Genomic DNA, 72,089 nt, shown 5'->3' with positions numbered 1-72,089 from the left:
CCAGCACTCAGTGAGGACCCCCCCCCCCACCCCATTAACCCAGCACTCAGTGAGGACACCCCCCACCGCCATTAGCCCAGCACTCAGTGAGGACACCCCCCACCCCCATTAACCCAGCACTCAGTGAGGACACCCCCCCCCCATTAACCCAGCACTCAGTGAGGAGACCCCCGACTACTATTAACCCGGCACTCAGTGAGGACACCCCCCCCCTCACCCAGCACTCAGTGAGGACACCCCCCACCCCCATTAACCCAGCACTCAGTGAGGACACCCCCCCCCATTAACCCAGCACTCAGTGAGGACACCCCCCCCCCCCCCCCATTAACCCAGCACTCAGTGAGGACACCCCCCACACAATTAACCCAGCACTCAGTGAGGACACCCCCAACCGCCATTAACCCAGCACTCAGTGAGGACACCCCCCCCATTAACCCAGCACTCAATGAGGACACTCCCCTCCCCCCCACCCCCATTAACCCAGCACTCAGTGAGGACACCCCCCCCCCATTAACCCAGCACTCAGTGAGGACACCCCCCACCCCCATTAACCCAGCACTCAGTGAGGACACCCCACCCCATTAACCCAGCACTCGGTGAGGACACCCCCCCTCACCCCCACCGCCATTAACCCAGCACTCAGTGAGGACACCCCCCCCATTAACCCAGCACTCAGTAAGGACACCCCCCCTCCCCCCACCCCCATTAACCCAGCATTCAGTGAGGACACGCCCCTCCCCCCCCACCCCCACTAACCCAGCACTCAGTGAGGACACTTCCCCACCCCCCCATTAACCCAGCACTCAGTGAGGACCCCACCCCCCATTAACCCAGCACTCAGTGAGGACACACCCCCTCCCCCCCACCCCATTAACCCAGCACTCAGTGAGGACACCACCCCCCCCATTAACCCAGTACTCAGTGAGGACACCCCCCCCCCATTAACCCAGCACTCAGTGAGGACACCCCCCCACCCCCATTAACCCAGCACTCAGTGAGGACACCCCCCTCCCCCCCCACCCCCATTAACCCAGCACTCAGTGAGGACACCCCCCCACATTAACCCAGCACTCAGTGAGGACACCCCCTCCTCCCCCCACCCCCATTAACCCAGCACTCAGTGAGGACACCCCCTCCCCCATTAACCCAGCACTCAGTGAGGACCCCACCCCCCATTAACCCAGCACTCAGTGAGGACACCCCCCCTCACCCCCACCCCCATTAACCCAGCACTCAGTGAGGACACCCCCCACCCCATTAACCCAGCACTCAGTGAGGACACCCCCCACCGCCATTAACCCAGCACTCAGTGAGGACACCCCCCACCCCCATTAACCCAGCACTCAGTGAGGACCCCCCCATTAACCCAGCACTCAGTGAGGACACCCCCCCCCCATTAACCCAGCACTCAGTGAGGAGACCCCCCACCCCTATTAACCCAGCACTCAGTGAGGACACCCCCCCCCTCACCCAGCACTCAGTGAGGACACCCCGCCCATTAACCCAGCACTCAGTGAGGACACCCCCCACCCCCATTAACCCAGCACTCAGTGAGGACACCCCCCACCCCCATTAATGCAGCACTCAGTGAGGACACCCCGCCCATTAACCCAGCACTCAGTGAGGACACCCCCCCTCCCCCCACCCCCATTAACCCAGCACTCAGTGAGAACACTCCCCCCCCCATTAACCCAGCACTCAGTGAGGACCCCACCCCCCATTAACCCAGCACTCAGTGAGGACACCCCCCCTCCCCCCCACCCCCATTAACCCAGCACTCAGTGAGGACACCACCCCCCCCATTAACCCAGCACTCAGTGAGGACACCCCCCCCCCCCCATTAACCCAGCACTCAGTGAGGACACCCCCCCTCCCCCCACCCCCATTAACCCAGCACTCAGTGAGGACACCCCCCTCCCCCCCCACCCCACTAACCCAGCACTCAGTGAGGACACCCCCCACCCCCATTAACCCACACTCAGTGAGGACACCCCCCCCCATTAACCCAGCACTCAATGAGGACACCCCCCTCCCCCACACCCCCATTAACCCAGCACTCAGTGAGGACACCCCCCACCCCCATTAACCCACACTCAGTGAGGACACCCCCCCCCATTAACCCAGCACTCAATGAGGACACCCCCCTCCCCCCCACCCCCATTAACCCAGCACTCAGTGAGGACCCCCCCCCCACCCCATTAACCCAGCACTCAGTGAGGACACCCCCCCCCATTAACCCAGCACTCAGTGAGGACACCCCCCCCCCACCCAGCACTCAGTGAGGACACCCCGCCCATTAACCCAGCACTCAGTGAGGACACCCCCCCCCTATTAACCCAGCACTCAGTGAGGACACCCCCCCTCCCCCCACCCCCATTAACCCAGCACTCAGTGAGGACACTCCCCCCCCCCATTAACCCAGCACTCAGTGAGGACCCCACCCCCCATTAACTCAGCACTCAGTGAGGACACCCCCCCTCCCCCCCACCCCCATTAACTCAGCACTCAGTGAGGACACCCCCCCTCCCCCCCACCCCCATTAACCCAGCACTCAGTGAGGACACCCCCCCCCCATTAACCCAGCAATCAGTGAAGACACCCCCCCCCCATTAACCCAGCACTCAATGAGGACACCCCCCTCCACCCCACCCCCATTAACCCAGCACTCAGTGAGGACACCCCCCTCCCCCCCCCACCCCCATTAACCCAGCACTCAGTGAGGACACCCCGCCCATTAACCCAGCACTCAGTGAGGACAGCCCCCCCTCACCCAGCACTCAGTGAGGACACCCCGCCCATTAACCCAGCACTCAGTGAGGACACCCCCTCCCCCATTAACCCAGCACTCAGTGAGGTCCCCACCCCCCATTAACCCAGCACTCAGTGAGGACACCCCCCCTCCCCCCCACCCCACCCCCATTAACCCAGCACTCAGTGAGGACACTCCCCCCCCCCCCCCCATTAACCCAGCACTCAGTGAGGACATCCCCCCCCATTAACCCAGCACTCAGGGAGGACACCCCCCCACCCCCATTAAGCCAGCACTCAGTGAGGACACCCCCCCTCCCCCCCACCCCCCCACCCCCATTAACCCAGCACTCAGTGAGGACACCCCCCCTCCCCCCCACCCCCCCACCCCCATTAACCAGCAGTCAGTGAGGACACCCCCCCCCATTAACCCAGCACTCAGTGAGGACATCCCCCCCCTTTAACCCAGCACTCAGTGAGGACACCCCCCCCCATTAACCCAGCACTCAGTGAGGACCCCACCCCCCCATTAACCCAGCACTCAGTGAGGACCCCACCCCTCCCCATTAACCAAGCTCTCAGTGAGGACAACCCCCTCTATTAACCCAGCACTCAGTGAGGACACCCCTCCTCCCCCTCCCCCCACTAACCCAGCACTCAGTGAGGACAACCCCCCACCCCCATTAACTCAACACTCAGTGAGGACACCACCCCCATTAACCCAGCACTCAGTGAGGACACCTCCCCCCCATTAACCCAGCACTCAGTGAGGACACCCCCCACCCCCATCAATCCAGCACTCAGTGAGGACACCCCCCCCCATTAACCCAGCATTCAGTGAGGACACCCCCCACCACCATTAATCCAGCACTCAGTGAGGGCACCCCCCACCCCCATTAACCCAGCACTCAGTGAGGACCCCCCCCCACCCCATTAACCCAGCACACAGTGAGGACACCCCCCACCGCCATTAACCCAGCACTCGGTGAGGACACCCCCCATTAACCCAGCACTCAGTGAGGACACCCCCCCCATTAACCCAGCACTCAGTGAGGACACCCCCCACCCCTATTAACCCAGCACTCAGTGAGGACACCCCCCCCCTCACCCAGCACTCAGTGAGGACACCCCTCCTCCATTAGCCCAGCACTCAGTGAGGACACCCCCCCCCCCCCATTAACCCAGCACTCAGTGAGGACACCCCCCACCACCATTAACACAGCACTCAGTGAGGACACCCCCCCCCATTAACCCAGCACTCAATGAGGACACCCCCCTCCCCCCCACCCCCCATTAACCCAGCACTGAGTGAGGACACCCCCACTCCCCCCACCCCCATTAACCCAGCACTCAGTGAGGACACCCCCCACCCCCATTAACCCAGCACTCAGTGAGGACCCCCCCCGCCCCATTAACCCAGCACTCAGTGAGGACACCCCCCACCGCCATTAACCCAGCACTCAGTGAGGACACCCCCCACCCCCATTAACCCAGCACTCAGTGAGGACACCCCCCCCCCCATTAACCCAGCACTCAGTGAGGACACCCCCCCCCCATTAACCCAGCACTCAGTGAGGACACCCCCCCCCCCTCACCCAGCACTCAGTGAGGACACCCCGCCCATTAACCCAGCACTCAGTGAGGACACCCCCCACCCCCATTAACCCAGCACTCAGTGAGGACACCCCCCCCCATTAACCCAGCACTCAATGAGGACACTCCCCTCCCCCCCACCCCCATTAACCCAGCACTCAGTGAGGACACCCCGCCCATTAACCCAGCACTCAGTGAGGACACCCCCCACCCCCATTAACCCAGCACTCAGTGAGGACACCCCCCCCCCATTAACCCAGCACTCAATGAGGACACTCCCCTCCCCCCCACCCCCATTAACCCAGCACTCAGTGAGGACACCCCCCCCCCCCATTAACCCAGCACTCAGTGAGGACACCCCCCACCCCCATTAACCCAGCACTCAGTGAGGACCGCCCCATTAACCCAGCACTCAGTGAGGACACCCCCCCCCCCCCATTAAATAGGCACTCAGTGAGGAGACCCCCCACCCCTATTAACCCAGCACTCAGTGAGGACACCCCCCCCCCATTAACCCAGCACTCAATGAGGACACTCCCCTCCCCCCCACCCCCATTAACCCAGCACTCAGTGAGGACACCCCACCCCATTAACCCAGCACTCGGTGAGGACACCCCCCCTCCCCCCCACCGCCATTAACCCAGCACTCAGTGAGGACACCCCCCCCCATTAACCCAGCACTCAGTGAGGACACCCACCCCCATTAACCCAGCACTCAGTGACGACACCCCCCTCCCCCCCCACCCCCATTAACCCAGCACTCAGTGAGGACACTCCACCCCCCCATTAACCCAGCACTCAGTGAGGACACCCCCCCTCCCCCCACCCCCATTAACCCAGCACTCAGTGAGGACACCCCCCCCCATTAACCCAGCACTCAGTGAGGACACCCCCCCTCCCCCCACCCCCATTAACCCAGCACTCAGTGAGGACACTCCACCCCCCCATTAACCCAGCACTCAGTGAGGACACCCCCCCCCATTAACCCAGCACTCAGTGAGGACACCCCCCCTCCCCCCACCCCCATTAACCCAGCACTCAGTGAGGACACTCCACCCCCCCATTAACCCAGCACTCAGTGACGACACCCCCCTCCCCCCCCACCCCCATTAACCCAGCACTCAGTGAGGACACTCCACCCCCCCATTAACCCAGCACTCAGTGAGGACACCCCCCTCCCCCCCCACCCCCATTAACCCAGCACTCAGTGAGGACACCCCCCCCACATTAACCCAGCACTCAGTGAGGACACCCCCTCCTCCCCCCACCCCGATTAACCCAGCACTCAGTGAGGACACCCCCTCCCCCATTAACCCAGCACTCAGTGAGGACCCCACCCCCCATTAACCCAGCACTCAGTGAGGACACCCCCCCCCCCATTAACCCAGCACTCAGTGAGGACACCCCCCCCCCCCATTAACCCAGCACTCAGTGAGGACACCCCCCCCCACCCAGCACTCAGTGAGGACACCGCCCCTCCCCCCACCCCCATTAACCCAGCACTCAGTGAGGACACCCCCCTCCCCCCCACCCCCCCCCCCCACCACCCCCCCACCCCCATTAACCCAGCACTCAGTGAGGACACCCCCCCACATTAACCCAGCACTCAGTGAGGACACCCCCCCTCCCTCCCACCCCCATTAACCCAGCACTCAGTGAGGACACCCCCCCATTAACCCAGCAGTCAGTGAGGACACCCACCCCCATTAACCCAGCACTCAGTGAGGACCCCACCCACCCATTAACCCACCACTCAGTGAGGACCCCACCCCTCCCCATTAACCAAGCTCTCAGTGAGGACAACCCCCTCTATTAACCCAGCACTCAGTGAGGACAACCCCCACCCCCATTAACCCAGCACTCAGTGAGGACACCCCCCCATTAACCCAGCACTCAGTGAGGACCCCACCCCCCATTAACCCAGAACTCAGTGAGGACACCCCACCTCCCCCTCCCCCCACTAACCCAGCACTCAGTGAGGACAACACCCCACCCCCATTAACCCAGCACTCAGTGAGGACACCTCCCCACCATTAACCCAGCACTCAGTGAGGACACCGCCCCCCCCCCATTAACCCAGCACTCAGTGAGGACACCCCCCACCACCATTAACCCAGCATTCAGTGAGGACACCCCCCCATTAACCCAGCACTCAGTGAGGACCCCACCCCCCATTAACCCAGAACTCAGTGAGGACACCCCTCCTCCCCCTCCCCCCACTAACCCAGCACTCAGTGAGGACACCGCCCCCCCCCCATTAACCCAGCACTCAGTGAGGGCTACCCCCAACCCCCATTAACCCAGCACTCAGTGAGGACCCCCCCCCCCCCCCATTAACCCAGCACTCAGTGAGGACACCCCCCACCGCCATTAACCCAGCACTCGGTGAGGACACCCCCCACCCCCATTATCCCAGCACTCAGTGAGGACCCCTCCCATTAACCCAGCACTCAGTGAGGACACCCCCCCCCCCATTAACCCAGCACTCAGTGAGGACAACCCCCTCTATTAACCCAGCATTCAGTGAGGACACCCCCCCTCCATTAGCCCAGCACTCAGTGAGGACACCCCCCCCCCCCCCCCATTAAACCAGCACTCAATGAGGACACTCCCCTCCCCCCCACCCCCATTAACCCAGCACTCAGTGAGGACACCCCCCCCCCCCCATTAACCCAGCACTCAGTGAGGACACCCCCCACCCCATTAACCCAGCACTCGGTGAGGACACCCCCCCTCCCCCCCACCGCCATTAACCCAGCACTCAGTGAGGACACCCCCCCCCATTAACCCAGCACTCAGTGAGGACACCCCCCCTCCCCCCACCCCCATTAACCCAGCATTTAGTGAGGACACCCCCCTCCCCCCCCACCCCCATTAACCCAGCACTCAGTGAGGACACTCCACCCTCCCATTAACCCAGCACTCAGTGAGGACACCCCCCCTCCCCCCACCCCTATTAACCCAGCACTCAGTGAGGACACCCCCCCCCACATTAACCCAGCACTCAGTGAGGACACCCCCCTCCCCCCCCACCCCCATTAACCCAGCACTCAGTGAGGACACCCCCCTCCCCCCCCACCCCCATTAACCCAGCACTCAGTGAGGACACCCCCCTCCCCCCCCACCCCCATTAACCCAGCACTCAGTGAGGACACTCCACCCCCCCATTAACCCAGCACTCAGTGAGGACACCCCCCTCACCCCCCACCCCCATTAACCCAGCACTCAGTGAGGACACCCCCTCCCCCATTAACCCAGCACTCAGTGAGGACCCCACCCCCCATTAACCCAGCACTCAGTGAGGACACCCCACCCCCATTAACCCAGCACTCAGTGAGGACACCCCCCACCACCATTAACCCAGCACTCAGTGAGGACACCCCCCACCCCCATTAACCCAGCACTCAGTGAGGACACCCCCCACCCCCATTAACCCAGCACTCAGTGAGGACACCCCCCCCATTAACCCAGCACTCAATGAGGACACCCCCCTTCCCCCCACCCCCATTAACCCAGCACTCAGTGAGGACACCCCCCCCCCATTAACCCAGCACTCAGTGAGGACACCCCCCCCCCCATTAACCCAGCACTCAGTGAGGACACCCCCCCCCACCCAGCACTCAGTGAGGACACCGCCCCTCCCCCCCACCCACCCCCATTAACACAGCACTCAGTGAGGACACTCCCCCCCCCCCCCCATTAACCCAGCACTCAGTGAGGACCCCACCCCCCATTAACCCAGCACTCAGTGAGGACACCCCCCCTCCACCCCACCCCCATTAACCCAGCACTCAGTGAGGACACCACCCCCCCATTAACCCAGCACTCAGTGAGGACACCCCCCCCACCATTAACCCATCACTCAGTGAGGACACCTCCCCTCCCCCCACCCCCATTAACCCAGCACTCAGTGAGGACACCCCCCTCCCCCCCCACTCCCCCCCCACCCCCATTAACCCAGCACTCAGTGAGGACACCCCCCCACATTAACCCAGCACTCAGTGAGGACACCCCCCCTCCCTCCCACCCCCATTAACCCAGCACTCAGTGAGGACACCCCCCCATTAACCCAGCAGTCAGTGAGGACACCCACCCCCATTAACCCAGCACTCAGTGAGGACACCCACCCCCATTAACCCAGCACTCAGTGAGGACCCCACCCCTCCCCATTAACCAAGCTCTCAGTGAGGACAACCCCCTCTATGAACCCAGCACTCAGTGAGGACACCCCCCACCCCCATCAACCCAGCACTCAGTGAGGACAACCCCCTCTATTAACCCAGCACTCAGTGAGGACACCCCCCACCCCCATTAACCCAGCATTCAGTGAGGACACCCCCCCACTAACCCAGAACTCAGTGAGGACACCCCTCCTCCCCCTCCCCCCACTAACCCAGCACTCAGTGAGGACAACACCCCACCCCCATTAACTCAACACTCAGTGAGGACACCACCCCCATTAACCCAGCACTCAGTGAGGACACCTCCCCACCATTAACCCAGCACTCAGTGAGGACACCCCCCACCGCCATTAATCCAGCACTCAGTGAGGACACCGCCCCCCCCCCCATTAACCCAGCACTCAGTGAGGACACCCCCCACCACCATTAATCCAGCACTCAGTGAGGGCACCCCCCACCCCCATTAACCCAGCACTCAGTGAGGACCCCCCCCCCCCCATTAACCCAGCACTCAGTGAGGACACCCCCCACTGCCATTAACCCAGCACTCGGTGAGGACACCCCCCACCCCCATTAACCCAGCACTCAGTGAGGACACCCCCCACTGCCATTAACCCAGCACTCAGTGAGGACACCCCCCCCCCATTAACCCAGCACTCAGTGAGGACACCCCACCCATTAACCCAGCATTCAGTGAGGACACCCCCCCTCCATTAGCCCAGCACTCAGTGAGGACACCCCCCCCCCCCCCATTAAACCAGCACTCAGTGAGGACACCCCCCCCATTAACCCAGCACTCAATGAGGACACTCCCCTCCCCCCCACCCCCATTAACCCAGCACTCAGTGAGGACACCCCCCCCCCCCCCATTAACCCAGCACTCAGTGAGGACACCCCCCACCCCCATTAACCCAGCACTCAGTGAGGACACCCCACCCCATTAACCCAGCACTCGGTGAGGACACCCCCCCTCCCCCCCACCGCCATTAACCCAGCACTCAGTGAGGACACCCCCTCCCATTAACCCAGCACTCAGTGAGGACACCCCCCCTCCCCCCACCCCCATTAACCCAGCATTCAGTGAGGACACCCCCCTCCCCCCCCACCCCCATTAACCCAGCACTCAGTGAGGACACTCCACCCCCCCATTAACCCAGCACTCAGTGAGGACACCCCCCCTCCCCCCACCCCTATTAACCCAGCACTCAGTGAGGACACCCCCCTCCCCCCCCACCCCCATTAACCCAGCACTCAGTGAGGACACCCCCCCCCACATTAACCCAGCACTCAGTGAGGACACCCCCTCCTCCCCCCACCCCGATTAACCCAGCACTCAGTGAGGACACCCCCTCCCCCATTAACCCAGCACTCAGTGAGGACCCCACCCCCCATTAACCCAGCACTCAGTGAGGACACCCCACCCCCATTAACCCAGCACTCAGTGAGGACACCCCCCACCCCCATTAACCCAGCACTCAGTGAGGACACCCCCCCCCATTAACCCAGCACTCAATGAGGACACCCCCCTCCCCCCCACCCCCATTAACCCAGCACTCAGTGAGGACACCCCCCCCCCATTAACCCAGCACTCAGTGAGGACACCCCCCCCCCCCATTAACCCAGCACTCAGTGAGGACACCCCCCCCCACCCAGCACTCAGTGAGGACACCCCGCCCATTAACCCAGCACTCAGTGAGGACACCCCCCACCCCCATTAACCCAGCACTCAGTGAGGACACCCCCCCCATTAACCCAGCACTCAATGAGGACACTCCCCTCCCCCCACCCCCATTAACCCAGCACTCAGTGAGTACACCCCCCCTCCCCCCACCCCCATTAACCCAGCATTCAGTGAGGACATCCCCCTCCCCCCCCCCACCCCCATTAACCCAGCACTCAGTGAGGACACTCCCCCCCCCCCCCCATTAACCCAGCACTCAGTGAGGACCCCACCCCCCATTAACCCAGCACTCAGTGAGGACACCCCCCCTCCCCCCCACCCCCATTAACCCAGCACTCAGTGAGGACACCACCCCCCCATTAACCCAGCACTCAGTGAGGACACCCCCCCCCCCATTAACCCATCACTCAGTGAGGACACCCCCCCTCCCCCCACCCCCATTAACCCAGCACTCAGTGAGGACACCCCCCTCCCCCCCCACCCCCATTAACCCAGCACTCAGTGAGGACACCCCCCCACATTAACCCAGCACTCAGTGAGGACCCCACCCCCCATTAACCCAGCACTCAGTGAGGACACCGCCCCTCCCCCCCACCCAACCCCATTAACCCAGCACTCAGTGAGGACACTCCCCCCCCCCCCCCATTAACCCAGCACTCAGTGAGGACCCCACCCCCCATTAACCCAGCACTCAGTGAGGACACCCCCCCTCCACCCCACCCCCATTAACCCAGCACTCAGTGAGGACACCACCCCCCCATTAACCCAGCACTCAGTGAGGACACCCCCCCCCACCATTAACCCATCACTCAGTGAGGACACCCCCCTCCCCCCCCACCCCCCCCCCCACCCCCCCCACCCCCATTAACCCAGCACTCAGTGAGGACACCCCCCCACATTAACCCAGCACTCAGTGAGGACACCCCCCCTCCCTCCCACCCCCATTAACCCAGCACTCAGTGAGGACACCCCCCCATTAACCCAGCAGTCAGTGAGGACACCCACCCCCATTAACCCAGCACTCAGTGAGGACCCCACCCACCCATTAACCCAGTACTCAGTGAGGACCCCACCCCTCCCCATTAACCAAGCTCTCAGTGAGGACAACCCCCTCTATGAACCCAGCACTCAGTGAGGACACCCCCCACCCCCATCAACCCAGCACTCAGTGAGGACAACCCCCTCTATTAACCCAGCACTCAGTGAGGACACCCCCCACCCCCATTAACCCAGCATTCAGTGAGGACACCCCCCCATTAACCCAGAACTCAGTGAGGACACCCCTCCTCCCCCTCCCCCCACTAACCCAGCACTCAGTGAGGACAACACCCCACCCCCATTAACTCAACACTCAGTGAGGACACCACCCCCATTAACCCAGCACTCAGTGAGGACACCTCCCCACCATTAACCCAGCACTCAGTGAGGACACCCCCCACCCCCATTAACCCAGCACTCAGTGAGGACACCCCCCACCCCCATTAATCCAGCACTCAGTGAGGACACCCCCCCCCCAATAACCCAGCACTCAGTGAGGACACCCCCCACCACCATTAATCCAGCACTCAGTGAGGGCACCCCCCACCCCCATTAACCCAGCACTCAGTGAGGACCCCCCCCCCCCCATTAACCCAGCACTCAGTGAGGACACCCCCCACCCCCATTAACCCAGCACTCAGTGAGGACACCCCCCCCCCATTAACCCAGCACTCAGTGAGGACACCCCGCCCATTAACCCAGCATTCAGTGAGGACACCCCCCCTCCATTAGCCCAGCACTCAGTGAGGACACCCCCCCCCCCCCCCATTAAACCAGCACTCAGTGAGGACACCCCCCACCACCATTAACCCAGCACTCAGTGAGGACATCCCCCCCCCCATTACCCAGCACTCAGTGAGGACACCCACCCACCCCCATTAACCCAACACTCAGTGAGGACACCCCCCCCCCCCATTAACCCAGCACTCAATGAGGACACCCCCCTCCCCCCCACCCCCCATTAACCCAGCACTGAGTGAGGACACCCCCCCTCCCCCCCACCCCCATTAACCCAGCACTCAGTGAGGACACCCCCCACCCCCATTAACCCAGCACTCAGTGAGGACACCCCCCCCCCCCATTAACCCAGCACTCAGTGAGGACACCCCCCCCCCCCCATTAACCCAGCACTCAGTGAGGACACCCCCCCCCCCCATTAACCCAGCACTCAGTGAGGACACCCCCCCCCACCCAGCACTCAGTGAGGACACCCCCCCCCCACCATTAACCCAGCACTCAGTGAGGACATCCCCCCCCCATTACCCAGCACTCAGTGAGGACACCCACCCACCCCCATTAACCCAACACTCAGTGAGGACACCCCCCCTCCCCCCACCCCCATTAACCAAGCACTCAATGAGGACACCCTCCCCACCCCCATTAACCCAGCACTCAATGAGGACAACCCCCCCCCACCCCATTAACCCAGCACTCAATGAGGACACTCCCCCCACCCCATTAACCCAGCACTCAGTGAGGACCCCACCCCCCATTAACCCAGCACTCAGTGAGGTCACCCCCCTCCCCCCCCCATCCCATTAACCCAGCACTCAGTGAGGACCCCACCCCCCATTAACCCAGCACTCAGTGAGGTCACCCCCCTCCCCCCCCCATCCCATTAACCCAGCACTCAGTGAGGACCCCACCCCCCATTACCCAGCACTCAGTGAGGACACCCACCCACCCCCATTAACCCAACACTCAGTGAGGACACCCCCCCTCCCCCCACCCCCATTAACCAAGCACTCAATGAGGACACCCTCCCCACCCCCATTAACCCAGCACTCAATGAGGACAACCCCCCCACCCCATTAACCCAGCACTCAATGAGGACACCCCCCCCACCCCATTAACCCAGCACTCAGTGAGGACCCCACCCCCCATTAACCCAGCACTCAGTGAGGTCACCCCCCTCCCCCCCCCATCCCATTAACCCAGCACTCAGTGAGGACCCCACCCCCCATTAACCCAGCACTCAGTGAGGTCACCCCCCTCCCCCCCCCATCCCATTAACCCAGCACCCACTGAGGGCACATCCCCCTATTCAACATCATCAGCACCTGACACAGAACCCCATCACATGTTAGCTCCCCCAAACTGAGCTGCCTGCCTTAGTCAACACCTGATGGGGCTCCTGCACACTGAGCTTCGCCCACCCTCCCCACTCCGTGTGAATACAGTCCCCGTGATGGAGTCCCCATGGGTGGGGGTGTGGGGGGGGTGGGGGCAGCGTTGCGGGAGGAGCTTTGTGTGAAGCCCCACCTGCAGCATGGAGCCCCTTGCCCTGAGGAGATCTAACAACACAGTCCTCACCGTGGGCGGCACGGTGGCACAGTGGTTAGCACTGCTGCCTCACAACGCCAGAGACCCGGGTTCAATTCCCGCCTCTGGCGACTCTCCGTGTGGAGTTTGCACATTCTCCCCGTGTTCTGCGTTTCCTCCGGGTGCTCCAGTTTCCTCCCACAGTCCAAAAATATGCAGGTTAGGTGAATTGGCCAGGCTAAATTGCCCGTAGTCTTAGATGAAGGGGTAAATGTAGGGGAATGGGTCTGGGTGGGTTGCGCTTTGGCGGGTCGGTGTGGGCTTGTTGGGCCGAAGGGCCTGTTTCCACACTGTAAGTAATCTAATCAAAAAAAAAGCCCTGTTCCACAGCACAATAGAACACAGAACAATACAGGGCAGTACAGGCCATTTGGCCCACGATGTTGTGCCAACCTGAGGTACCGACCTGAAGCCCATCTCACCTCTACTATTTCATCATCATTCATATATTTATCCAATGACCATTTAAATGCCCTTAAAGTTGGCGAGTCTACTATTGCAGCAGGCAGTGTGTCCCACGCCTCTACTACTCTCTGAGTAAAGAAACTACCTCTGACATCTGCCCTATATCTATCACCCCTCAATTTAAAGCTATGTTGCCTTGTGCTAGCCATCACCATCAAAGGAAAAGAGCTGTCACTGTCCACCCTGTCTAATCCTCTGATCATCTTATGTCTCTAGTGAATCACTTTTCAACCTTCTTCTCTCTAACTGAAATCCATATACACCACATCAATCGCTTTACCCTCATCTACCAGTTTGGTCACCTTCTCAAAGAACTCAATAAGGTTTGTGAGGCACGACCTACCCTTCACAAAACTGTGCTGACTAGTCCGAATCAACTTATTCATTTCTAGTTTATTATAAATCCTCTCTCTTATAATCCTTTCCAACACCTTACCCACAACCGAAATAAGGCTCACTGGACTATAATTCCCAGGATTGTCTCTACTCCCCGTCTTGAACAGGGGAACCACATTTGCTATCCTCCAGTCTTCTGGCACTATTCCTGTAGACAATGATGACATAAAGATCAAAGCCAAAGGCTCGGCAATCTCCTCCCTAGCTTCCCAGAGAATCCGAGGATAAATCCCATTTGCCATAGAGCCATAGAGATGTACAGCACGGAAACAGACCCTTCGGTCCAACCCATCCATGCCGACCAGATATTCCAACCCAATCTAGTCCCACCTGCCAGCACCCGGCCCATATCCCTCCAAACCCTTCCTATTCATATACCCATCCAAATGCCTCTTAAATGTTGCAATTGTACCAGCTTCCACCACATCCTCTGGCAGCTCATTCCATACACGTACCACCCTCTGCGTGAAAAAGTTGCCCCTTATGTCTCTTTTATATCTTTCCCCTCTCACCCTAAACCTATGCCCTCTAGTTCTGGACTCCCCGACCCCTGGGAAAAGACTTTGCCTATTTATCCTATTCATGCCCCTCATAATTTTGTAAACCTCTATAAGGTCACCCTTCAGCCTCCAACGCTCCAGGGAAAACAGCCCCAGCCTGTTCAGCCTCTCCCTGTAGCTCAGATCCTCCAACCCTGGCAACATCCTTGTAAATCTTTTCTGAACCCTTTCAAGTTTCACAACATCTTTCCGATAGGAAGGAGACCAGAATTGCACGCAATATTCCAACAGTGGCCTAACCAATGTCCTGTATAGCCGCAACATGACCTCCCAACTCCTGTGCTCAATACTCTGACCAATAAACGAAAGCATACCAAACGCCTTCTTCACTATCCTATCTACCTGCGATTCCACTTTCAAGGAGCTGTGAACCTGCACTCCAAGGTCTCTTTGTTCAGCAGCACTCCCTAGGACCTTACCATTAAGTGTATAAGTCCTGCTAAGATTTGCTTTCCCAAAATGCAGCACCTCGCATTTATCTGAATTAAACTCCATCTGCCACTTCTCAGCCCATTGGCCCATCTGGTCCAGATTCTGTTGTAATCTGAGGTAACCCTCTTCGCTGTCCACTACACCTCCAATTTTGGTGTCATCTGCAAACTTACTAACTGTATCTCTTATGCTCGCATCCAAATCATTTATGTAAATGACAAAAAGTAGAGGGCCCAGCACTGATCCTTGTGGCACTCCACTGGTCACAGGCCTCCAGTCTGAAAAACAACCCTCCATCACTACTGTCTGCCTTCTACCTTTGAGCCAGTTCTGTATCCAAGTGGCTAGTTCTCCCTGTATTCCGTGAGATCTAACCTTGCTAATCAGTTTCCCATGGGGAACCTTTTCGAACACCTTACTGAAGTCCATATAGATCACATCTACTGCTCTGCCCTCATCAATCTTCTTTGTTACTTCTTCAAAAAACTCAGTCAAGTTTGTGTGACATGATTTCCCACGCACAAAGCCATGTTGACTATCCCGAATCAGTCCTTGCCTTTCCAAATACATGTACATCCTGTCCTTCAGGACTCCTTCCAACAACTTGCCCACCGCCGACGTCAGGCTTACTGGTCTATAGTTCCCTGGCTTGTCTTTACCGCCCTTCTTAAACAGTGGCACCACATTTGCCAACCTCTAGTCTTCCGGCACCTCACCTGTGACTATCGATGATACAAATATCTCAGCAAGAGGCCCAGCAATCACTTCTCTAGCTTCCCACAGAGTTCTCGGGTGCACCTGATCAGGTCCTGGGGATTTATCCACCTTTAACCGTTTCAAGACATCCAGCACTTCCTCCTCTGTAATCTGGACATTTTGCAAGATGTCACCATCTATTTCCCAACAGTCTATATCTTCCATATCCTTTTCCACAGTAAATACTGATGTAAAATATTCATTTAGAATCTCCACCATTTTCTGTGGCTCCACACAAAGGCCGCCTTGCTGATCTTTGAGGGGCCCTATTCTCTCCATAGTTACCCTTTTCTCCTTAATATATTTGTAAAAACCCTTCGGATTCTCCTTAACTGTATTTGCCAAATACAGTCATGTCCCCGTTTTGCCCTCCTGATTTCCCTCATAAGTATACTCCTACTGCCTTTATACTCTTCTAAGGATTCACTCGATCTATCCTGTCTATACCTGACATATGCTTCCTTCTTTTTCTTAACCAAACCCTCAATTTCTTTAGTCATCCAGCATTCCCTGTACCTACCAGCCTCCCCTTTCACCCTGACAGGAATATACTTTCTCTGGATTCTTGTTATCTCATTTCTGAAGGCTTCCTATTTTCTAGCTGTCACTTTACCTGCAAACATCTGCCCCCCAATCAGCTTTCGAAAGTTCTTGCCTAATATCATCAAAATTGGCCTTTCGCCAATTTAGAACTTCAACTTTTAGATCTGGTCTATCCTTTTCCATCACTATTTTAAAACTTATAGAATTATGGTCGCTGGTCCCAAAGTGCTCCCCCACTGACACCTCAGTCACCTGCCCTGCCTTATTTCCCAAACGTAGGTCAAGTTTTGCATCTTCTCTAGTAGGTACATCCACATACTGAATCAGAAAATTGTCTTGTATGCACTTAAGAAATTCCTCTCTATCTAAATCTTTAACACTATGGCAGTCCCAGTCGATGTTTGGAAAGTTAAAATCCCCTACCATAACTACTCTATTGTAGGGGATTTTAATTTTCCAAACATTGACTGGGACTGCCATAGTGTTAAAGATTTAGATGGAGAGGAATTTGTTAAGTGTGTACAAGACAATTTTCTGATTCAGTATGTGGATGTACCTACTAGAGAAGGTGCAAAACTTGACCCCAGGTGACTTATCTATTTTTACACTTTCCAGAATTGCTAACACCTCCTCCTTATGGACTTCAATTCTGTCTAGTCTAATAGATGCATCTCAGTATTCTCCTCGAAAACATTGTCTTTTTCCTGTGTGCATACTGATGAAAAATATTCATTTAGCACTTCCCATATCTCCTCAGACTCCATGCAGAACTTCCCACTGCTGTCCTTGACTAGCCCTAATCTTACTCTAGTTTATTCCTGATATACCTAGAGAAAGCTTTCGGGCTTTCCTTGATCCTATCTGCCAATGACTTCTCATGTCCCCCCCCCCCCAACTCCATACACAGCCTCTCCAATGCCTGTACAATTTCAACCCCCAAGCAAGAAAGGACAAACCTCGATTTGCCACCTTAACTACTTGCTGCACCTGGATATTAACATTTTGTGTTTCATGCACAGGATCACTCAATGTCCTCCAAACTGCACTTTTTGTTTTGGTGTCTTGCTCCATTTAAATTGATTCTTCCAAAGAAATGAATGACTTCAGACTTTCCTACTTTGCATCTACCTGCAAGTTTTTGTTCACTCCTTCACTGATCTACATCCCCTTTGCAGATTCTTTGTGTCTTCATCACTATATTCCTTGCCACCTATTTAAGAATCCTCAGCAAGTTGGGATCCATTATTTCTCTGTAAATGATTCAATAACTATTACTATACATGTCGACAGTTTTTTAGGAATTCATTCCTTTGTATGTTACCATCCTAATGTGGCCAATCACTCCTAAAGAAGAAATTGAAACACCCATCGATTGGTAAAACTAAGCCACAAGATTTCATGTCTTTAAATAAAAACAATTGTTGTAATTGTAAAGGAAAATTAAACACAGCATCACTGTAGTTCATAAAGACTTCTGTTATCTCAGTTCAGTATTTCCACATCCATGTCCCACCCTACCCTCACTACAGTTCCCTTATTTTACAACATTGTAAAGGATGATTCAATTGTCCTCTGGTACTTTATTTCTCCTTTGCACTCCAGCTATTACTGGAGTTGCATATTTCATGAAGATTTTATTAGCTTTTGGCTAAGAGATATTCCTTCTGAAGTCTTATGTTTCTCCCAGTCTGCTCCCACAGTTTCTGTACAACTCCCTCTAGAGTAACTGCTGTCTTCCACAAGGCTCTTTGGGAACCACTATAGGTTTCTCTGACCTCAAAGTAAAGAAAATGCCCAGCTGCTCTTTGATGAAGTCTACACTGAACTGCTTGATCGTGTGAGCAAAGACATACAGATGTTTGATACTTCTTAAGAAAACGAACCATCTCCTCAAGACTCCACCCTGAATAAGTATTTCTGTAGGTGATATGACAGGATTTGGGATGACTCAAACAAAACTGCAAACAAATTATTTTAAAACTTTCACAGCTCTCTGCTTCTTTAAGTCACATGAATAATTCCATCTCTAATGGATGACACTTCTCTTCCTCCAGACGACCTGGACATGCTTGGAGATGGAAATCTGTTCTTTCACTGTCAATTCTACCTTTGTAACACAGGCTATTTGTTAAATATAATCAACTCAGACTTGTTTGGTTTCTTCTGGCCACATCATGATTGTAACATATCAAGGAAGCAGTTCGTGTGAAACTACAGAGAGATGCAAATCTTTTGATTAGTTGAAGGTTTACGTAAAGGGTGCCGGTTGTCATGGTTGTGGAGATGTTCGCTGACCTGGGAAGTTCATTTGCAGACATTTTTAACCCCTGTCTAGGTGACATCTTCAGGGCTTTGGAGCCTCCTGTGAAGCGCGGCTATACTGAGTCTTCTGGAATTTATTTGGGTCTGTTTCTGCTGCTTTCGATTGTTTGTAGTAGTGACTGGTATACTGAGTCTAGGTCAATGTGCTTGTTGATTGAGTCCGTGGTTGAGTGCTATGCTTCTAGGAATTCTCTGGCTATTCTCTTTCTGGCTTGTGCTGTGATTATTGTGCTGTCCCACTCGAATTTGTGGTCCCTGTCATCTGTGTGTATGACAATAGGAGCATCTGGTCATGGCATTTAGTGGCTAGTTGGTGTTCATGGAAGTGGACTGTTAGTTGTCTGCCTGTTTACCCTATATTGTGTTTTGTGCAGTCTTTGCATGGAATCCTGTAAATTACGTTAGTCGTGCACATGGTGGGTATCGGGTCCTTTTTCCCGGTGAGTTGTTGTCTGAGCATGGCTGTCAGTTTATGGGCTGTCATGAATGCGAGTGGTCGGGGAAGTCTGGCTGTTTTGATTAGTTTGTTATAACAAAAAGGTTTAATGATCCTAACATCAACAGAAATCGTCATTGAGTCATTTACAGAGGAAATTACAGATCCTAATTGACAATGAGGAATGATGAGTTTTGAAGGTGCTGACTAAGGATCTTTAGTGAAATTTCTCAAAAGTACAAGTAATATTCCAAAACATGTCACCATGAACTGAATGCTCCCCTGGGACCTGTTTCCAGCTTACTGTTGGTGATAACCTGTCACTGATGCTGTTCTTGCAGGTTTTATTGGATGAATTGATGAGAAAGAAAACAGAAATCGAGAGAAAAAAGAAACCCACTTCCCACAATCTGGACGATCACAGTCAGGTTTTTCAACAGCTTTCCTCACCTGGTAAGGGTCCTGAGAAATGCCATATTCATTCATGATCAAGGCTGGGTTTCCAAGTTTCTAATTACTTCATTGGGATGTGTACATCACTGACAATATTAAATAATGTTTTCCTCACATCCCCTAAACCTCCTGTACCTCACCCTGAACCTGGGTCCCCTTGTGGCTGACCTTTCAATTAAGGGGAACAGCTGCTCCTTATCCACTCTGCACATGCCCCTCATAACCTTATGCACCTCAATCAGATCATTCCTCAGTCTGCTTTACTCAGAAACAACCCAAGCCTATCCAACCATTCCTCATAACTTAAATGCTCTCTCCTCACAAATCTCCTGCAGCATCCTGGTGAAGCTCCTCTGCACCCCCTCCAGTGTAATCAGATCCTTGCTGTAACATAGCATCTAGAACCGTTCACAGTATTCCAGCTGTGATCTCACCATAGTTCTATACAACTCCAACATGACTTCCCTACTTTATTAATCTATGCCTCCATTGATAAAGGAAAGTGTCCCATGTGACTTTTTCACCACCTGATTAACATGCCGTTCTGCCTTCAGAGATCTTTGTGCAAACACACCAAGGTTCCTTTGTTCAACAGAACTTCCTAGTGCCATGTCATTCATTGAATACTTTCTGATCAAATTACTTCTTCTAAAGAGTATCACCTCCCACGTTTCACATCTGCCACTTAGCTGCCCATTTGACCACCCTGTTTATATCTTCTTGTAGCTCAAAACATCAACCTCATTTTAACCACCTGACCAATCTTTACGTAATCTGCAAATTTACTAATCCAACCCCCACGCAGCCAGCCATGTCATTTATATAAATAATGAATAACAGGTGACCCAGCACAGACTCCTGGACATCGGCTTCCAGCCACTAAAGCAGCCTACGGTAATCGCCCTCTGGCTCCTAACAACTGAGCCAATTGTGAATCCACTTTATCAATGACCCTGTATCCCAAGATTTGGAGATGCCGGTATTGGACTGGGGATGTAAAAGTTGAAAATCACACAACACCAGATTATAGTCCAACAGGTTTAATGGGAGGCACTAGCTTTCGGAGCGCTGCGCTCCTTCATCAGGTGGTTATGGAGAAGTGGATGGTGTCCTACAATCTTATTCTCCACAGCCACCTGATGAAGGAGCAGTGCTCCGAAAGCTAGTGCCTTCCATTAAACCTGATGGACTGTATCCCATGTGCATTTATCTACTTGATAAATTCCATGTGAGACCTTGTTAGAGGCTTTGCTGGAATTCATGTGAACTACATCAACTAACCTCATCTAGATACCTGGCCACCACTTCAGAAATCCATTCAGATTTGTTAAGTACGACCTCCCTCTGACAAAGCAGTCCTGACTATCACTGATCAAGCCTTCCCTCTCCAAGTGAAGATAGACGCTATACTTCAGAAGTTTCTCCAACAGATGCTAACTGGTCTGTAGTTCTTTGGCTTATCTCTACAATCCTTCTTAAATATAGGAACACCTTAACGTTCTCCAGTCTTCTGGCGCCTCCCCTGTGGACAGAGAGACATTAACAATACGGGTCAGTGTCCCTGTAATCTATCCCCTTGCCTCCCACAGCAGTCTGGGACACACCATCCAAACCTGATGATTTGTCCATTGTCATTTTCTTGGGTGAAGATGGATATAAAACATTGGTTCAACACTCTCCGAATGTCCTCTGGCTCCACCCACCGATTAGGAGAAAGTGAGGACTGCAGATGCTGGAAAAGCACAGCTGGTCAGGCAGCATCCAAGGAGCAGGAGAATTGACATTTTGGGCATTAGCCTTTCCTGATGAAGTGCTTATGCCCGAAACATCGATTCTCCTGCTCCTCAGATGCTGCCTGACCTGCCGTGCTTTTCCAGGACTACAGTCTCAACCCACTCACAGATGATCCTGCTAGTCCCTAATGGGCCCCACTCCACCCACATGATTACCCTCTGGTCCCTAATGGGCTCTACCCCACTCACACATTACCCTGCTGATCCCTAATGGGCCGTACTCTTGCCAGGTAATCCTTTTCCCATTGACATACTTACAGACTATCTTGGGATTTAGTCAGCCAGAGATTTCTCATATCCCCTTTTCCCTTTCCTAGTTATTTTCTTCAGCTTCACCCTGCGCGTTTTTTAATCCATGAATGCTTCTGCTGATTTATTCCCCTTGAACCTGCTAAAAGCCTCTCTTTTCCTTCTCATTTTATCCTGAATCTCTCTGGATAGCCATTGTTCTCTCGGCTTGTTACTCCTTCCCATCACCCTAGAGGGAACATGCTGGGCTGGTACTCTCTGTCAACAACACCATTACTCTGGGTTTCTCAGTGAATGCTCTGTTGACAGCACCACTCTGCTGTTGCCTTCCGTTCCCCCACCCATTCATATTCACTCAGGTGAGGAGGTCGTTGTGATTCTGTTCCATTGGAGGGGTGTTGGCGATGACACTTAACCTGCTCATGTTAAGGTGTGTTTTTGATGTGCTGTTCTGTTTTGTTCCAGGGGAGGGTCACTGTTGGAGATCTCAACCCCACCTTCCTCAAAGCACTGACTCCTCAGATGCCAGGAGCCCTTTGGTTGCCCATCTCCTGGGAAAGTGGGAGCAGTTATGGACACGAGCATTAGACAGACAGACCCGACTACAAGAGAAAGTCCAGAGACTTTATGAGGTGAGTACAGTTTACCTTGAAGCGAGGTCCAAATACAGAGCACAAGGGGGCACACCATCCCTCACAATTGTTCAGTACTTGAGGAATACTTTGGCTGATTTGTGGCCAAGTTCCAAACAGCCGGATATTTTTTTTTTAAACTGCAAATTACTGCAGATGTTGGAACCTGGACTGAAACTAAAATGTGCTGTAGGTCACAACGGGTCTGATAGCATCCATGGAGAGAGAACAAGCTAATGTTCTGAGTCTAGATGACTCCTCATCAGAGCTGGTGAAGTGTGGAGAAGCAATATTTATACTATATTTGGGGAGGTACAGTTGGAGTGCTGCGGGGTGGGGAAAGGGGGTAAATAATTCAGATTAAGTGATTGGAATATGAGAAAGACAGAACAATGGTGTGTCTAACTGCTAGACTGGAAACAGCAGCCACTTCCACTGGGGTGGGAGTTGCAGGGTGAGGTGGTGACAGAGAATGTAATAAGTAAAACTAAAAGAAAGGGAAGGAGTGGGAGTGGGCTCACAATCTGAAATGTTTTAACTCAATATTAAATCCCGAAAGCTGTGAGCTGCCTAACCTGAAATGAGACACTGTTCCTCCAGTTCGTGCTGGGATTCACTGGAACACTGCAGCACACTGAGGACAGTGGTCATGTGAGCAGGACGCTGTGTTAAAATAACCAGCTAAGGGAAGGTCAGGGTCATGTTTGTGCACAGACCGGAGGTGGTCTACAAAGCGGTCACCCAGTCTGTGTTTGTTTTCTCTGATGTAGAGTCGGCCACATTGGGTGCAGTGGATATAATCCACAAGATCGGAGGGGGTCTGGGGAAATGCTGCTTGATCCGGAAAGGCTGCTTCAGCCCTTGGGTGGTGAGCAGGGGGGGGGGGGAAGGGCAGGAGTTGCACCTTCTGCGGTTACATGGGAAGGTGCGGTGGGAAAGGGGCTGGAGTTGGTGGTTGATAAATGGAATAGGGTGTCCCAGAGGGAATGATCCCTCCGAAATGCAGCCGAGGGTCTGAGGGGAAGATGTGTTTGGTGGGGGCATTCTGCTGGAGTTGTCTGAAATGGTGGAGAATGATTCTTTGAATGTGGAGGCTGGTGGGATGGAGAGAGAAGACAAGGGGGACCTGATCATGCTGCTGTGCATGATGGGAAGGGGCAAGGGCGGAAGCACAGGTAATTGGTCAGATGCAGTCGAGGGAACTGTCAACCATAGTGGGCAGGAAACCATGGTCACGGAGAAGGAAGGCATGTCAGTAGCACTGTTCTGGAAGGTGGTAACATCCAAACAGATACAACGTTGCCAAAGAACTGGGAAAAGGGAATGGAATTCTTGAAGGATGTGGGATATGATGAGCTGTAGTGAAGATAGCTTTAGGAGTCAGTGGCTTTGCAGTGGACAGCTTAATCCCTGAAATGGAGGCTGACAGGTCAAGGAAAGGAAGGGAAGTATCAGAAATTGACAATGCAAAAGTTATAGAGGAATGGAAAGTGGAGGCAAAATGAATAAATGTGTCAAGATTCTAGGCAAGAGCATGAAGCAGCACCAAAGTAGTTGTTGATGTACAGAACCAAGAGTTGTGGGAAGGAGCCAGTATAAGACTGGAACAAGGATTGTGTCACATTCCCCATAAAGAGGCAGGACATAATGGCCAAATGACCTCCTGCTGCTCCTATTTTCTATGTTTGTATCTGGGAACTTGAGGACATTTTATATCTGGGAGGACTACATGAATGAGCCAGCTGCTTTAGCTCAGGGTTTGGACTCAGGGGCTGCTAGAGTCACTCCACAGGATCAGTGCAGATCCTCAGATAGCATTTTCCAAGAGTTGGTCACTCCATAGGCAGCCACTGCTCAGTAACCAAGTTTCTGATTTATTCTTTATACTGAAGGAGGACATTGTGGAAGGCTCCTCCAAACAAGCAGTCTTGTAATCCGGTGAATGTTCACTGCAGCCTCTCTAAGGTAATAACGTCTTTCCTGAGAGAAGGAGACCAAATTGGCTCATAGTATTCCAGGCCTGGTCTAAGCAAGCTCCTGTACAATTGAAACAATACTCCATTCCTCCTGTACTGAAAGCCTCTTGCTATAAAAGCCAACATTCATTCATCTTTCTCATAACTTGTTGCACCTGCACGCTCACATTCAGTGACTTACCAATAAGGACACCTATGACTCTTAGCACATTTACACTTTCCAACCCCTCAATAGTTAGGAAATACTCTGACCTTCTGACCATGAGTGTGTTTAACCCATATCTGCTGACAGCAGATTTAAGGTGCTGAATGGTCCACTCTTGTTTGATTTTAATTGTTTTATGTATAAAAGAAATAAGAAAACAGATGAATAAATCAGTAAGGAGTCATTGATCTATGTTGCAAATTTCAGCTCCAAGCTCTGGAGACCTTCAGCTTTAACACATGGAGGAAGCAATACTTGCAGTGGATTAGCAGCAAGAAATTCCGAATGCTGGACATTTTCCGATATATTGACAAGGATCAAGATGGACGAATCAGTCAGCAGGAGTTTACACAGAGTGTTCTTGACTCCAGTGAGTTTACAATCTGGCTATTTCTATGTGTCACAGAAATATCAGTTCAAAAGTTTAAATCAGAATTAAATCAAAATTGTTCCAATACAGAAAGAGGCCATTCAGTCTGTGATGTCTGTACTGGCTCTCTGACCAATTTAATTATGTGCCAATCTCCTGCATTTTCCAAATAATTTTGTACGTTGATTCTAATCAAGTAATTATCCAATGTCCCTTTTGAATGCCTCAATTGATCCTGCCACCACCACCACATTTCCAAGCAGCATATTCCGAAGCTTTCTACCTCATCATTTTGCTTCTTTTGTAAATTACTTTAAGGCTGTGACCTCTAACTCTTAATCCTTTACATGTGGTGGTTGTGACTCTGACCAGGATGGGGTAGGGTGGCTGAGGGGAGTTGTTAATTTTATTGAATCCCTAAATGTGGAAACAGGCCATTCGGCCCAACAAGTTCGCACCAACCCTCCGAAGAGAATCCCACCCAGTCCCATTCCTCTAACCTATTACTCTACATTTCCCCTGACTAATGAACCTAACCTACACATCCCTGAACACTACGGGCAATTTAGTATGACCAATCCACCTGACCTGCACATCTCTGGACTGTGGGAGGAAACTGGAGCATCCGGAGGAAACCCACGCAGACACGGGGAGAATGTGCAAACTCCACACAGACAGTTGCCCGAGATGGGAATTGAACCCGGGTCTCTGGCACTGTGAGGTAGCAGCGCTAACCACTGAGCCACCGCGCCACCCTATTACTCCCAAAGTGTCAGTGCCTGATTGAATCCTCAGGCACTGAAGATCCTCAGTTCAGGTAGCCGGGCAGTTAGACCCAGGTCTTTGATTGAGTTGGCAGTAGAGTAGACTGAGACAGTGAGAGACAGAGCAAGTGAGAGGAATTTCTCTCACACCAGCTTTCTTTTAACTCCCAACAGCTTCCATGTCTGTGGCAAGACAGAAATTACAGTCCAGAACCTGTTGCTTGGCAGTGGCAGCATCGATCCTATAATTTCTTCCGAAACTTTGTTTGTTAAGACATTAAGGCCATAAATACAATTTTATCTTTTTTTTTAAAGCTTCCTTTGATTTTCAGTCTTTTCATGTCCAAGACATCACATGATAAATGTTCCTGAAGTTGCATTTTATATTCCAGTTTCTCATAGTCCATATAGAAATATATAACAAGTGACATTACTATTATGACACCCCTCATTCTTGGCTCTGCTGCTTGGCAGTTTTGAACTTTCATTCTTATTAAGTATTCATTTATATTATCATTTAATGCTTATGAATTATATTTTTCCCTGCGATCCATTGTAAATTCTCTGAAATTCACTCACCCACCCATCAGGTCCCAGATAGAAACTGTAATGGGGGTCCATGCTTGTGAGAAATTTGAACAATCTGACTAAGCTGAAAAGGAACAATGTGCAGGGTCACAGGAGGATAAGAGTTCGTAAGATGGACTGAATGGCTTTCTCCTGGGCTTTAACTGTTCTCTGGTTCTGTGGAAAGAAATGGCATGATCCTAAACATCTGTCCCTGCACTTGGCCAGAATTCCCCACGAGCTCCGTGGAGATGGAGGCAGTTGCTGCCATTTTTGACCTGAATGGTGATGGATTCATTGATTACTACGAGTTTGCTAATGCACTACACCCGAGCAGAGACCACCATCGGAGAACTGAGGATGAAGACAGGATTGAAGATGAGGTGAGAGACAATGTTCACTTGTCAGTATCTGCGACCTTAGAAACAGCAATAAGCCTTTTATTAGGCTGTCCTTTAGATTCCTTTCTACTGCCTTTTCTGGGATAGGCCTTTCCCTTAGGCCTCTCACTGAACATAAAAGCCTTCTTTATTCCCTTCCCAGAGCTCAACCATACTCACAGCCATCCCCACCAGCTCAGATGATTGTGCCCTGGAGTCCTCCCGGAACTTCAATCCCAGGTCTTTCCCTGACTACAGCCTGTCTCTCTCTCTCTCTCTCTCTCAGTATGCTCCATTATTCAGTGCTGAGTCATCTGTCTTGCAGGTTTGCCGCCAGGTTGCTGAATGTAACTGTGCCCTGCGATTCCAGGTGGAACAGATCAGTGCAAACAGATACCGGGTAGGTACTGCTTTCTCCTGGCTCTGTGTACCATTTTATATTGTTTATGAGCTGATTGTAATACTCAACAAATCAGGTCCCAGAGTGAGAATGGGATTAATAGAGGTGAAGAGATTCTTCACAAGTGAAGATTGAGGGTAGGTGGGAATGTGGATTTGCAGTGATGATCAAACCAGTGATGATCATGTTGAATGGAACAGCAGGGGTTGAGGGGATGAATGGTCAACTCCTGGTTTATTGTTCATTCATTTATAAGTTTTATTTTTTCTTATTGTTTATGATAGTGGTCAGGCACAGAATCTTCACAAGAGGCTCTACTTCACCAAAATAACAAATTTATTGGGCAAAAAGGGTGAAAGTAAAACTATGGGCTGATTCTTACATTAAATTTTGGCAAATTTAATTTAATTTGGCTATTACGAGGGGGCATAGCTTTAAATTAAGGGGTGGTAGGTATAGGACAGATGTTAGGGGTAGGTTCTTTACTCAGCGAGTCGTGAGTTCATGGAATGCCCTGCTAGTAGCAGTGGTGGACTCTCCCTCTTTATGGGCATTTAAGCGGGCATTGGATAGGCATATGGAGGATAGAGGACTAGTGTAGGTTAGGTGGGCTTGGATCGGCGCAACATCGAGGGCCGAAGGGCCTGTACTGCGCTGTATTCTTCTATGTTCTATGTTCTAAAGTGCAAGTTGAGTTGAGTTTCTCAGAGGATTTTCACTATGAGTTCAAGTAGTTCCAGTACATTTTCTTGCTGTATCCGATCAAACTCACCTCAAACTCTCTCCTCCCCGTGTCCCCAAAAGGTCATACAGTTTACCTGTCCGTAGCCACATCCAGTTATAGACAGCCTCTTCGTCAGCAATACTCTGTCCCAATGCCAACCAGATACTGGTACATGTGTAGGTAGACATACAGAAGGCACATATAGAGATATTTGGGCATGATCTAATTGTCATTACAGAAACTGGGCAGCAATAGGCAATAGACAGTAGGTGCAGGAGTAGGCCATTCAGCTCTTCGAGCCTGCACCACCATTCAATATGATCATGGCTGATCATTCCTAATCAGTATCCTGTTCCTGCCTTATCTCCATAACCCTTGATTCCACTATCTTTGAGAGCTCTATCCAACTCTTTCTTAAATGAATCCAGAGACTGGGCCTCCACTGCCCTCTGGGGCAGAGCATTCCACACAGCCACCACTCTCTGGGTGAAGAAGTTTCTCCTCATCTCTGTCCTAAATGGTCTACCCCGTATTTTTAAGCTGTGTCCTCTGGTTCGGGACTCACCCATCAGCGGAAACATGTTTCCTGTCTCCAGAGTGTCCAATCCTTTCATAATCTTATACGTCTCAATCAGATCCCCTCTCAGTCTTCTAAACTCAAAGGTATACAAGCCCAGTCGCTTCAGTCTTTCAGTGTAAGGTAATCCCGCCATTCCAGGAATTGACCTCGTGAACCTATGCTGCACTCCCTCAATAGCCAGAATGTCTTTCCTCAAATTTGGAGACCAGAACTGCACACAGTATTCCAGGTGTGGTCTCACCAGGGCCCTGTACAGCTGCAGAAGCACCTCTTTGCTTCTATACTCAATTCCTCTTGTAATGAAGGCCAGCATGCTATTAGCCTTCTTCACTACCTGCTGTACCTGTATGCTTGCCTTCATTGACTGGTGTACAAGAACACCCAGATCTCTCTGTACTGCCCCTTTACCTAAATTGATTCCATTGAGGTAGTAGTCTGCCTTCCTGTTCTTGCCACCAAATTGGATAACCATACATTTATCCACATTAAACTGCATCTGCCATGCATCTGCCCACTCATCTAACTTGTCCAGGTCACCCTGTAATCTCCTAACATCCTCATCACATTTCACCCTGCCACCCAGCTTAGTATCATCAGCAAATTTGCTAATGTTATTGCTGATACCATCTTCTATATCATTAACATATATTGTAAAAAGCTGTGGTCCCAGCACGGATCCCTGCAGTACCCTACTGGTCACTGCCTGCCATTCCGAAATGGAGCCGTTTATCACTACCCTTTGTTTCCTATCAGCCAACCAATTTTCAATCCAATCTAGTACTTTGCCCCCCAAAAAATGCGCCGTAATTTTACTCACTAACCTCCTGTGTGGGACTTTATCAAAAGCTTTCTGAAAGTCCAGGTACACTACATCCACTGGATCTCCCTCGTCCATCTTCAGAGTTACATCCTCAAAAAATTCCAGAAGATTAGTCAAGCATGATTTCCCCTTCATAAATCCATGCTGACTCTGTCCTATCCTGTTACTACTATCCAGATGTGCCGTAATTTCATCCTTTATAATAGACTCCAGCATCTTTCCCACCACTGAGGTCAGACTAACTGGTCTATAATTTCCTGCTTTCTCTCTCCCACCTTTCTTAAAAAGTGGTATAATATCAGCCACCCTCCAATCCTCAGGAACCGACCCCGAATCTCTCAAACTCTGGAAAATAATCACCAACGCATCCACGATTTCTCGAGCCACCTCCTTCAGTACCCTGGGATGCAGACCATCAGGCCCCGGAGACTTATCAACCTTCAGACCTAACAGTCTCTCCAACACCAAATCCTGGCAAATATAAATTCCCTTCAGTTCAGGTCCTTCAGCCACTGTTACCTCAGGGAGATTGCTTGTGTCTTCCCCAGTGAACACAGATCTGAAGTACCCATTTAATTCCTCTGCCATTTCTTTGTTCCCCGTAATATATTCCCCTGTTTCTGTCTTCAAGGGCCCAATTTTAGTCCTAACCATTTTTTTGCCTTTCACATACCTAAAAAAACTTTTACTATCCTCCTTTATATTTTTGGCCAGTTTACCTTCGTACCTCATTTTTCCTCTGCGTATTTCCTTCTTAGTAATCCTTTGTTGCTCTTTAAAAGCTTCCCAGTCCTCCATTTTCCCACTTATCTTAGCTATGTTATACTTTTTCTCTTTTAACTTTATATGTTTCTTAACTTCCCTCATCAGCCACGGCCGCCCATGCCTCCTCCTGGGATCTTTCTTCCTTTTTGGAATGAACTGATCCTGCAACTTCTGTATTATACACAGAAATATCCGCCATTGTTCCTCCACGGTCCTCCCTGCTAAGGTATTGCACCATTGAACTTTGGCCAGCTCCTCCCTCATAGCTCCATAGTTCCCTTTATTCAACAGAAATACTGTCACTTCCGACTGTACCCTCTCCCTCTCAAATTGCAGATTGAAGCTTATTGTATTATGGTCACTACTTCCCAATGGCTCCTTCACTTCGAGGTCTCTGATCAAATCCGGTTCGTTACACAATATCAGATCCAGAATTGCCTTCTCCCTGGTCGGCTCCAGCACCAGCTGCTCTAAGAATCCATCTCTGAGGCACTCCACAAAGTCTCTTTCTTGTGGCCCCATACCATCCTGATTCTCCCAGTCTACCTGCATGTTAAAATCCCCCATAACAACTGTAGTGACATCTTTGCGACAGGCCAATTTCAGCTCCTGATTCAACTTGCATCCGACATCCAGACTACTGTTTGGAGACCTGTAGATAACTCCCAAGAGGGTCTTTTTACCCTTAGTATTTCGCAGCTCTATCCACACTGACTCTACATCTCCTGACTCTAGGTCCCCCCGCGCAAGGGACTGAATATCCTCCCTTACCAACAAAGCCACCCCACCCCCTCTGCCCGTCAGTCTGTCCTTACGATAGCACGTGTAGCCTTGAATATTCATTTCCCAGGCCCTGTCCACTTGAAGCCACGTCTCAGTTATCTCCACAGTATCGTATCTGCCAATTTCCAAAAGAGCCTCAAGCTCACCCATCTTATTTCTAATGCTTGGTGCATTCATGTATAGTATTTTTAATTTGTTACTGTCCTCACCCTTCCCATCAACTCCTATTTCACTCAACTTTACAGCATGATCCCTTTCCGAGTTTTCTGCCTCGTTGATACAGTTGTCTTTCTTGACTTCTCTTGTTCTAACTTTCCCTTCAATTTCCTTTTTAAACATCCAGTTTGTCCCCTCCTCCCCGCTACTTAGTTTAAATGTAGCGGTGCTGCAGTAGAAAACCTGCCTGCCAGAATGCTGGTCCCAGTACAAGGACTGAGAACTGAATATTTAAGAGGGTCTGACATTTAGAATGGACAGACAAGGAGGAAAAGGAGGTGGATTTGCACTTATGGTTAGGGATGGGGATCAGTTCATTAATGATGAGGGTTTCAGATCAGAAGAACAATGTGTGGAATCTGTTTGGGTGAACTCAGCAGCAGCAAGGGGCATTGGACATTGATTGGAGTTATTTTTAGGCCACTAAACAGTGGTGGAAGTGTGGGGCCTGGTATTAACCTAGAGACAGGAGAAGCATGTAGCATAGTCCACACAGTTATCCTGGGTAACTTCAATCTGCAAATAGATAGAGTAAATTGACTGAGCACTAACGCAGTAAAGCACACGTTTCTGCAATGGTTTATACACAGTTTGAGAGAAGTGTGTTGAGAAGCCAACTGAAGGTCATGCTTATTTAAACAGCTCATTAACAAACTTGTAAAAAAACTTTTAGGGATGAGTGATCACAGTATGATCGAGAGTAGCTCAAAATCAACCACATTGCTGTGGTCTGGAGTCACATATTGGCCAGACTGGGTAAGGACATCAGATTTCCTTTCCTAAGGAAACTAGTGAACCAGATGGAGCTTTTGTAACAATTGGCAATGTTTTCATGGTCATCATTTAGATTCTTAATTCCATATTTTCTTTATTAAATGCAAATTCTATCATCTTTAATAGCAGGATTCAAAATCCAACATTATCTGGGTCTCTGGACTATTGGTCTAGTGAAAAAGGCAAAAGTGAGGACTGCAGATGCTGGAAACCAGAGTCTAGATTAGAGTGGTGCTGGCAAAGCACAGCAGGTCAGGCTGCATCCAAGGAGCAGGAAAATCAACGTTTCGGGCAAAAGTCCTTCATCAGGACTGAAGACAGGGAGCCTCCAGGGTGGAGAGATAAATGGGAGGGGGGTGGGGGTGGGGAGAAGGTAGCAAAGAGTATAATAGATGAATGGGGTTGGGGATGGGGGTGATAGGTCGAAGATGAGGATGGAGCGGATGGGTGGGAAGGGAGATTGGCAGGTAGGACAGGTGATGGGGATGGTGCTGAGCTGGAAGGTTGGAACTGAGGTGAGGTGGGGGGAGTGGAAATGAGGAAACTGGTGAAGTCCACATTGATGCCCTGGGGTTGAAGTGTTCCGTGGCAGAAGATGAGGCGTTCTTCCTCCAGGCGTCGGGTGGTGAGGGAGCGGCAGTGGAGGAGGCTCCACTGGTTGGAGTCTACCTGACACATAGGAAGATGGTCGTGGTTGTTGGAGGTCAGTCATCTCAGCTGCAGGACACCTCTACAGGAGTTCCTCAGGGTAGTGTCTGAGGCCCAATCATCTTCAGCTGCTTTATCAAGATCATAGGACACAGGCATTGCTGACTGGCCATCCCTAGTTGACCTTGAGAAGGTGGGGGTGAGTGCCTTTTTGAGCCACTGCAGTCCACGTGCTGTGGATTGACCCACAATGCCCTGAGAGCAGGAATTCCAAGATTTTGACTCAGCGACAGTGAAGGAATGGCAATATATTTCCAAATCAGGAAGGTGGGTGGCTTGGAGGGGCACTTGCAGGGGGTGGTGTTCCCATGTACCTGCTGCCCTAGTCCTTCCAGTTGGAAGTGGTCGTGGGGTTGGAAGGTGCTGTCTGAGGATCTTTGGTGAATTTCTTCAGTGCATCTTGTAGATAGTACACACTGCTGCAACTGAGGGAGTTAGAGGGAATGGATTCTTGTGGATGTGGTTCCAAGTAAGTGGATTCTTTGTTCTGGATGGTGTCAAGCTTCTTGAGTGTTGTTGGAGCAGCCCCCATCCAGGCAAGTGGGGAATATTCCATCACACTCCTGACACATGCCTTGTAAATGGTGGACAGGCTCTGGGGAGTCAGGTGGTGAGTTACTCGCTGCAGTATTCCCAGCCTCTGACCTGCTGTTGTAGCCACTGTGTTTATGAGGTGAGTCCAGTTGAGTTTCTAGTCAATGGTAACTCCCAGGATGTTGATAGTAGGGGATTCGGTGATGGTAATACCGTTGAATGTCAAGTGGTGGTGGTTAGATTGTCTCTCATTCATGGTGGTCATTGCCTGGCAGTTATGTGGTGCAAATTCTACTTGTCACTTATCAACCCAAGACTGGATATTGTCCAAATTTTGTTGCATTTTAAAGGCAACAAAGAATAGGCAATAAATGCTGCTCTCGGCAGTGATGCCCAGACGCTATGAATGAATGAAAATTTGAACATGGACTGTTTCAGTATCTGAGGAGTTGCGAATGATGCTGAACATTGTGCAATCATCAGCGAGCATCCCCACTTCTGACCTTCTGATGAAGGGAAGGTCATTGATGAAGCAGCTGAAGATGGTTGGACCTAGGACACCATGCTGAGGGACTTCTGCAGAGGTGTCCTGGAGCTGAGATGACTGACCTCCTAGAACCATAACCATCTTCCTATGTGTCAGGTAGACTCCAACCCGTGGAGAGTTTGTCCCCTGATACCCACTGAGTCCAGTTTTGCCAGGGCTCCTTGATACCACACACAGACAAATTCAGCCTTGATGTTAAGGGCTGTCCCTCTCCCCGCCCCTATGGAATCCAGCTCTTCTGTCCATGTTTGACCCAAGGCTGTAATGAGGTCAGGAGGTGAGTGGCCCTGGGGTTACCCAAACTGGGCAGGTCACTGAGCAGGTTATTGCTGAGCAGGTGCTGCTTGATTGCTCTGTTACTGACACCGTCCATCACGTTACTGATTGTGCACTTTATAAACGTCCCCTTGGTTGTTCAAAAGAGATGAAAAATGTGTTGCTGGAAAAGCGCAGCAGGTCAGACAGCATCCAAGGAGCAGGAGAATCAACGTTTCGGGCATAAGCCCTTCTTCAGGAATGAGGAAAGTGTGTCCAGCAGGCTAAGATAAAAGGTAGGGAGGAGGGACTTGGGGGAGGGGCGTTGGAAATGCGATAGGTGGAGGGAGGTCAAGGTGAGGGTGATAGGCCAGAGAGGGGATGGGGGCGGAGAGGTCGGGAAGAAGATCGCAGGTCAAGAAGGCGGTGCTGAGTCCGAGGGTTGGGACTGAGAAAAGGTGGGGGGAGGGGAAATGAGGAAGGTGGAGAAATCTGAGTTCATCCCTTGTAGTTGGAGGGTTCCTAGGCGGAAGATGAGGCGCTCTTCCTCCAGCCGTCATGTTGCCATGGTCTGGCGATGGAGGAGGCCAAGGACCTGCATGTCCTTGGCGGAGTGGAAGGGGGAGTTTAAGTGTTCAGCCACAGGGCGGTTGGGTTGGTTGGTCCGGGTGTCCCAGAGGTGTTCTCTGAAACGTTCTGCAAGTAGGCGGCCTGTCTCCCCAATGTAGAGGAGACCACATCGGGTGCAGCGGATGCAGTAAATGATGTGTGTGGAGGTGCAGGTGAATTTGTGACGGATATGGAAGTATCCCTTGAGGCCTTGGAGGGATGTAAGGGGGGAGGTGTGGGCGCAAAGTTTGCATTTCTTGCAGTTGCAGGGGAAGGTGCCGGGAATGGAGGTTGGGTTGGTGGGGGGTGTGGACCTGACGAGAGAGTCACGGAGGGAGTGGTCTTTCCGGAACGCTGACAGGGGAGGGGAGGGAAATATATCCCTGGTGATGAGGTCTGCAAGAAATGCAAAACATGCGCCCATACCTCCCCCCTCACTTCCCTCCAAGGCCTCAAGGGATCCTTCCATATCCGTCAGAAATTCACCTGCACCTCCACACACATCATTTACTGCATCCGCTGCACCCGATGTGGTCTCCTCTACATTGGGGAGACAGACCGCCTACTTGCAGGACGTTTCAGAGAACACCTCTGGGACACCCGCACCAACCAACCCAACCGTCCCGTGGCTGAATACTTTAATTTCTCCTCCCACTCCGCCAAGGACATGCAGGTCCTTGGCCTCCTCCATCGCCATCCTAACCTCCCCACCTTATTAAACGCTTTAATCAACTCAAACACCTTGACGAGATCACCGTTACCTTTTTAAACTTGAGGGAGTTCATTCCGATTGCATAAGCACTGCCTTGGAAGTTCACTTTGTTCAGTCCCGAGATGATGCTGTGGAGTTGGTGGGGTATTTGCTTGCAGGCAATGTGTTGGGTGCACAGTGCAGGTCCAAACATTGTTACACAAGATAGCAGCGACTAAAGCTTGGTACAACTAGCAGGTAACACCCACCCAGTTTTGTCTGTGATCTTATTCAGGTTAGTCTGTCAGTTTGCATTAATTGGTGGAATTGAGCTCATCCTTCCAGCAGTCCCAGGATTGAAGACTCACTCCAGGGTCTGAATGGACAAAGAGAAATGTACCCCACCAAAAGTAACAGAACACGAGTGTTTTGTGAGGCCATTGTGTGTGAATCGCACCAGAGACAGTTCATGTCGATGGAGTTGTGAACCTTGCCTTGTGAGAGGTGGTTCAACTTTGGCTAATGTTGTTGATCTATAAGGTAAAAGAGGTGGAGGAGTTGCATTACTAATCAGGGAGAATGTTATATCTGCACTCAGAGAGGACATACGGCAGGGCTCATCCACTGAGGCAGTATGCATACAGCTCAAAATAAGATGGTTGTAATCACTCTGATAGCATTACACTACAGACCCCCCCCCACCCCCCAACAGCCACGAAGACATTGAGGAACAAATATATCAGCAGATTATGGAAAGATGCAATAACAATAGGGTTGTCATAGTGAGTGACTTTAACTTCTGTAATATTGACTGGGACCCCCCCCTCTTAGAGCAAGAGGCTTAGTCGGGGAAAAATTTGTTAAATGTATCCAAGAGGGTTTCTTGAAACAGTATGTGGACAGTCCCTCGGCACCTTGTATTGGTTAATGAACCTGGCCAGGTGACTGACCTCTCAATGGGACGGCATTTTGGAAACAGTGATCACACCTTCTTAAGGTTGAAGACAGCTACGAATAAGGATAAGTCAGGACCTTATGGGAAGGCACAAAACTAGGGGAGGGCAAATTACGTCAGTATGCCTTCTTAACAACCCTGTCAATCTGGGTGGCAACTTTCAGTGATCTGTGTACCTGGACACCGAGATCTCTCTGCTCATCTACACGACCAAGACTCTTACCATTAGCCCAGTACTTTGCTTTCCGGTTACTCCGACCAAAGTGAATCACCTCACACTTGTCCGCATTAAACTCCATTTGCCACTTCTCAGCCCAGCTCTGCAGCTTACCTATGTCTCTCTGTAACCTACAACATCCTTCGTCACTATCCACAACTCCACCGACCTTAGTGTCGTCTGCAAATTTACTCACCCACCCTTCTACGCCCTCATCCAGGTCATTTATAAAAATGACGAACCGCAGTGGACCCAACACCGACCCTTGCGGTACACCACTTGTAATGGACTCCAGGATGAACATTTCCCATCAACCATCACCCTCTGCCTTCTTTCAGCAAGCCAATTACTCATCCAAACTGCTATATCTCCCACAATCCCATTCCTCCGCATTTTATACAATAGCCGACTGTGGGGAACCTTATCAAACACCTTGCTGAAATCCATATACACCACATCAACCGGTTTACTCTCATCTACCTGTTTGGTCACCTTCTCAAAGAACTCAATAAGGTTTGTTAGGCATGACCTACCCTTCACAAAACCGTGCTGACTATCCCGAATCAAATTATTCTTTTCTAGATGATTATAAATCCTATCTCTTATAAACTTTTCCAACACTTTACCAATAACTGAAGTAAGGCTCACTGGTCTATAATTACCAGGGTTGTCTCTACTCTCCTTTTTAAACAGGGGAATCACATTTGCTATCCTCCAATCTTCTGGCACTATTCCTGTTGACAGTGATGATCTAAAGATCAAAGCCAAAGGCTCAGCAATCTCTTATCTGGCTTCCCGGAGGATTCAAAGTTTGTGAGAAGATTTGTAGCTCGGGTGCTCGTTGTTGTGGTTCTGTTCGCCAAGCTGGGAATTTGTGTGGCAGATGTTTCGTCCCCTGTCTCAGTGACATCCTCAGTGTTTGGGAGCCTCCTGTGAAGCGCTTTTGTGATCTTTCCTCCGGCATTTGTAGTGGTTTGAATCTGCCGCTTCCGGTTGTCAGTTCCAGCTGTCCGTTGCAGTGGTCGGTATATTGGGTCCAGGTCGATGTGCTTATTGATTGAATCTGTGGATGAGTGCCATGCCTCATGGTTCCCAGAGGATCCTAGGATAAATCCCATCGGGCCCAGAGGACGTATCTATTTTCACACTCTGCAGGATTCTCCCTAATCCTTCCTGCCAAGCCTTTTTCGTGCCCCCTCCTGGCTCTCCTCAGTCCATTTCTGAGCTCCTTCCTAGCAAGCCTGTAATCCTTTAAAGCTGTGCTCGATCCTTGCTTCCTCCACCTTACATAAACTGCCTTTTTCTTTTTGACGAGAAGCTCCTCTGTTCTCGACATCCAAAGTTCCTTAATCTTACCCCTTCTTACCTGTCACAGAGGAACAAATTCTTGCATCACTCGCAACAACTGCTCCTTAAATAGTCTCCACATGTCTAGTGTGCCCTTTCTGTGGAACAATTGCTCCCAGTCTGTACTTCCCAACTCCTGTCTGATAGCGTCATAATTTCCTTTCCCCAATTAAACATCTTCCCTCGGTAACTGCTTTCACTCTCCAAGGCTTTGGTAAATGTGAGGCAGTTGTGGTCTCTGTCCCCAAAGTGTTCTCCCACCACGAGATAATGAGGGAGAAGGTAGGATCACTCAAGGATAAAGGAGGGAAATTGTGCTTGGCAGCAGAGGATGTGAGTGAGACCCTAAATGAGTATTTCGTGTTGGTATTCACCCAGCAGAAGGATATGGAGGAGAGTGAGTTTAGTGTGGGGCATGCTAATATGCTGGAGTATTTTGAGATGAGGAAAGAAATAGCACTTAAAGAGCATTAAGGTGGATAAGTCCCCAGGGCCCGATGGTATCTACCCCAGGTTATTGAGAGGCAAGAGAAGAGATTGCTGGGACCTTGACCAAGATCTTTGTATCCTCACTAGCCAATGGAGAGGTCCCGGAGGACTGGGGATTAGCTAATGTTGTTCCTCTGTTCGAGAAGGGAAATCAGGATAATCCAGGAAACTATAGACTGGCGAGTCTCACATCGGTGGTTGGGAAGCTATTGGAGAGACTTCTTAGGGATAGGATTTACACACATTTGAAAAAGCATGGCCTAATTAGGGACAGTCAGCATGGCTTTGTGGAAGGCAGGTCCTGTCTTACTAACTTGATTGAATTTTTCATGGAGGTGACAAAGGTGATTAATGAGTATAGAGCGGTGCATGTTATCCACGTGGAATTCCAACAATGTCCCAGATTAAGATGCAAGGGATCCACTGTGACTTGGCAGTGTATATTTAGAATTGGCTTGTCCATAGAAGGCAGGGGGTAGCGGTGGAAGGGTGTTTGTCAGGCTGAGGGTCTGTGAGTAATGGCGTTCCGAAGGGATCTGTACTGGGACCTCTGCTGTTCATGATCTAGATGTAAATGACTTGGATGAAAGTGTAGATGGGTGGGTTAGTAAGTTTGCAGACGATACAAAGATCAGTGGAGTTGTGGGCAGTGCACAGGGCTGTCAAAGGATACAGTGGGATAGAGATCAGTTACAGATGTGGGCAGAGAAATGGCAGATGGAGTTTAATCTGGGTAAGTATGAGATGCTGCATTTTGGGAGATCAAATGTTAAAGAAAAGTAAACAGTTAATAGCAGGACCCTGTACAGCATTAATGTACAGAGGGATTCTGGGGTTCAAGTCCACAGCTCCCTGAGATTGGCCACACAATTAGATAGAGTGGTGAAGAAGGTGTGTGGCATGCTTGTCTTTATTGGTCGGGGCACTGAGTACAAGGGTCAGGATGTCATGTTACAGCTTTCTAAGATTTTGGTTAGGCCGTGCTTAGAGTATTGTGTTCAGTTCTGGTCACCTCATTACAGGAAGGATGTGGAGGCTTTGGAGAGGGTACAGAAGAGGTTTACCAGGGTGCTGCCTGAATTAGAGGGTGTGAGCAAATGAGAGGCTGGAAAAACTGGGCTGTTTTCTCTGGAGCAGCAGAGGCTGAGGGGAGACTTGATAGAAGTCGATAAAATAATGAGATGCAGAGACAGGGTTGACTATCAGAATCTTTTTCCCAGAGTTAAAATGTCAAAAACTAGAGAGGCATGCATTTAAGGTGAGAAGGGAAAGTCCAAAGGAGATGTGTGGGACAAGAGTTTTTATAAAAGAAATTGGCAGGGGTCTGGAACACACTACCATGGGGTGGTGGAGGCAGATACGATAGGGGCGTTTAAGGGGCTTTTAGATAAACACATGAATATGCAAGGAATGGAGGGATATGGACCGAGGGCAGGCAGAAGGGATTAGCTTAATTTAGTGTCATGTTCAGTACAACATGGCCAAACAGCCTATTCCTTAGCTGTACTGTTCTATGTTCTATCTTTTTGCAGTTTGGTGACTCTCAGCAACTGAGGATGGTGCGGATTCTCCGCAGTACGGTGATGGTGCGAGTGGGAGGGGGATGGAGTCCCCTCGATGAGTTCCTTGTGAAGAATGATCCTTGCAGAGGTTGGTGAAGGTCATAGATGTGGCCATTCTTACTAAAGATTCAAAACCATCGGTCTTTATGGAATCCTTGAATGGAAAAAAAACAAAATTGATCATGCCTGAGTTGTGAAGTCACATTAATCCAGGAGGCTCTGAGGAATATTCACTTATTTCTTATGAGCTGAGATTCTTTCCTCAAAAAACTCTGGTTTTATATTTAGTTAAAGAATGATTGAGAAAGTAAAAATCCAAACACAGCTTTCCAGAGTCCCTTGACTCTAAAGTCCTACAGCACAGAGACAGGCCCTTCACCCCAAACTGGTCAATGCCAAAAAGTCCAGCAACTTCCAAGCATGCAGGCTGCTGTCCAACAAAGCCCATTCACGTCAGTCATCACCAGTTCAATCTATGGCTTCTCATTCTCTACATTCTCTGTGGTTGACTGGCCAGCAACTGACCTCCCCTTGACTGACCAATCACATCCTGTTGCTGAAACATCTGCACTGTTCAATAATGAATCTGCAATCACCTTTCTCGACCAATTCCCGTGTGCAATTACCAAATTCTTTATTCTTTTATTTTAAAACAAGCTGCTGTTCAAAGCTCCATTCTCAACTTCAGCTCACATTCTAAATCAAAAATTCAAAAAAATTAAAGAGAAGTGATGACGGCCTGAACAAGGAGCGGTGGCATTAACCTCTCCTTGTTCAGGCTCTTGGCCAACTGCCACAAAGTGCACCTAATCAATTGTAAACTGTGCTCAATCCTCAAGCTTGCTGCTTTGATATGCAATTTTGTCTGTTGCCTCTTTGCACCTAATACTATCCCTAATTTCATTGGGAAGCCATGGTAGAACCACCTCTCTCCTGTGACGTTTGTGTCAGATAGAGTGTAATTCCTCCACATGATCTTTCCCTATCCATTACCAGTGCCTTTTAGTCAGTTTCCCCAATGCATCATTGCCAACTTCTTTTATTTAAATCCAGAAATGCTCCTCTATACTTCCAAATGTCCTACCACTCAATTCATCACCTTTCATTTTCAAGATTAAATTCCATTTGCCTCTGTTCAGCCGTCTACATTGTTTTATTGTCGAAAGCATTTCTCTCACTATCTGCAACACCATCAATTTTCACTAACCTGCAAATTTACTGCTTTAGTCTGCTATCCATACCTAGATCATTAAAATACACAACAACCAGCAGTGAGAATCTCTCTCAGGCCTCTTGTTTCATCAGGAAGAATGGGGGATTCTTTTGTTAACAGCACACCTTAATTTGAACAGTGAAAGGTCGGACCAACCTTAAAATTAAGGAGAAGTACCTGGCTCCTGACAGCTACCGAATTGGTACGGTGAAATCAGCTGGGAACCAGACACAGCCCCACTCCCAAAAAGGCTCTCCCAGCTGGAAGAACGCAAGTGTGGCCTCCATCAACTCAGCACCTAACAGCCCACTCCCACAAAAGGTACATTTCTTTATCCCAATGGCTAAACAGAGAGGGTTGGTGTTAAACCCCATGATAATGTATAAATCCATCTGCAGTAAATACATGAGAGCTTCCTGCTTGTTTGCGTAACTATAATGTTGGAGTGAAGAGGCTAACAACTGGACACTGGCTACACTCCCAATTTTAAAGCATTCTTACCAACAACCTGCATTTCTTCGGTACTTCAAGCAAAGCAATGCCTAAAATAACTGAGCAATTAAACATCAGACAATGGGGCACCAGGAGATACCTGGGCTGATGGAATGATAGCATTGCTACACAGAAACAAAAACACTGCACATGCTGGAAGAGAAAATACACAGGCAGGAGACTGCCTGCCTTGCTGTGTCCCTCTCCCTCCTGATACTGCCTGCCTTGCTGTGTCCCTCTCCCTCCTGATACTGCCTGCCTTGCTGTTGCTCTCCCTCCTGATGCTGCCTGCCTTGCTGTGTCCCTCTCCCTCCTGATGCTGCCTGCCTTGCTGTGTCCCTCTCCCTCCTGATACTGCCTGCCTTGCTGTTGCTCTCCCTCCTGATGCTGCCTGCCTTGCTGTGTCCCTCTCCCTCCTGATACTGCCTGCCTTGCTGTGTCCCTCTCCCTCCGGATACTGCCTGCCTTGCTGTGTCCCTCTCCCTCCTGATACTGCCTGCCTTGCTGTGTCCCTCTCCCTCCTGATACTGCCTGCCTTGCTGTTGCTCTCCCTCCTGATGCTGCCTGCCTTGCTGTGTCCCTCTCCCTCCTGATGCTGCCTGCCTTGCTGTGTCCCTCTCCCTCCGGATGCTGCCTGCCTTGCTGTGTTCCTCTCCCTCCTGATACTGCCTGCCTTGCTGTGTCCCTCTCCCTCCTGATACTGCCTGCCTTGCTGTGTCCCTTTCCCTCCTGATGCTGCCTGCCTTGCTGTGTTCCTCTCCCTCCTGATGCTGCCTGCCTTGCTGTGTCCCTCTCCCTCCTGATACTGCCTGCCTTGCTGTGTCCCTCTCCCTCCTGATACTGCCTGCCTTGCTGTGTCCCTCTCCCTCCTGATGCTGCCTGCCTTGCTGTGTTCCTCTCCCTCCTGTTACTGCCTGCCTTGCTGTGTTCCTCTCCCTCCTGATGCTGCCTGCCTTGCTGTGTTCCTCTCCTTCCTGATGCTGCCTGCCTTTCCGTGTTCTCCCAGCCTCCTGATACTGCCTGCCTTGCTGTCTTCCTCTCCCTCCTGATGCTGCCTGCCTTGCTGTGTTTATCTCCTTCCTAATGCTGCCTGCCTTGCTGTGTTCACCCAGCCTCCTGCTGCTGCCTGCCTTGCTGTCTTCCTCTCCTTCCTAATGCTGCCTGCCTTGCTGTGTTCACCCAGCCTCCTGATACTGCAGCCCTTGCTGTGTTCCTCTCCCTCCTGATACTGCCTGCCTTCCTCTGTCCCTTTCCCTCCTGATACTGCCTGCCTTGCTGTGTTCCTCTCCCTCCTGGTACTGCCTGCCTTGCTGTGTCCCTCTCCCTCCTGATACTGCCTGCCTTGCTGTGTTCCTCTCCCTCCTGGTACTGCCTGCCTTAGGGTGAGGGACACAGCAAGGAGGGAGAGGAACGCAGCAAGGCAGGCAGTATCAGGAGGGAGAGGAACACAGCAAGGCAGGCAGTATCAGGAGGGAGAGGGACACAGCAAGACAGGCAGCATCAGGAAGGAGAGGAACACAGCAAGGCAGGCAGCATCAGGAGGGAGAGGGACACAGCAAGGCAGGCAGCATCAGGAGGGAGAGGAAGGCAGCAAGGCAGGCAGCATCAGGAGGGAGAGGAACACAGCAAGGCAGGCAGTATCAGGAGGGAGAGGGACACAGCAAGGCAGGCAGCATCAGGAGGGAGAGGAACATAGCAAGGCAGGCAGTATCAGGAGGCAAGGGAACACAGCAAGGCAGGCAGCAACAGGAGGGAGAGGAACACAGCAAAGAAGGCAGCAGCAGGAGGGAGAGGAACACAGCAAGGCAGGCAGTATCAGGAGGCGGAGGAACACAGCAAGGCAGGCAACAGCAGGAGGGAGAGGAACACAGCAAGGCAGGCAGTATTAGGAGTGAGAGGGACACAGCAAGGCAGGCAGCATCAGGAGGGAGAGGAAGACAGCAAGGCAGGCAGCATTAGGAGGGAGATAAACACAGCAAGGCAGGCAGCATCAGGAGGGAGAGGGACACAGCAAGGCAGGCAGCATCAGGAGGGAGAGGAAGACAGCAAGGCAGGCAGCATCAGGAGGGAGAGGAAGACAGCAAGGCAGGCAGCATCAGGAGGGAGAGGAAGACAGCAAGGCAGGCAGCATCAGGAGGCTGGGTGAACCCAGAAAGGCAGGCAGCATTTGCTAGGAGATAACCACAGCAAGGCAGGCAGTATCAGGAGGGAGAGGAAGACAACAAGGCAGGCAGCATCAGGAGGGAGAGGAACACAGCAAGGCAGGCAGCATCAGGAGGGAGATGAACACAGCAAGGCAGGCAGCATTCGGATTGAGATAAACACAGCAAGGCAGGCAGCATCAGGAGGGAGAGGAACACAGCAAGGCAGGCAGCATCAGGAGGGAGAGGGACAGAGCAAGGCAGGCACCATCAGGAGGGAGAGGAAGACAGCAAGGCAGGCAGTATCAGGAGGGAGGGGAAGACACCAAGGCAGGCAGCATCAGGATGGAGAGGAAGACAGCAAGGCAGGCAGTATCAGGAGGGAGATAAACACAGCAAGGCAGGCAGTATCAGGAGGGAGAGGAACAGCAAGGCAGGCAGTAACCGGAGGGAGAGGGACACAGCAAGGCAGGCAGCATCAGGAGGGAGAGGAACAGCAAGGCAGGCAGGAACAGGAGGAAGAGGAACACAGCAAGGCAGGCAGTATCAGGAGCGAGAGGAACACAGCAAGGCAGGCAGCATTAGGAGGGAGATAAACACAGCAAGGCAGGCAGCATCAGGAGGTAGAGGAAGACAGCAAGGCAGGCAGCATCAGGAGGGAGAGGAACACAGCAAGGCAGGCAGCATCAGGAGGGAGATGAAGACAGCAAGGCAGGCAGTATCAGGAGGGAGAGGGAAAACAGCAAGGCAGGCAGTTTCAGGAGGGAGAGGGACACAGCAAGGCAGGCAGCATTAGGAGGGAGACAAACACAGCAAGGCTGGCAGTATCAGGAGGGAGAGGAACACAGCAAGGCAGGCAGCATCCGGAGGGAGAGGAACACAGCAAGGCAGGCAGCATTAGGATTGAGATAAACACAGCAAGGCAGGCAGCATCAGGAGGGAGAGGAACACAGCAAGGCAGGCAGCATCAGGAGGGAGAGGGACAGAGCAAGGCAGGCAGCATCAGGAGGGAGAGGGACAGAGCAAGGCAGGCACCATCAGGAGGGAGAGGAAGACAGCAATGCAGGCAGTATCAGGAGGGAGGGGAAGACACCAAGGCAGGCAGCATCAGGATGGAGAGGAACACAGCAAGGCAGACAGTACCAGGAGGGAGAGGGACACAGCAAGGCAGGCAGCATCAGGAGGGAGAGAAACACAGCAAGGCAGGCAGCATCAGGGGGGAGAGGAACACAGCAAGACAGGCAGTATCAGGAGGGAGAGGGACACAGCAAGGCAGGCAGTATCAGGAGGGAGAGGGACACAGCAAGGCAGGCAGCATTAGGAGGGAGATCAACACAGCAAGACAGGCAGCATCAGGAGGGAGAGGAACACAGCAAGGCAGGCAGCATCAGGTGGGAGAGGGAACACAGCAAGGCAGGCAGCATCAGTAGGCTGGGGGAACCCAACAAGGCAGGCAGTATCAGGAGGGAGAGGAAGACAGCAAGGCAGGCAGCATCAGGAGGGAGATAAACACAGCAAGGCAGGCAGCATCAGGAGGGAGAGGAACACAGCAAGGCAGGCAGCATCAGGAGGGAGAGGAACACAGCAAGGCAGGGAGCATCAGTAGGCTGGAGGAACACAGCAAGGCAGGCAGTATCAGGAGGGAGAGTGACACAGCAAGGCAGGCAGCATTAGGAGGGAGATAAACACAGCAAGGCAGGCAGCATCAGGAGGGAGAGGGACACAGCAAGGCAGGCAGCATCAGGAGGGAGAGGAACACAGCAAGGCAGGCAGCATCAGGAGGCTGGGGGAACACAGCCAGGCAGGCAGTATCAGGAGGGAGAGTGACACAGCAAGGCAGGCAGTATCAGGAGGGAGAGGAACACAGCAAGGCAGGCAGCATCAGGAGGGAGAGGGACACAGCAAGGCAGGCAGCATCAGGAGGGAGAGTGACACAGCAAGGCAGGCAGTATCAGGAGGGAGAGGGAACACAGAAGGCAGGCAGTATCAGGAGGGAGAGGGACACAGCAAGTCAGGCAGTATCAGGAGGGAGAGGAACAGCAAGGCAGGCAGTAACCGGAGGAAGAGGAACACAGCAAGGCAGGCAGTATCAGGAGGGAGAGGGACACAGCAAGGCAGGCAGCATCAGGAGGAAGAGGAACACAGCAAGTCAGGCAGTATCAGGAGGGAGAGGAACAGCAAGGCAGGCAGGAACAGGAGGAAGAGGAACACAGCAAGGCAGGCAGTATCAGGAGGGAGAGGGACACAGCAAGGCAGGCAGCATCAGGAGGAAGAGGAACACAGCAAGGCAGGCAGTATCAGGAGGGAGAGGGACACAGCAAGGCAGGCAGCATCAGGAGGGAGATGGACACAGCAAGGCAGGCAGCATTGGGAAGGAGAGGAACACAGCAAGGCAGGCAGCATCAGGAGGGAGAGGAAGACAGCAAGGCAGGCAGTAACTGGAGGGAGAGGGACACAGCAAGGCATGCAGCATCAGGAGGCTGGGTGAACTCAGCAAGGCAGGCAGCATCAGGAGGGAGAGGAACACAGCAAGGCAGGCAGCATCAGGAGGGAGGGGAACACAGCAAGGCAGGCAGCATCAGGAGGGAGAGGAACACAGCAAGGCAGGCAGTACCAGGAGGGAGAGGGACACAGCAAGGCAGGCAGCATCAGGAGGGAGAGGGACACAGCAAGTCAGGCAGTATCAGGAGGGAGAGGAACACAGCAAGGCAGGCAGCATCAGGAGGGAGAGGGACACAGCAAGGCAGGCAGGAACAGGAGGAAGAGGAACACAGCAAGGCAGGCAGTATCAGGAGCGAGAGGAACACAGCAAGGCAGGCAGTATCAGGAGGGAGAGGTACACAGCGAGGCAGGCAGCATCAGGAGGGAGAGGGACACAGCAAGGCAGGCAGCATCAGGAGGGAGAGGGACACAGCAAGGCAGGCAGTATCAGGAGGGAGATGGACACAGCAAGGCAGGCAGTATCAGGAGGGAGAGCTACACAGCTAGGCAGGCAGCATCAGGAGGGAGAGGGACACAGCAAGGCAGGCAGCATCAGGAGGGAGAGGGAAAACAGCAAGGCAGGCAGCATCAGGAGGGAGAGGGACACAGCAAGGCAGGCAGCATCAGGAGGGATTGGAACACAGCAAGGCAGGCAGCATCAGGAGAGAGAGGAACAGCAAGGCAGGCAGGAACAGGAGGAAGAGGAACACAGCAAGGCAGGCAGTATCAGGAGCGAGAGGAACACAGCAAGGCAGGCAGTATCAGGAGGGAGAGGTACACAGCAAGGCAGGCAGTATCAGGAGGGAGATGGACACAGCAAGGCAGGCAGCATCAGGAGGGAGAGGGACACAGCAAGGCAGGCAGCATCAGGAGGGAGAGGGACACAGCAAGGCAGGCAGCATCGGGAGGGAGAGGAAGACAGCAAGGCAGGCAGCATTAGGAGGGAGATAAACACAGCAAGGCAGGCAGCATCGGGAGGGAGAGGAAGACAGCAAGGCAGGCAGCATCAGGAGGGAGAGGAACACAGCAAGGCAGGCAGTATCAAAAGGGAGAGGGACACAGCAAGGCTGGCAGTACCAGGAGGGAGAGGAACACAGCAAGGCAGGCAGCATCAGGAAGGAGAGGAACACAGCAAGGCAGGCAGCATCAGGAGGCTGGAGGAACACAGCAAGGCAGGGAGCATCAGGAGGCTGGAGGAACACAGCAAGGCAGGCAGCATCAGGTGGGAGAGGGACACAGCAAGGCAGGCAGCATTAGGAGGGAGATAAACACAGCAAGGCAGGCAGCATCAGGAGGGAGAGGAACACAGCAAGGCAGGCAGCATCAGGAGGGAGATGAACACAGCAAGGCAGGCAGCATTAGGATTGAGATAAACACAGCAAGGCAGGCAACATCAGGAGGGAGAGGGAACATAGCAAGGCAGGCAGGATCAGGAGGAAGAGGGACACAGCAAGGCAGGCAGCATCAGGTGGGAGAGGAACACAGCAAGGCAGGCAGCATCAGGAGGGAGAGGAACACAGCAAGGCAGGCAGTATCAGGAGGGAGAGTGACACAGCAAGGCAGGCAATTTCAGGAGGGAGAGGGACACAGCAAGGCAGGCAGCATTAGGATTGAGATAAACACAGCAAAGCAGGCAGCATCAGGTGGGAGAGGGACACTGCAAGGCAGGCAGCATCAGGAGGGAGAGGAACACAGCAAGGCAGGCAGCATCAGGAGGCTGGGGGAACACAGCAAGGCAGGCAGTATCAGGAGGGAGAGTGACACAGCAAGGCAGGCAATTTCAGGAGGGAGAGGGACACAGCAAGGCAGGCAGCATTAGGATTGAGATAAACACAGCAAAGCAGGCAGCATCAGGTGGGAGAGGGACACAGCAAGGCAGGCAGCATCAGGAGGCTGGGGGAACACAGCAAGGCAGGCAGTATCAGGAGGGAGAGTGACACAGCAAGGCAGGCAGCATCAGGAGGGAGAGGAACACAGCAAGGAAGGCAGCATCAGGAGGGAGAGGGAACATAGCAAGGCAGGCAGTATCAGGAGGGAGAGGGACACAGCAAGGCAGGCAGCATCAGGCGGGAGAGGAACACAGCAAGGCAGGCAGTATCAGGAGGGAGAGCGACACAGCAAGGCATGCAGCATCAGGAGGGAGAGGGACACAGCAAGGCAGGCAGCATTAGGAGGGAGAGGAAGATAGCAAGGCAGACAGCATAAGGAGGGAGAGGAAGACAGCAAGGCCGGCAGTATCAGGAGGCTGGGAGAACACGGCAAGGCAGGCAGCATCAGGAGGGAGAGGAAGACAGCAAGGCAGGCAGCATCAGGAGCGAGAGGAACACAGCAAGGCAGGCAGTATCAGGAGGGAGAGTGACACAGCAAGGCAGGCAGCATCAGGAGGGAGAGGAACACAGCAAGGAAGGCAGCATCAGGAGGGAGATGAACACAGCAAGGCAGGCAGCATTAGGATTGAGATAAACACAGCAAAGCAGGCAGCATCAGGTGGGAGAGGGACACAGCAAGGCAGGCAGCATCAGGAGGGAGAGGAACACAGCAAGGCAGGCAGCATTAGGATTGAGATAAACACAGCAAAGCAGGCAGCATCAGGTGGGAGAGGGACACAGCAAGGCAGGCAGCATTAGGAGGGAGATAAACACAGCAAGGCTGGCAGTATCAGGAGGGAGAGGAAGATAACAAGGCAGGCAGCATCAGGAGGGAGAGGAACACAGCAAGGCAGGCAGCATCAGGAGGGAGATGAACACAGCAAGGCAGGCAGCATCAGGAGGGAGAGTGACACAGCAAGGCAGGCAGCATCAGGAGGGAGAGGAACACAGCAAGGCAGGCAGCATCAGGAGGCTGGGGGAACACAGCAAGGCAGGCAGTATCAGGAGGGAGAGTGACACAGCAAGGCAGGCAGCATCAGGAGGGAGAGGAACACAGCAAGGAAGGCAACATCAGGAGGGAGAGGGAACATAGCAAGGCAGGCAGGATCAGGAGGAAGAGGGACACAGCAAGGCAGGCAGCATCAGGTGGGAGAGGAACACAGCAAGGCAGGCAGCATCAGGAAGGAGAGGAACACAGCAAGGCAGGCAGCATAAGTAGGCTGGGTGAACACAGCAAGGCAGGCAGCATCAGGAGGGAGATGAAGACAGCAAGGCAGGCAGTATCAGGAGGCTGGGAGAACACGGCAAGGCAGGCAGCATCTGGAGGGAGAGGAAGACAGCAAGGCAGGCAGCATCAGGAGGGAGAGGGACACAGCAAGGCAGGCAATTTCAGGAGGGAGAGGGACACAGCAAGGCAGGCAGCATTAGGATTGAGATAAACACAGCAAAGCAGGCAGCATCAGGTGGGAGAGGGACACAGCAAGGCAGGCAGCATCAGGAGGCTGGGGGAACACAGCAAGGCAGGCAGTATCAGGAGGGAGAGTGACACAGCAAGGCAGGCAGCATCAGGAGGGAGAGGAACACAGCAAGGCAGGCAGCATCAGGAGGGAGAGGGAACATAGCAAGGCAGGCAGTATCAGGAGGGAGAGGGACACAGCAAGGCAGGCAGCATCAGGTGGGAGAGGAACACAGCAAGGCAGGCAGTATCAGGAGGGAGAGCGACACAGCAAGGCATGCAGCATCAGGAGGGAGAGGGACACAGCAAGGCAGGCAGTATTAGGAGGGAGAGGAAGATAGCAAGGCAGACAGCATAAGGAGGGAGAGGAAGACAGCAAGGCCGGCAGTATCAGGAGGCTGGGAGAACACGGCAAGGCAGGCAGCATCAGGAGGGAGAGGAAGACAGCAAGGCAGGCAGCATCAGGAGCGAGAGGAACACAGCAAGGCAGGCAGTATCAGGAGGGAGAGTGACACAGCAAGGCAGGCAGCATCAGGAGGGAGAGGAACACAGCAAGGAAGGCAGCATCAGGAGGGAGAGGGAACATAGCAAGGCAGGCAGTATCAGGAGGGAGAGGGACACAGCAAGGCAGGCAGCATCAGGTGGGAGAGGAACACAGCAAGGCAGGCAGTATCAGGAGGCTGGGAGAACACGGCAAGGCAGGCAGCATCTGGAGGGAGAGGAAGACAGCAAGGCAGGCAGCATCAGGAGGGAGAGGGACACAGCAAGGCAGGCAATTTCAGGAGGGAGAGGGACACAGCAAGGCAGGCAGCATCAGGAGGGAGATGAACACAGCAAGGCAGGCAGCATTAGGATTGAGATAAACACAGCAAAGCAGGCAGCATCAGGTGGGAGAGGGACACTGCAAGGCAGGCAGCATCAGGAGGGAGAGGAACACAGCAAGGCAGGCAGCATCAGGAGGCTGGGGGAACACAGCAAGGCAGGCAGCATCAGGAGCGAGAGGAACACAGCAAGGCAGGCAGTATCAGGAGGGAGAGTGACACAGCAAGGCAGGCAGCATCAGGAGGGAAAGGAACACAGCAAGGAAGGCAGCATCAGGAGGGAGAGGGAACATAGCAAGGCAGGCAGCATCAGGAGGCTGGGGGAACACAGCAAGGCAGGCAGTATCAGGAGGGAGAGTGACACAGCAAGGCAGGCAGCATCAGGAGGGAGAGGAACACAGCAAGGAAGGCAGCATCAGGAGGGAGAGGGACACAGCAAGGCAGGCAGTATCAGGAGGGAGAGGGACACAGCAAGGCAGGCAGCATCAGGTGGGAGAGGAACACAGCAAGGCAGGCAGTATCAGGAGGGAGAGCGACACAGCAAGGCATGCAGCATCAGGAGGGAGAGGGACACAGCAAGGCAGGCAGCATTAGGAGGGAGAGGAAGATAGCAAGGCAGACAGCATAAGGAGGGAGAGGAAGACAGCAAGGCCGGCAGTATCAGGAGGCTGGGAGAACACGGCAAGGCAGGCAGCATCAGGAGGGAGAGGAAGACAGCAAGGCAGGCAGCATCAGGAGCGAGAGGAACACAGCAAGGCAGGCAGTATCAGGAGGGAGAGTGACACAGCAAGGCAGGCAGCATCAGGAGGGAGAGGAACACAGCAAGGAAGGCAGCATCAGGAGGGAGAGGGAACATAGCAAGGCAGGCAGTATCAGGAGGGAGAGGGACACAGCAAGGCAGGCAGCATCAGGTGGGAGAGGAACACAGCAAGGCAGGCAGCATCAGGAGGGAGAGGGACACAGCAAGGCAGGCAGCATCAGGAGGGAGATGGACACAGCAAGGCAGGCAGTATCAGGAGGGAGAGGGACACAGCAAGGCAGGCAGCATCAGGAGGGAGATGGACACAGCAAGGCAGGCAGCATCAGGAGGGAGATGGACACAGCAAGGCAGGCAGTATCAGGAGGGAGAGGGACACAGCAAGGCAGGCAGCATCAGGAGGGAGATGGACACAGCAAGGCAGGCAGTATCAGGAGGGAGAGGGACACAGCAAGGCAAGCAGCATCAGGAGGGAGAGGAACATAGCAAGGCAGGCAGTATCAGGAGGGAGAGGGACACAGCAAGGCAGGCAGCATCAGGTGGGAGAGGAACACAGCAAGGCAGGCAGCATCTGGAGGGAGAGGGACACAGCAAGGCAGGCAGCATCAGGAGGCTGGGGGACACAGCAAGGCAGGCAGCATCAGGAGGCTGGGGGACACAGCAAGGCAGGCAGCATCAGGAGGGAGAGGAAGACAGCAAGGCAGGCAGCATCTGGAGGGAGAGGGACACAGCAAGGCAGGCAGCATCAGGAGGCTGGGGGACACAGCAAGGCAGGCAGTATCAGGAGAGAGAGGAACACAGCAAGGCAGGCAGCATCAGGAGGGAGAGGGACACAGCAAGGCAAGCAGCATCAGGAGAGAGAGGAACACAGCAAGGCAAGCAGCATCAGGAGGGAGAGGAACATAGCAAGGCAGGCAGTATCAGGAGGGAGAGGGACACAGCAAGGCAGGCAGCATCAGGTGGGAGAGGAACACAGCAAGGCAGGCAGCATTAGGAAGGAGATAAACACAGCATGGCAGGCCGCATCAGGAGGGAGAGGAAGACAGCAAGGCAGGCAGTATCAGGAGGCTGGGTGAACACAGCAAGGAAGGCAGCATCAGGAGGGATAGGAAGACAGCAAACAGGCAGTATCAGGAGGGAGAGGGACACAGCAAGGCAGGGAGCATCAGGTGGGAGAGGAACACAGCAAGGCAGGCAGTATCAGGAGGGAGGGGAACACAGCAAGGCAGGCAGCATCAGGTGGGAGAGGAACACAGCAAGGCAGGCAGCATCAGGAGGGAGAGGAAGACAGCAAGGCAGGCAGTACCAGGAGGGAGAGGGACACAGCAAGTCAGGCAGCATCAGGAGGGAGAGGAAGACAGCAAGGCAGGCAGCATCAGGTGGGAGAGGGACACAGCAAGGCAGGCAGTATCAGGAGGGAGAGGAACACAGCAAGGCAGGCAGTATCAGGAGGGAGAGGGACACAGCAAGGCAGGCAGCATCAGGTGGGAGAGGAACACAGCAAGGCAGGCAGTATCAGGAGGGAGGGGAACACAGCAAGGCAGGCAGTATCAGGAGGGATAGGGGCACAGCAAGGCAGGCAGCATTAGGAGGGAGATAAACACAGCAAGGCAGGCAGCATCAGGAGGGAGAGGAAGACAGCAAGGCAGGCAGCATCAGGAGGGAGAGGAAGACAGCAAGGCAGGCAGTATCAGGAGGGAGAGGGACACAGCAAGGCAGGCAGTACCAGGAGGGAGAGGAAGACAGCAAGGCAGACAGCATAAGGAGGGAGAGGAAGACAGCAAGGCAGGCAGTATCAGGAGGCTGGGAGAACACGGCAAGGCAGGCAGCATTAGGAGGGAGAGGAACACAGCAAGGCAGGCAGCATCAGGAGGGAGAGGAACACAGCAAGGCAGGCAGTATCAGGAGGGAGAGGGACACAGCAAGGCAGGCAGGATCAGTAGGGAGAGGAAGACAGCAAGGCAGGCAGCATCTGGAGGGAGAGGGACACAGCAAGGCAGGCAGCATCAGGAGGCTGGGGGACACAGCAAGGCAGGCAGTATCAGGAGAGAGAGGAACACAGCAAGGCAGGCAGCATCAGGAGGGAGAGTGACACAGCAAGACAGGCAGCATCAGGAGGGAGAGGGACACAGCAAGGCAGGCAGCATCAGGAGGGAGAGTGACACAGCAAGGCAGGCAGTATCAGGAGTGAGAGGAACACAGCAAGGCAGGCAGTATCAGGAGGGAGAGGGACACAGCAAGGCAGGCAGCATTAGGAGGGAGAGGGACACAGCAAGGCAGACAGCATCAGGAGGGAGAGGGACACAGCAAGGCAGGCAGCATCAGGAGGGAGAGGAACACAGCAAGGCAGGCAGCATCAGGAGGGAGAGGGACACAGCAAGGCAGGCAGCATCAGGAGGGAGAGTGACACAGCAAGGCAGGCAGTATCAGGAGGGAGAGGAACACAGCAAGGCAGGCAGCATTAGGAGGGAGATAAACACAGCAAGGCAGGCAGCATCAGGTGGGAGAGGAACACAGCAAGGCAGGCAGCATCAGGAGGGAGAGGAACACAGCAAGGCAGGCAGTATCAGGAGGGAGAGGAACACAGCAAGGCAGGCAGCATCAGGAGGGAGAGGAACACAGCAAGGCAGGCAGCATCAGGAGGGAGAGGAACACAGCAAGGCAGGCAGTATCAGGAGGGAGAGGAACACAGCAAGGCAGGCAGCATTAGGAGGGAGATAAACACAGCAAGGCAGGCAGCATCAGGTGGGAGAGGAACACAGCAAGGCAGGCAGCATCAGGAGGGAGAGGAACACAGCAAGGCAGGCAGCATCAGGAGGGAGAGGGACACAGCAAGGCAGGCAGCATCAGGAGGGAGAGTGACACAGCAAGGCAGGCAGTATCAGGAGTGAGAGGAACACAGCAAGGCAGGCAGTATCAGGAGGGAGAGGGACACAGCAAGGCAGGCAGCATCAGGAGGGAGAGGAACACAGCAAGGCAGGCAGTATCAGGAGGGAGAGGAACACAGCAAGGCAGGCAGCATTAGGGGGGAGAGGAACACAGCAAGGCAGGCAGCATTAGGTGGGAGATAAACACAGCAAGGCAGGCAGCATCAGGAGGGAGAGGAAGACAGCAAGGTAGGCAGCATCAGGAGGGAGAGGAACACAGCAAGGCAGGCAGTATCAGGAGGGAGAGGGACACAGCAAGGCAGGCAGTACCAGGAGGGAGAGGAACACAGCAAGGCAGGCAGCATCAGGAGGGAGAGGAACACAGCAAGGCAGGCAGCATCAGGAGGGAGAGGGACACAGCAAGGCAGGCAGCATTAGGAGGGAGAGGAACACAGCAAGGCAGGCAGTATCAGGAGGGAGAGGAAGACAGCAAGGCAGGCAGTATCAGGAGGCTGGGTGAACACAGCAAGGCAGGCAGCATCAGGAGGGAGAGGAACACAGCAAGGCGGGCAGCATCAGGAGGGAGAGGAACACAGCAAGGCAGGCAGTACCAGGAGGGAGAGGGACACAGCAAGGCAGGCAGCATCAGGAGGGGGAGGACCACGAGGTAAAAACAATGACTGCAGATGCTGGAAACCAGATTCTGGATTAGTGGTGCTGGAAGAGCACAGCAGTTCAGGCAGCATCCAGGGAGCTTCAAAATCGACGTTTCGGGCAAAAGCCCTTCATCAGGAATAAAGGCAGAGAGCCTAAAGGGTGGAGAGATAAGCTAGAGGAGGGCGGGGGTGGGGAGAAAATAGCATAGAGTACAATGGGTGAGTGGGGGAGGAGATGAAGGTGATAGGTCAGGGAGGAGAGGGTGGAGTGGATAGGGGGAAAAGGAGATAGGCAGGTAGGACAAGTCCGGACAAGTCATGGGGACAGTGCTGAGCTGGAAGTTTGGAACTAGGGTGAGGTGGGGGAAGGGGAAATGAGGAAACTGTTGAAGTCCACATTGATGCCCTGGGGTTGAAGTGTTCCGAGGCGGAAGATGAGGCATTCTTCCTCCAGGGGTCTGGTGGTGAGGGAGCGGCGGTGAAGGAGGCCCAGGACCTCCATGTCCTCCGCAGAGTGGGAGGGGGAGTTGAAATGTTGGGCCACGGGGCGGTGTGGTTGATTGGTGCGGGTGTCCTGGAGATGTTCCCTAAAGCGCTGTGCTAGGAGGCGCCCAGTCTCCCCAATGTAGAGGAGACCGCATCGGGAGCAACGGATACAATAAATGATATTAGTGGATGTGCAGGTAAAACTTTGATGGATGTGGAAGGCTCCTTTAGGGCCTTGGATGGAGGTGAGGGAGGAGGTGTGGGCACAGGTTTTACAGTTCCTGCGGTGGCAGGGGAAAGTGCCAGGATGGGAGGGTGGGTCGTAGGGGGGCGTGGACCTGACCAGGTAGTCACGGAGGGAACGGTCTTTGCGGAAGGCGGAGAGGGGTGGGGAGGGAAATATATCCCTGGTGGTGGGGTCTGTTTGGAGGTGGCGGAAATGTCGGCGGATGATTTGGTTTATGCGAAGGTTGGTAGGGTGGAAGGTGAGCACCAGGGGCGTTCTGCCCTTGTTGCGGTTGGAGGGGTGGGGTCTGAGAGCGGAGGTGCGGGATGTGGACGAGATGCGTTGGAGGGCATCTTTAACCACGTGGGAAGGGAAATTGCGGTCTCTAAAGAAGGAGGCCATCTGGTGTGTTCTGTGGTGGAACTGCTCCTCCTGGGAGCAGATATGGCGGAGGCGGAGGAATTGGGAATACGGGATGGCATTTTTGCAAGAGATAGGGTGGGAAGAGGTGTAATCCAGGTAGCTGTGGGAGTCGGTGGGTTTGTAAAAAATATCAGTGTCAAGTCGGTCGTCACTGATGGAGATGGAGAGGTCCAGGAAGGGGAGGGAGGTGTCAGAGATGGTCCAGGTAAATCTAAGGTCAGGGTGGAATGTGTTGGTGAAGTTGATGAGGTGGCGCCAATGCAGTCATCAATGTAGCGGAGGAAGACGTGGGGAGTGGTGCCGGTGTAATTACGGAAGATCAACTGCTCTACGTAGCCAACAAAGAGACAGGCATAGCTGGGGCCCATACGTATGCCCATGGCTACCCCTTTGGTCTGGAGGAAGTGGGAGGATTCAAAGGAGAAATTGTTAAGGGTGAGGACCAGTTCGGCCAAACGAATGAGAGTGTCGGTGGAGGGGTACTGTTGGGAACGTCTGGAGAGGAAAAAACGGAGGGCTTGGAGGCCCTAGTCATGGCGGGTGGAGGCGTAGAGGGATTGGATATCCATGGTGAAGATCAGGCATTGGGGCCGGGGAAACGGAAGTCTTAGAGGAGGTGGAGGGCGTGGGTGGTGTCTCGAACGTATGTGGGGAGTTCCTGGACTAGGGGGGATAGGACAGTGTCGAGGTAGGTAGAGATGAGTTCAGTGGGGCAGGAGCATGCTGAGACAATGGGTCGGCCAGGGTGGTCAGGCTTGTGGATCTTGGGAAGGAGGTAGAACTGGGCAGTGCGGGGTTCCCGGACTATGAGGTTGGAAGCTGTGGGTGGGAGATCTCCTGAGGTGATGAGGTTCTGTATGGTCTGGGAGATGATGGTTTGGTCATGGGGGGTGGGGTCATGGTTGAGGGGGCAGTAGAAAGAGATGTCCTCGAGTTGGCGTTTGGCTTCAGCGATGTAGAGGTCAGTGCGCCAGACTACCACTGCGCCCCCTTTGTCCGCTGGCTTGATGGTGAGGTCAGGATTGGAGCAGAGGGATTGGAGGGCTGCGCGTTGTGAGGGTGAGAGGTTAGAGTGGTGGAGGGGGGTCGACAGGTTGAGGCGGTTAATGTCCCGGCGGCAGTTGGAAATGAAGAGGTCGAGGGCAGGTAATAGGCCAGCACGGGGTGTCCAAGTGGATGCAGTGTGTTGGAGGTGGGCGAAGGGGTCCTCGGAAGATGTGCGGGAATCCTGATTGTGAAAGTAAGCTCGGATGCGGAGGCGACGGAAGAATTGTTCGATGTCACGGCGTGTATTAAATTCATTGATGCGTGGACGGAGGGGGACAAAGGTGAGTCCTTTGCTGAGGACTGATCGTTCGTCCTCAGTGAGGGGGAGGTCTGGGGGGATGGTGAAAACTCGGCAGGGCTGGAAGCTGGGAGCTGGTGTGGGTATAGAGCTGGGAGTGGGGTCGGAGCCAGTACCTGGAGTGGGTGTGGTGGTGGGGGGAATGGGGGTGGAGTCATGAGCAGGGGTAGTGTTCAGCATCAGGAGGGAGAGGGAACACAGCAAGGCAGGCAGCAGCAGGAGGAGGGATTGTGTTGATGCTGCCTGCATTGCTGTGTTCTTCCAGCCTCCTGCCTCTATCTAGCATTGCTACATAGCCAGGCTTTACTGACCAGCCCTAATTGTACTTGGTGTTTTCTTGGCAACTGATACTTTGGGTCAGGAGTCACATATGGGTCTGATTGGATAGGGACTTGAAATTTCCTCCCTAGTGGGTCATAGGACAAACAGCATACCATTCAGTTCCTTGAGCAGCACCTGCTCTCTTAGCAGCCCAGTTTCAATTCTACCATCGAACTGTCTGTGTGAAGTTTGCACATTCTCCTCATGGATGTGTAGCTTTACTTCAGGTGCTCTGCTTTCCTCCCATCGTCGGTGTGCAGGTTAGGTGGGTTGGCCATGGGAAATGTGGTGTTACAGGGATAAGATAAGGGCCTGGTTTGGGTGGACTGCTCTTCGGGGGATTGGTGCAAATGGGTAATGGCTGAATGGCCTCTTTCTGCATGGCAGGGGGTTCTATGATTCAAACACTCTACCCCAGAAGACTATGGAGATAGTCTTTGAGTATGGTTAAAGATTTGATTAACTGTGGTGTACAGGATTATGAGATGAGCAAAAAGGCATTGAATTGTTCAATCAGCTGTGATTATACCCTTATCATGACGTCTGTCATTCTATGAAATCCGGGGTAAGCTGTAAAATTGACTCAACTTTTTCATCCACATGGGGAAGCTTTGAAGAATTTCTGACCAGAACTTCAGCTGATCAGATGCATTTGGTGAAATGTTTCTTACACAGATTATTTTATTCCATTGCAGGAAAGAGAGAAAAGCCTGAAAAAGGAGTGAGGCCCCTCATCACATAACTTCACCCTCTGCAATGTTTTGCAATAATTCTGCAATTTGAAAATGAGTTTTTAAATCACAGGTTATTTTACATTGATGTGTAGGTTAGGAAAATGCAAAATTGAATAATATTAAAATCTTTATTAATCAACATTGTTCAAAATAATTGAATCTTGTGGCTTTATTCTCAATTTCCCTGTATCTCACATATATAGAGAGAGAAAACAGGCTCTGATGAAGGAATTTGAGCAGTTAGGGGCTAAATGAGAAAGCAGAACCAAAAATACACAATCTCCCGATTATTATGTGAGCCACAAGCTAATTGATAACGCAATTAAAGAGGTAAGCAAATGGCTCAAAGATTGATGTGGGAGAAAATGTGTTTGAATTCATGGGACATTGACACCAAGGCTAGGGAAGGAGATGGCTGTTCCAATGGGATGGGCTCCACCTGATCACGCTGGGATCAGAGTCCTGGTGAATTGCATAACTGACACTGTTAGGGCTTTAAACCAAATAGTGGAGGGGTGGGTTTCATTGCATAGAAAATTATAAAATCAAAGATAAAGGAGAAGGTGGATTGCAGGTTAGTGATTGGACAACTACTATCAAGAAAATAAAAGGGACAAAATGTTTGAAAGTCATATTGTACCATGGAACGATAAGAGTTAGGGCAACTCAATAATAAAACAATAGAGTCATAGAGATGTACAGCACGGAAACAGACCTTTGTGTTCAACCCGTCCACGCCGACCAGATATCCCAATCCAATCTAGTCCCACCTGCCAGCACCCGGCCCATATCCCTCCACACCCTTCCTATTCATATACCCGTCCAGATGCCTCTTAAATGTTGCAATTGTACCAGTTTCCTCCACTTCCTCTGGTAGCTCACTCCATACACGTACCACCCTCAGTGTGAAAATGTTGTCCCTTAGCTGTCTTTTATCTTTCCCGCAAGAGGATTGTAATCCGTGTACACAACCGTCTCTGACACATTGTTCTGACATACCCATTAAAATGTAAGGCCATACCAAACTCAATAGTTCCTTTTCAATTGTGGAGTATTTCCTTTGGTGGATGTGGAGTTTCTTTGAAAAGTAACCACCTGGCAGTTCAATCCCATCCTCATCTTCCTGGAGTACAGCTCCAATCCGATGTCACTCGCATCGATAGTGACTTTAAAAGGTTTTGAAAAGTTTGGTGTAAGTAAAACTGGTTTGGTGGTTAATATTGATTTCAAATGGTCGAATGCCTCCTGACGTAGTTCTGTCCACCGAAACTTTGTGTTCTTCTTCAGCAAATCGGTTAACAGTGCCACCACACTGCTGAGGTCTGGAACAAACTTCCGATAGAATCCGCTGAGTCCAAAGAATTGAAGCACCTCTTTCTTAGAGTTTGGTTGTGGAAATTCCTCAATAGCCTTCGTCTTTGTGTTCCGAGGGGTCAACCTTCCTTGACCAATGTTATGTCCCAAGAACATCACCTCTGCTTTTGCGAATCCCATTTGGTTTAAGTTTATTACCAGTTTTGCTTCTCGTAATCGTTCAAAGAGCTCTGCTGCTGTTCCATGTGATCTTTCCAGGACTTATGTATTTGGAAAGGAAAGGACTGATTAGGGATAGTCAACATGGCTTTGTGCGTGGGAAATCATGTCTCACAAACTTGATTGAGTTTTTTGAAGAAGTAACAAAGAAGATTGATGAGGGCAGAGCAGTAGATGTGATCTATATGGACTTCATAGAACATAGAAGTATACAGCTCAGTACAGGCCCTTTGGCCCTCAATGTTGCGCCGATCCAAGCCCACCTAACCTACACTAGCCCACTATCCTCCATATGCCTATCCAATGCCCGTTTAAATGCCCATAAAGAGGGAGAGTCCACCACTGCTCCTGGCAGGGCATTCCATGAACTCACGACTCGCTGAGTAAAGAACCTACCCCGAACATCTGTCCTATACCTACCCCCCCTTAATTTAAAGCTATGCCCCCTTGTAATAGCTGACTCCATACGTGGAAAAAGGTTCTCACTGTCGACCCTATCTAAACCCCTAATCATCTTGTACACCTCTATCAAGTCACCCCTAAACCTTCTTTTCTCCAATGAAAACAGCCCCAAGTGCCTCAGCCTTTCCTCATACGATCTTCCTACCATACCAGGCAACATCCTGGTAAACCTCCTCTGCACCCGTTCCAGTGCCTCCACATCCTTCCTCTAGTATGGCGACCAAAACTGCACACAATACTCCAGATGCGGCCACACCAGAGTCTTATATAACTGCAACATGATCTCAGTGCTCCGGAACTCAATTCCTCTACCAATAAAAGCCAGTACGCCATATGCCTTCTTCACCGCACTATTTACCTGGGTGGCAACTTTCAGAGATCTGTGTACATGGACACCAAGATCCCCCTGCTCATCCACACTACCGACCATTAGCCCAGTACCCCGTCTTTTTGTTACTCTTACCAAAGTGAATCACCTCACATTTACCCACCTTTCTGCCCAGCTCTGCAACTTATCTATATCCTGCTGTAACCTGACACATCTTTCCTCACTGTCAACATCTCCACCGACTTTCGTATCATCCACAAACTTGCTCACCCAACCTTCTAGCCCCTCTGCCAGGTCATTTATAAAAATGACAAACAGCAATGGTCCCAAAACAGATCCTTGCGGAACACCGCTAGTAACTGCACTCCAAGATGAACCTTTACCATCAACTACTACCCTCTGTCTTCTTCCAGCCAGTCAATTCCTAATCCAAACCTCCAACTCACCCTCAATGCCATACTTCCGTATTTTTTGCAGTAGCCTACCATGGGGAACCTTATCAAACGTCTTACTAAAATCCAAATACACCACATCTACCGCTTTCCCCTCGTTCACCTCCTTAGTCACCTTCTCAAAGAATTCAATAAGGTTTGTGAGGCACGACCTGCCCTTCACAAAACCATGCTGACTATCCTTGATCACATTATTCCTATCCAGATGTTCATAAATCCTATCCCTTACAATTCTCTCTAAGACTTTGCCCACAACAGAAGTGAGACTCACTGGCCTATAGTTACTAGGGTTATCCCTACTCCCCTTCTTGAACAAGGGAACCACATTTGCTATCCTCCAGTCTTCTGGCACTATTCCTGTAGACAACGAGGACATAAAAATCAAGGCCAATGGCTCTGCAATCTCCTCCCTTGCTTCCCAGAGAATCCTAGGATAAATGCCATCAGGCCCAGGGGACTTATCTATTTTCACCCTTTCCAGAATTTCCAATACCTCTTCCCTACATACCTCAAAGCCATCCATTTTAATTCATTGTGACTCAATATTCAATTCGGCAACAATGTCCTGTTCCTGAGTGAATACTGACGAAAAGTATTCATTCAATGTCTCCCCAATCTCTTCAGCCTCCACACGCAACTTCCCACTACTATCCTTGACTGGACCTATTCCTACCCTAGTCGTTCTTTTATTGCTGACATACCTATAGACTTCAGTCAGGCTTTCGACAAGGTTCCCCATGGGAGACTGATTAGCAAGGTTAGATCTCATGGAATACAGGGAGAACTAGCCATTTGGATACAGAACTGGCTCAAAGGTAGAAGACAGAGGGTGGTGGTGGTGGAGGGTTGTTTTTCAGACTGGAGGCCTGTGACCAGTAGAGTGCCACAAGGATCGGTGCTGGGCCCTCTAATTTTTGTCATTTACATTAATGATTTGAATGCGAGCATAAGAGGTACAGTTAGTAAGTTTGCAGATGACACCAAAATTGGAGGTGTAGTGGACAGTGAAGAAAGTTACCTCAGATTACAACAGGATCTCGACCAGATGGGCCAATGGGCTGAGAAGAGGCAGATGGAGGTTAATTTAGATAAATGCGAGGTGTTGCATTTTGGGAAAGCAAACCTTAGCAGGACTTATACACTTAATGGTAAAGTCCTAAGGGAGTGTTGCTGAACAAAGAGACCTTGGAGTGCAGGTTCATAGCTCCCTGAAAGTGGAATCACAGGTAGATAGGATAGTGAAGAAGGCATTTGGTATGCTTTCCTTTATTGGTCAGAGTATTGAGTACAGGAGTTGGGAGGTCATGTTGTGGCTGTACAGGACATTGGTTAGGCCACTTTTGGAATATTGTGTGCAATTCTGGTCTCCTTCCTATCGGAAAGATGTTGTGAAACTTGAAAATTTCAGAAAAGATTTACAAGGATGTTACCAGGGTTGGAGGGTTTGAGCTATAGGGAGAGGCTGAACAGGCTGGTGCTGTTTTCCCTGGAGCATCAGAGGCTGAGGGGTGACCTTATAGAGGTTCATAAAATCATGAGGGGCATGGATAGGATAAGTAGACACAGTCTCTTCTCTAAGGTGAGGGAGTCCAGAACTAGAGGGCATAGGTTTAGGGTGAGAGGGGAAAGATATAAAAGAGACCGAAGGGGCAACTTTTTCAAGCAGGGTGTGGTACGTGTATAGAATGAGCTGCCAGAGGATGTGGCGGAGGCTGGTACAATTGCAACATTTAAGAGGCATTCGGATGGGTATATGAATAGGAAGGGTTTGGAATGATATGGGCCGGGTGCTGGCAGGTGGGACTAGGTTGGGTTGGGATATCTGGTCGGCATGGGCGGGTTGGACATAAGGGTCTGTTTCTATGCTGTACATTTCTGAGTCGATGACTGGAACCTCCTTAGTGCAGATGGTTTGGATAAAGCCGTTCTGTCAGGTGTGTTCAGGAGGGTTTCCTTACTCAGTATGTAGACAGACCGACAAAGGGAGAGGCCATTTTGGATTTGATACTCGGCAATGAGCGAGGACAGGTGTCAGATCTCGTGGTGGGAGAACAGTTTGGTGACAGTGATCACAACTGCCTCACATTTACCACAGCTTTGAAGAGAGAAAGGTGCAGTTACCAAGGGCAGATATTTAATTGGGGAAAAGGAAATTATGACACTATCAGACAGGAGTTGGAAAGTACAGGCTGGGAGCAATTGTTCCACAGAAAGGGCACAGCAGTCATGTGGAGACTATTTAAGGAGCAGTTGTTGCGAGTGATGCAAGAATTTGTCCCTCTGTGACAGGTAAGAAGGGGTAAGATTAAGGAACTTTGGATGACGAGAACAGAGGAACTTCTTGTCAAAAAGAGGACCAGTGGGGTTCTGTCCTGGTCCTCACCTACCACCCCACCAACCTCCATATACATCGTATCATCCGTCGTCATTTCCGCCACCTCCAAACGGACCCCACCACCAGGGATATATTTCCCTCCCCTCCCCTATCAGCGTTCCGAAAAGACCACTCCCTCCGTGACTCCCTCGTCAGGTCCACACCCCCCACCAACCCAGCCTCCACTCCCGGCACCTTCCCCTGCAACCGCAAGAAATGCAAAACTTGCACCCACACATCCCCCCCTTACCTCCCTCCAAGGCCCCAAGGGATACTTCCATATCCGCCACAAATTTACCTGCACCTCCACACACATCATTTATTGCATCCGCTGCACCCGATGTGGCCTCCTCTATATTGGGGAGACAGGCCACCTACTTGTGGAACGTTTCAGAGAACACCTCTGGGACACCCCCACCAACCAACCCAACCACCCCGTGGCTCAACACTTCAATTCCCCTCCCACTCCACCAAGGACATGCAGGTCCTTGGACTCCTCCATCGCCAGACCATAGCAACACGACGGTTGGAGGAAGAGCGCCTCATCTTCCACCTAGGAACCCTCCAACTACAAGTGATGAACTCAGATTTCTCCAGTTTCCTCATTTCCCCTCCCCCCACCTTGTCTCAGTCAAATCCCTCGAACTCAGCACCACCTTCCTAACCTGCGATCTTCTTCCTGACCTCTCCGCCCCCACCCCACTCCGGCCTATCACCCTCACCTTGACCTCCCTCCACCTATAGCATTTCCAACGCCCCTCTCCCAAGTCCCTCCTCCCTACCTTTTATCTTATCCTGCTTGGCACACCCTCCTCATTCCTGAAGAAGGGCTTGTGCCCGAAACATTGATTCTCCTGTTCCTTAGATGCTGCCTGACCTGCTGCACTTTTCCAGCAACACATTTTCAGCTCTTATCTCCAGCATCTGCAGTCGTCACTTTCTCCACGAAGTCCCCAGAGCTAGACCAGATTTATCCAAGTCTGCTCCGTGAAGCGAAAAAGGAGGTTGCTAAGGTGCTGGCGAAGATCTTTGCCTCCTCACTCTCCGCGGAAGTCCTACCAGAGGATTGGAGAGAGGTGAGTGTTGTTCCTCTTTTCAAGAAGGGTAATAGGGAAATCCCTGGTCAGTCTTGCATCTCTGGTCAGCAAAATGTTGGAAAGAATTCTGAGGGATAGGATTTATGACTATTTGGCAAAGCATAGTGTGATTATAGGCAGTCAGCATGGCTTTGTAAGGGGTAGGTCATGCCTCACAAGTCTTATTGAGTTCTTTGAGGAGGTATCAAGACAGGTTGATGAAGGTCGAGCAATGGATGTGGTGTGTATGGATTTCAGCAAGGCATTTGATAGGGTTCCCCACAGTAGGCTCATTCATAAAGTCAGGAAGTATGGGATACAGGGAGATTTGGCTATCTGGATTCAGAATTGGTTGGCTGACAGAAGGCAGAGAGTGGTTGTAGATGGAAAGTATTCTGTCCGGAGGAGTGTTGAGTGGCGTCCCGCAGGGCTCTGTTCTTGGGCCTCTGCTCTTTGTAGTTTTTATTAATGACTTGGATGAGGAGGTTGAGGAGTGGGTTATTCATTTTCAGATGACACTAAGGTTGGAGGTGCTGTCAATAGTTTTGAGGGCTATTGCAGGCTGCAGTGCGACATAGACAGGATGCAGAGCTGGGCTGAGAAATGGCAGATGGAGTTCAACCTGGATAAATGTGAAGTGATGCATTTTGGAAGATTGAACTTGAATGCTGAATATAGGATTAAAGGCTTGATTCTTGGCAGGGTGGAGGAACAGAGGGATCTGGGTGTGCAAGTACATAGATCCCTCAAAGTTGCCACCCAAGTGGATAGGGTTGTTAAGAAAGCATATGGTGTTTTGGCTTTCATTAACGGGGGGATCGAGTTTAAGAGCCGTGAGGTTTTGCTGCAGCTCTACAAGTCCCTGGTGAGACCACACTTGGAATATTGTGTTCAGTTCTGGTCGCCCTACTATAGGAAAGATACAGAGGCTTTGGAGAGGGTGCAAAGAAGGTTTACCAGGATACTGCCTGGACTGGAGGGCTTCTCTCATGAAGAAAGGTTGAATAAGCTCGGAGTTTTCTCTCTGGAGGAAGAGAGGAGACCTGATTGAGGTATACAAGATAATGAGTGGAATAGACAGAGTCAATAGTCAGAGACGTTTCCCCAGGGTAGGATTGACTGGTACGAGGAGTCATAAGTTTGAAGATATTAGGAGGAAGGGAGAAAGGAGACATCAGAGGTAGGTTCTTTACGCAGAGAGTTGTGAATGCATGGAGTGTGTTGCCAGCTGTGGTGGTGGAAGCAGAGTCATTGGGGACATTTAAGTGACTGCTGGACATTCACATGGATAGCAGTGAGTTGAGGGGTGCGTAGGTTAAATTATTATATCTTACATTAGGATTAAACCTCAGCAAACATTGTGGGCTGAAGGGCCAGTTCTGTGCTGTATTTTTCTATGCTGTGTACAATTGTGTAATTTGTATTGCTCATGTAGCACCCTTGGTCTTGGAGGAACACTGACTTGTTTTTACTGTATCAGTTGTATATGGTAGAAATTATAAATAAAAACCACTCTAACCTAAACCCACGTATCCCAGAAATTCCAGAGGGATTGATTGATTGATCTTCAGTTACGTAACTGCACGTCATCAGTTCAGTCAGTTTCAATAGACAATAGGTGCAGGAGTAGGCCATTCGGCCCTTCGAGCCAGCACCACCATTCATTATGACCATGGCTGGTCATCCTCAATCAGTATCCTGTTCCTGCCTTATCTCCATAACCCTTGATTTCACTATCCTTAAGAGCTGTATCCAACTCTTTCTTAAATGAATCCAGAGACTGGGCCTCCACTGCCCTCTGGGGCAGAGCATTCCACACAGCCACCACTCTCTGGGTGAAGACGTTTCTCCTCATCTCTGTCCTAAATGGCCTACCCTGTATTTTTAAGCTGTGTCCTCTGGTTCGGGACTCACCCATCAGCGGAAACATGTTTCCTGCCTCCAGAGTGTACAATCCTTTAATAATCTTATAAGTCTCAATCAGATCCCCTCTCAGTCTTCTAAACTCAAGGGTATACAAGCCCAGTCGCTCCAATCTTTCAGGGTAAGGTAGTCCCACCATTCCGGGAATTGACCTCATGAAACAACTCAATAGCCAGAATGTCTTTCCTCAAATTTGGAGACCAAAACTGTGCACAATATTCCAGGTGCGGTCTCACCAGGGCCCTGTACAGTTGCAGAAGGACCTCTTTGCTTCTATACTCAATTCCTCTTGTTATGAAGGCCAGCATGCTATTAGCCTTCTTCACTACCTGCTGTACCTGCATGCTTGCCTTCATTGACTGGTGTACAAGAACACCCAGTTCTCTCTGTACTGCTCCTTTACCTAACTTGACTCCATTTAGGTAGTAATCTGCCTTCCTGTTCTTGCCACCAAAGTGGATAACCACACATTTATCCACATTAAACTGCATCTGCCATGCATCTGACCACTCACCTAGCCTGTGCAGGTCACCCTGTAATCTCCTAACATCCTCCTCACATTTCACCCTGCCACCCAGCTTAGTATCATCAGCAAATTTGCTGGTATTACTTTTAATACCTTCATCTATATCATTAATGTACATTGTAAAAAGCTGCGATCCCAGTACTGATCCCTGCGGTACCCCACTGGTCACTGCCTGCCATTCCGAAAGGGAGCCGTTTATCACTACTTTGTTTCCTGTCAGCCAACCAACTTTCAATCCAAGTTAGTACTTTGCCCCCAATGCGCCCTAATTTTGCTCACTAACCTCCTATGTGGGACTTTATCAAAGGCTTTCTGAAAGTCCAGGTATACGACATCTACTGGGTCTCCCTTGTACATCCTCAAAAAATTCCAGAAGATTAGTCAAGCATGATTTCCCCTTCATAAATCCATGCTGACTCTGACCTATCCTGTTACTACTATCAAGATGTGTCGTAATTTCATCCTTTATAATAGACTCCAGCATCTTTCCCACCACTGAGGTCAGACTAACTGGTCTATAATTTCCTGCTTTCTCTCTCCCACCTTTCTTAAAAGTAGGACAACATTAGCCACCCTCCAATCCGCAGGAACTGATCCTGAATCTATCAAACTCTGGAAAATAATCACCAACGCATCCACGATTTCTAGAGCCACCTCCTTCAGTACCCTGGGGTGTAGACCATCAGGCCCCGGGGACTTATCAGCCTTCAGACCTAACAGTCTCTCCAACACCATTTCCTGTCTAATATAAATTCCCTTCAGTTCAGTCCTTCAGCCACTATTACATCTGGGAGATTGCTCGTGTCTTCCCCAGTGAACACAGATCTGAAGTACCAATTCAACTCTTCTGCCATTTCTTTGTTCCTCGTAATAAATTCACCCGTTTGTCTTCAAGGGCCTAATTTTAGTCTTAGCCATTTTTTTTCTTTTCACATACCTAAAAAAGCCTTTACTGTCCTCCTTTATATTTTTGGTCAGTTTACTTCGTGCCTTATTTTTTCTTTGCGTATTTCCTTCTTAGTAATCCTCTGTTGTTCTTTAAAAGCTTCCCAGTCCTCCGATTTCCCACTCACCTTTGCTATGTTATACTTTTTCCCTTTTGTCTTTATATGGTCCTTAACTTCCCTCGTCAGCCACGGCCACCCCTGCCTCCCCTTAGGATTCAAAGTTTGGGAGAAGATTTGTAGCTCGGGTGCTCTTTGTTGTGGTTCTGTTCGCTGAGCTGGGAATTTGTGTTGCAGACGTTTCGTCCCCTGTCTCGGTGACATCCTCAGTGCTTGGGAGCCTCCTGTGAAGCGCTTCTGTGATGTTTCCTCTGGCATTTATAGTGGTTTGTCTCTGCCGTTTCCAGTTGTCAGTTCCAGCTTCCGCTGCAGTGATTGGTATATTGGGTCCAGGTCGATGTGTTTGTTGATAGAATCTGTGGATGAGTGCCATGCCTTTAGGAATTCCCTGGCTGTTCTCGATTTGGCTTGCCCTATAATAGTAGTGTTGTCCCAGTCGAACTCATGTTGCTTGTTGTCTGCGTGTGTGGCTACTAAGGATAGCTGGTCGTGTCGTTTCGTGGCTAGTTGGTGTTCTTGGATATGGATCGTTAGCTGTCTTCCTGTTTGTCCTATGTAGTGTTTTGTGCAGTCCTTGCATGGGATTTTGTACACTACGTTATTTTTGCTCATGTTGGGTATCGGGTCCTTCGTTCTGGTGAGTTGTTGTCTGAGTATGGCTGTTGGTTTGCGTGCTGTTATAAGTCCTAGTGGTCGCAGTAGTCTGGCTGTCAGTTCGGAAATGCTCCTGATGTATGGTAGTGTGGCTAGTCCTTTGGGTTGTGGCATGTCCTCGTTCCGTGGTCTTTTCCTTAGGCATCTGTTGATGAAGTTGCGCGGGTATCCGTTTTTGGCGAATACCTTGTATAGGTGTTCCTCTTCTTTTTGCAGTTCTGGTGTACTGCAGTGTGTTGTGGCCCTTTTGAACAGTGTCTTGATGCAACTTCGTTTGTGTGTGTTGGGTGGTTGCTTTCGTAGTTCAGGACTTGGTCTGTGTGTGTGGCTTTCCTGTAAACCTTTGTAGTGAATTCTCCGTTTGGTGTTATCTGAACCATCACGTCTAGGAATGGGAGTTGGCTATCCTTTTCTTCCTCTCTCGTGAATTGGATTCCTGTGAGTGTGGAGTTGATGATCCGGTGTGTGTTCTCTATTTCTGTGTTTTTAATGATTACAAAGGTGTCATCCACATATCTGACCCAGAGTTTGGGTTGAATTTGCGGTAAGACAGGGCGGCACGGTGGCACAGTGGTTAGCACTGTTGCCTCACAGCGCCAGAGACCCGGGTTCAATTCCTGCCTCAGGCGACTGACTGAGTTTGCATGTTCTCCCCGTGTCTGCGTGGGTTTCCTCCGGGTGCTCCGGTTTCCTCCCACAGTCCAAAGATGTGCAGGGTCAGGTGAATTGACCATGCTAAATTGCCCATAGTATTAGGTAAGGGGTAAATGTAGGGGTATGGGTGGGTTGCGCTTCGGCGGGGCGGTGTGGACTTGTTGGGCCGAAGGGCCTGTTTCCACACTGTAAGTAATCTAATCTAATCTAATCTAAAAAAAAACTGTTTGTTCTAATCTTTGCATTCCCGCTTCTGCTATGAGTCCAGAGATGGGTGAGCCCATGAGTGTGCTGTTGATTTGTTCATATATTTGGTTGTTGAATGTGAAGTGTGTTGTGAGATACAGATCCAGTAGTTTGAGTATGCAGTCTTTGTTGATAGGTTCCCCGTCTTGTTGTCTGTTCTGTATGTCCAGCAGGTTGGCTATTGTTTCTCTGGCTAGGGTTTTGTCGATAGAGGTGAACAGTGCCATTATATCGAATGAGACCATAGTTTCTTCCTTGTCAATGTGTATATTTCTGATGATGTCCAAGAATTCCTGTGTTGATTGTATAGAGTGTCTGGATCCGCTGATCAGGTGTTTCAGTTTCTGCTGTAGTTCTTCAGCCAGTTTGTGTGATGGTGTCCCTGGTAGTGATACTATGGGTCTGAGTGGGATGTCTGGTTTGTGCACTTTAGGTAGTCCATAGAATCTGGGGGTGTTGTTGCTTTCAGGTTTCATTCTTTGTAGGTCAAACCTGGTTATCTGTCCGTTTTTTTTGTAGGTTCCTCAGTGTGTTGTTTATCCTATTGGTGAGCTGTGGGGTGGGGTCAACCTCCCTCTTTTCGTAGATGTTGGTATCTGCAAGTAGTTGTTGTGCTTTTTGGATGTACTCTGCTTTGTCCAGGATGATCGTGATTCTGCCTTTGTCTGCTGGTAGTATGATTATGTTCTTATCGTTTCTTAGTGATTTTAGTGCTTCCCTCTCCTTGGTGTTGAGGTTATGTGTTTGTCTTTTCCTTGTTATCAGGGGTACGATACTTTGTCTCACTGTTTGTTGTGTCTCTTCTGTCAGTCCATTGTTCCTGAGTGTGCATTCTAGTGCTGCTAGGAAGTCTGCTGTCTTGGCGTCCCTGTGGTTGTAGTTGAGTCCCTTAGCCAGTATTGTTCCTTCCATCAACTTTGGCACACTCTGGAAACACAGAGACCACTACAACACGCTGTCTCACAATCCTGGTACACACCAGGATTTGCTGCAGCTGCCCAAGCCTTGCTGTTACAGTGTCTCATCTACCTGCAGAACAACACAGGAAAGCCTGCTGTCAGGTATAACCACTTACCAGCTCCTGAGGAGCCTTTCAGCCACTTGTAGATGGACTTTGTTCACATGCTCCAACAACAAGATTGCAAATAGATCCTTGTGATCATCGACATGTGGGGAATGCTTCCATCCATTTAGAGAAGAAGAAAAGGGTAGTGCACGGGCTGTGGGAAAATGCCTCCTAAGGGATGTCATCCCCAGATTCAGGGTCCCCAGTAACACAGACAGACAGGGGACTCGCTTCACTGATCAGCTTACGACTGGTATGAACGAGGCATTGAGGTTACTGTGGAGACACCACATCCCCTACCAACCCCAGACATCAGGCATGGTCAAGCAGATGAATGACACCCTTAAAACCACACTGAACAAGATCCCCCAAGACACAGGACTGACCTGGCCAGACGCCTTGCTGTAACTCTTTACACTATACGTGGTCAAGCAAACCGCACGACCGTACTCACCCCTTTTGAGGTGCTCATGGAGTGACGTACGCCCACCACTACCAGGTCCCCAAAGCTCTCCATGGACACAGCCCTTCCCCTAACACAAGAGGCCTTGCTGAATTATGTACAAGCCCTCAGTAGCAGCATTAATGTAAAGCATGACCAGGCCAGAGCCGTGCTGCTCACACTCCAAACACTGCCCATTCATCCATTCCGACCCAGTCCCTTCCATTCCCAAAGCCCATGACCCACAGCAGACGAACCCTTGCTGCTCTCGACCCAATGACACCCCCGATACAACCCTGCGGTTGCACATGGAAGCCCACAAACTCACCACCACACTAGAGGAGGTGGCGAACTCCACAGCAGACGCACTCGCCCAGCTGAATGCAGAGGCTGTTACCATCCGTACTGTGGCTCTGCAGAACAGGATGGCCCTGGACTACCTGCTCGCTGCGAAAGGGGGCACATATGCCCTCATTGGTGCTGACTGCTGCACTTACATTCCTGATCCCAGTGAAAACATCACACACCTGGCCCAATTTATCCAGCAGGCAGCTTCTGTCCTTATGATCAGAGCTCCCACAGGGACCTATGGGACTAGGCAGCCTCCTGGCTGGGCTCAGGGTACAACCCTACTACAGGAATTGATAGCGTTCATTGTTATCATTGCTGGGATTGTAGCACTGGCCACGGCCATCCGACTGTGCTGTTCACACCTCTGCCCCCCCCCACCCCCACTCAGCTAGCACAGATCCACTGGGGGAACGTCCCTGCCAGTGACATTCCCACAACCTGCTGTACATCTCTATGACTCTATGACCTCTTCTCTGTAACAGTTCCAACAACTTCACTAGGAAATGCTCATCCTGGCGTTCAGTTACTAGTGGTGTACTGCGTGGATCTGTTTTGGGCCCTCTGCTGTTTGTCATTTTTATAAGTGATCTGGATGAGGGTGTAGAAGGATGGGTCAGTAAATTTGTGAATGACACTAAGATTGGTGGAGTTGTGGATAGTGCCAAAGGATATTGCAGGTTACAGAGGGACATAGATAATCCGCAGTGTTGGACTGAGGTGGCAAATGGAGTTTAATGCAGAAAAATGTGAGGTGATTCATTCTGGAAGGAGCAACAGGAATAAACAGTTAATAGGCTAACAGTAAGATTCTTG

The 72,089-nt window shown here is 51.5% G+C and overlaps 1 protein-coding gene across 1 annotated transcript; it reads left to right on the top strand.

Moving 5' to 3' along the window:
- Positions 1-19,218: 19,218 nt before the first annotated feature.
- Positions 19,219-58,116, top strand: LOC148142231 (microtubule-actin cross-linking factor 1, isoforms 6/7-like). The gene is made up of 8 exons (XM_087976990.1): positions 19,219-19,926; positions 22,434-22,600; positions 24,989-25,151; positions 26,711-26,865; positions 27,188-27,262; positions 39,809-39,926; positions 41,191-41,372; positions 58,087-58,116. The coding sequence occupies exons 1-8, from the start codon at positions 19,800-19,802 to the stop codon at positions 58,114-58,116; spliced, it is 1,017 nt and encodes a 338-aa protein (XP_087833116.1). The 5' UTR covers positions 19,219-19,799.
- Positions 58,117-72,089: the final 13,973 nt, after the last annotated feature.

This window comes from Chiloscyllium plagiosum, unplaced genomic scaffold, assembly GCF_037043375.1.
Source record: "Chiloscyllium plagiosum isolate Xiang-an unplaced genomic scaffold, Cpla_swu_hap1 HiC_scaffold_30, whole genome shotgun sequence".
Taxonomy (NCBI): domain Eukaryota; kingdom Metazoa; phylum Chordata; class Chondrichthyes; order Orectolobiformes; family Hemiscylliidae; genus Chiloscyllium; species Chiloscyllium plagiosum.
The sequence above is the reverse complement of the archived record's forward strand: the minus strand, read 5'-3'. Positions and strand labels throughout refer to the sequence as shown.

Excerpts from the sequence above, each read along its gene's own strand:
- LOC148142231 (XM_087976990.1), top strand. The coding sequence starts at position 19,800 with ATGCTGTTCTTGCAGGTTTTATTGGATGAATTGATGAGAAAGAAAACA. Across the intron at positions 25,152-26,710 it reads ACAGAGTGTTCTTGACTCCA|AATTCCCCACGAGCTCCGTG; the intron begins GTGAGTTTACAA and ends GCACTTGGCCAG. Across the intron at positions 26,866-27,187 it reads AAGACAGGATTGAAGATGAG|GTTTGCCGCCAGGTTGCTGA; the intron begins GTGAGAGACAAT and ends TCTGTCTTGCAG.